The sequence below is a fragment of the Dasypus novemcinctus genome, chromosome 5, assembly GCF_030445035.2.
Source record: "Dasypus novemcinctus isolate mDasNov1 chromosome 5, mDasNov1.1.hap2, whole genome shotgun sequence".
Lineage (NCBI taxonomy): Eukaryota > Metazoa > Chordata > Mammalia > Cingulata > Dasypodidae > Dasypus > Dasypus novemcinctus.
This window is the reverse complement of record NC_080677.1, coordinates 12,692,195-12,764,283: the sequence shown is the minus strand read 5'-3', so window position 1 is coordinate 12,764,283 and position 72,089 is coordinate 12,692,195. Positions and strand designations below refer to the sequence as shown.

Here is a 72,089-nt window from a genome sequence, read left to right as displayed (position 1 = left end):
TGCCCTTCCCCATACCCATCGTCCACCATGTCCACTTTTCCCAATCTAATGCCACCTCTTCTATGTGGACATTGGATTGGTTGTGTCCATTGCACCTCTATGTCAAGAGGAGGCTCAGATTCCACATGGATGCTGGCTGCCATCCTCCCATTTTCAGTTGTAATCACTCTAGGCTCCATGGTGTGGTGATTGTCCTTCTTCAACTCCATCTTAGCTGAGTGTGGTAAGTCCAATAAATCAGATTGTATGTGCTGGAGTCTGTTGAGGCTCAGGACCTGGCTATCACATTATCAGTCCAGAGATTCAAATCCCCTAACTATATCTTAAACCCCAACGTTAACTGCACCTCCAGCAGATTAGTATGAAAGTCTTATGAAGGGAGATCCCATCTGAGTCCAGATTCATCACACATAAACACCATTTCCAGAGAGGGGCCATCTGCCCTGGTAGTAAACCCCATCGGCCATGACCATAACTCTCATGGGTCTCTTTAGCCTTCATAGGAACCAATATCTGGGGGTTGTATCTGCTTTATCTGTCTCTCTGACTCTGCTCAGTTGTGCATGAGGGCAATCCTTCTGCCAGCCTCCAGACTCTTTTTTAGAAACTCGTAGCCATATAAACTCATTTCTCCTTTCCATTTCCCCCTTACTTTAGGTCAAACAGCATTTTAAAGTCATGTTATTTTATGTAGACATGGATATTCTGCTGATCCGCATTGAACCTTCCATATAAGGTCCTTTTCCAGTTGCATCATCAGTTGGTATTTGATAGTGGTCCCTCGTTGCCAGGAAGGCTCATCCCCGGGTGTCATGTCCCACGCTGGAGGGAAGGCAGGCAATCTATTTCTGACCTCTGTAGAGCCACCTCAGGGAGCGCAGGATTGGGCCTCTGTACCTCCTCCCACACAGCACTAACACCGCCTATGGGAGTTCAAGCCCTGCCTAAGGCGTGTTTGGCGCACTACCAAAAGGCACTTTTGGCCCCATCATTGGGCGAGGCAGCTCCCTTATTAGTGGCCTCCACATTTCCCCTGGAGTTGTGGATAGTGATTTCACCGGAGAAATAAAAATTATGACTTCTGCTCCAAAAAGCATTATTTCCTTCCCTGCCGGACAGCGGGTCACTCAACTACTAATACTCCCCCTAATACCCACCAACAACAGTGCCATTGATAGTGACCACAGGGATAGAGCATTCGGCTCCTCTGATGCATACTGGGTACACCCCATCACCACCCACAAACCTACTATGTCTCTTTGGCTTGACGGTAAACAATTTGAAGGCCTAATAGATACAGGGGCAGATGTTACCATCTTAAAAAAGGCTGATTGGCCATCCACCTGGCCCCTTTCTCCCTCCTTAATCAACTTACAGGGCATTGGGCAAACCCAAAACACCGAAAGAAGTTCCAAGCTCTTGACTTAGAAAGATAGGGAGGGAAATCAAGGAACTATACAGCCCTATGTCCTCCAAGGGCTCCCTGTCAATCTGTGGGGATGAGACTTACTTGCCCAAATGGGACTCTGTATGGGTAGCCCCAATGATATAGTCACAGCTCAAATGCTTTCCCAGGGATTTAAGCCAGGAAAAGGCTTAGGAAAGCTTGAGACAGGCATTACTCAACCCATACCGGCCACAGGACACACCCACAAAAAAGGCCTGGGAAATTTAGCCTAGGGGTGGTTGATCTTCCTGTACCCCATGAACCTGTATGGGTCGATCAATGATCTTTATCCTCAGACAAGCTACAGGCCGCCCAGCGGTTAGTGCAGGAACAGCTAGCAGCAGGACATATTACAGAAAGTGACTCTCCCTGGAATACTCCTATTTTTGTCATTAAAAAGAAACCTGGAAAATGGCGATTATTGCAAGACTTAAGAGCAGTAAACAAAACAATGATACCTATGGGAGCCTTGCAGCCTGGTCTTCCAACCTCTGTAGCCATCCCCTTTGGATATTATAAAATTATCACAGATCTAAAAGATTGTTTCTTTACTATCCCATTACACCCAGTCAATCAAAAACGCTTTGCATTTAGCCTTCCCTCTGTGAATTTCAAAGAACCTATGAGGAGATATCACTGGAAGGTTTTGCCCCAAGGCATGACAAACAGCCCTACCTTATGTCAAAAATTTGTGGCTGCCGCCATAAGAGAAATAAGGGCAATGTGGAAAGACCTTTATGTTATTCACTACATGGATGACATTTTAATGGCTGGTAAAAAGGAACAAGATGTCCTAACATGTTACCATGATAAGAAAACAGCCTTAAAAGCACACGGGCTTCAAATTGCCCCTGATAAAGTACAATTATAAGACCCTTATACCTACCTGGGGTTTCATATGGCAGGAAATAAAATAACCACCCAGAAGGCCAACCTCAGACTAGATAGACTAAAAACCCTAAACGACTTCCAAAAGCTCTTAGGCAACATAAATTGGCTCCGTCCCTACTTAAAATTAACCACAGGAGACTTAAAACCCCTATTTAACATATTACAAGGAGACTCTAACCCCAACTCCCCTAGAAGTCTTACTCCGGAAGGACGCCAAGCCCTTAAAATAGTCGAGCAAGCTATACAATCACAATTTGTCACTACCATGGACTATAGCCAACCCTTGTTTTTTGTCATATGTAAAACTTCTCTCACTCCCATGGCAGTATTCTGGCAAACAGCCCCCATAATGTGGGTGCACTTACCCGCGTCACCCGCTAAAGTAATTTATCCTTACTACCAAGCTGTTGCAGATATTGTCCGCCTAGGGAGAGAACAAGGCAAACGTTACTTTGGTAAGGAACCCGATACCATTATTCAGCCATATACTAAGGAACAAATCAGCTGGCTGTTGCAGACAACTGACAGCTGGCCTATTGCTTGTGCATCTTATGCCGGACAAATAGATAACCATTACCCCAATGATAAGCTACTACAATTTTTGAGTACGCATGACTTCATTTTCCCCTTCACCACTTCTCTCCAACCCATCACTGGAGCCCTATATTCACCGACGGGTCCTCCTCGGGAATGGCTGCTTATGTCTTTAATAACAAAACTGTCTGGTTTCAAACCCACTCCAAATCTGCACAGCTTACAGAGGTACAAGCTGTCATCAATCTCTTCACAGATAGTGCTTATATAGCTCAGTCAGTCCCTTTGCTTGAAACTGCCGCTCAAATAAAGAATGTCTCGGAAGTGACAACCTTATTTACTCAACTACAATCTCTTATTCAAAAAAGAAATCACCCCTTTTTTATTGGTCACCTTAGAGCTCATTCCAATCTTCCCGGTCCCCTTACCCTAGGAAACCATTTAGCTGATCAAGCCACTCGGCTACTGTGCTTTGTTAACCAGGGCATGCGTAACAACTCGGATAACCTTAACAAGGCTGTTAAAGCTCACCAATTACATCATATTAATGCACATACTTTAAGGCTTATGTTCAAAATTACCAGAGAACAGGCTCGTCAGATTGTTAAAGGATGCCCTTCCTGTGTAACCCTTTTACCTACACCTCATTTAGGAGTGAATCCTCGAGGTCTCATACCCAATGCCCTCTGGCAAATGGACGTGATTCATATTCCTGAATTTGGTAATCTAAAATATTTGCATGTTACTGTTGATACCTTTAGCGGCTTTATTTTCACCACCCCACAAACAGGGGAAGCAGGAAAAAACGTTATTGCACATGTGTTAACTGCCATGTCAGTATTAGGAATCCCACAACAACAAAAAAAAACAGATAATGGCCCCGGTTATACCAGTCACATGTTTGCCACCTTCTGCCAACATCTGGGCATAAAACACATCACAGGCATTCCATGTAACCCCCAAGGCCAAGGTATAGTCAAAAGAGTGCATCTGTCTCTAAAAAACATCATAGAAAAAATAAAAAAGGGGGAGTGGTACCCCGTCAAAGGATCCCCCAAAAATCTATTATCCCACTTTCTCTTTATTCTGGCACCCTAATACCAGCACAAACCATGCCACCGTCCTATGGAAAGACCCAATGGATAATACCTGGCATGGACCCAATCCCGTCCTAATATGGGGCAGAGGATCAGTTTGCGTCTATTTCAAAGAACTAGATGCAGCCAGGTGGCTGCCGGAATGATTGGTAAACAAATAGATAATAACAACCTATCCAGGGTAGAGAACTCTCCCTGAGATGAACTCTGCTTTCTTGCAGGAGAGCAACCAACGCTAAAACCCATGCGGCTGTACAGCCCCCCTGGAATCCTTCTGTGACGCCGGCACTCCGAGTCTTTAGTACAACCTAAGAGTGTATCAGCCAATGCTGCACACCACATCCGCCAGCGCCAGCTGCTTGTGACTGAAGAGCCCATCCTTGCTACAGCTCCCTCATGTTTCTCTCTCCCCCTCTTGCTTTCACCTCCCCAAACTTCCATTATGAAACCGCAGATGGGAGAAAATATTTGGAATGCACATATCTGATAAGAGTTTGATTTCCATGTTATATAAAGAGATCATACAACTCAAAATAAAAGGCGAAACTACCCGATTTAAAAATGGCTACAGACTTAAATAGACATTTTCCAAAGGGGAAATACAAATGATGGAAAAGCACATGAAAAAAATTCCATATCACTGGCTATTAGGGAAATGAAAATCAAAAGCATAATAAGATATCATCTCACGCCTCATAGAATGATCATTACTTTTTAAAAAAAAACACAGAAAACAACAAATGCTGGAGAGAATGTGGAGAAATAGAACACTCCTTCACTGTTAGTGGAAATGTAGAATGTTGCAGCCTCTGTGGCCAAAAGTTTGCCTGAACCTCAGGAAGCTAAATGTAATACTGCTGAATTTTCCTGCAATCCCTCTATTAGGAATATATCTAAAAGAATTGAAAACAGGAATGTGAACGACATTTGGCATTATTCACAATTGCCTAAAGATGGAAGCAACACAAGTGTTCATCATCCGATAAGTGAATAAAGAAAATGTGCTATATACATAAGATAGAAAACTATGCTGCTGTAAGTAGAAATGAAATTGTGACACATATGATTTGGATGAACGTTGAGGACATCATGCTGAGTGAACTAAGCCAGAAACAAAAGCACAAATTTTGTACGGTCTCACTAATATGAACTAAAAATAAAGAATAAATACATAGAGTTAAATCTAGAGGAAAGGTTAGTAGAAGATAGCATGAGGGCTGAGAAGGAGTACGGAGGCTCAATGTATGTAGAATTTTTAATTAGCTTGACTGTAAATGTGTGGGAATAGATAGAGTTGATAGCAACACCTTATAATGAATATAACTATAATTCACAGCCTCTTTATAAATGTGATGGTGCCAGAAAGGGGTAGTGTAAGAATGTAAACACCCACTGGAAGAAAGGAAGAGAATAACCTAGGGACTGAATAACAGTGAACCTGGAGGTGAATGAGGATTATGATTAATAGCACAAATACAGGGGAGTCAGTGTAGTTCAATGGTTTGAGTACCTGCTTCCCATGTACGAGATCCCAGGCTCAATCCCTGGTACCTCCTTAAACAAACAAACAAGCATAAACCATCAATACAAGGAAGCTCTTCTATGAACTAGTACAAATGCGTGTCACTATTACCAGGTGGTAAGAATACTGTGATGCATGGGAAAATAAAATTAATGTAACTTATGGACTATAGTTAAAAGGAATATTGTAATATTATTGCTCATTGTCAAATAATGTACCATATCAATGCTACAGGTCAATAATAGGGGGTCATGGGATTTTTTTTCTTTTGGACTAAAGAAAACATCCCAAAATTTACTGAGGTGATAACTGCACAACTCCGTGATGAAAGTGAGAGCCGCTGACTGTACACTTCAGGTGGATTGTACAAGGCATGGCTTGTATAACACAGTGAGCCATATGTTGGAAGATTGTGGTCTACAATATAAATCTGAGAGTGTTCTCTTATGAGCTGTAACAAATGTGCACTACGAATAATTATGGTTTTAATTATAGGGAGAGTATGGAAAAATATAACAAATGTAAGGTATGGACTATAGGCCCTGGGTACTGGTAATAGACTGATGATGTTGTTTCATAATCTGTAACAAATGTTCTACAACAATGCAGGGCATTGGTGGAGGGCTGATGTATGGGAATTCTGCACATTATGCATGATTGTTTTGTAAACTCACAACTTCTCTAACATAAAGCAAGTTTTGAAAAATGGACAAAGTTGGAGAAGTCTCACTTCCTGACTTTAAAGCATATTATTTTGCTAGAGTGGGAAAAACAGCATGGAACTGGTGGGAAAAAAAGTGTTGACAATTGGACCCGAATTGAGAATTCAGAAATAGACACTCTCATCTACAGTCAAGTTATTTTTGACAAGGCTGTCAAGCCCACCCAGCTGGGCCAGAACAGTCTATTCAAAAAATGGAGCTGGGAGAATAGGATATCATATACAAAAGAAAAAAAGAGTACCCCTATCTCACACCTTATACAGGAATTAACTCAAAATGGATCAAGAACCTAAATATAAAAGTTACAATCACAAAATTCCTAGGAGAAAATGTAAGGAAATATATACAAGATCTTTTGGTAGTTGGAAATTTCTTAAATTTTACACTCAAACAATGAGTAATGAAAGGAAAGCGTTCCTTATGTTGGAGAGGATCCCTAACTGTTTGCCTTATGATCCCCACCTGTTCGCTCTCAGGGGCCAATGATGAGGACTTTTGTTTGGAGTAATTGGGTACCAATAGGGAGCTCTGTATAGAGTTATCTGTGCATAAGTGTAACCTCTAGAGTGGCCTCCTGACTCACTTTGAAATCTCTTAGCCAAAAAAACTCACTTCTACTTAATAACTTCCAAATAGGACCTCACAACTAGGGTTTTGGCAGGATCTTTCTGGCTTTTTTCTTAGTAGAGGCCTTCCTTCAGAGGGTTTCTGGGCAGTGTTTTATGGCCATGTTTTCTGCTGGGTCCAAGCTGTGACTCATCCTCCCTCATTCCCTATACTAATGCCTCAACTCCCCCCTCAGAGAGTTTACACCCTTATTCTTAAGGGGGAGTTAAGGGGCAATGGTCTTCTATGCTATTGGCTAACTCCAGGGAGAAGTTGTGGTAGACCTGCTGGGTTTGGTATAAACTGCCAACCTCAGTTCCCACAGCAGTGGTTATGCCTAGAACAGCTAGAAGGGTGATGAGAAGAGGCACTGCCCTTTTAGTTGCTGTATGGTGAGATATTCAGGACCATAGTAGATAGAGAGGTGATGTATGCTAATGAGCATAAGCTGGTCCAAAGGGAAGGAAAGGAGAAGTGGCCTTGTATCTGCAAAGAAAGGAAATTCCATCTTGATAGTTTAAAATGGCAGCAAATGTGAGATTGGTGAGCTGGAGCCCCTTCAGAGCTTACAATTAGCAGCTCATTGGTTAACCTACTAGTAGACAGTACTGACATACATCCATTGGGCCCTGGGTCATGAAACAGGATGCTTCTATGGGTGTCCCAGACAAGGGTGGCTCCTCTTTCCAGGCCATAGGCATCTAGTTTATGACTATCCCCGTCTCCTTCCCGCCCAGTATTGGCAGCCGGCGCTGCCCCTCCTTCTCTCCTTCTCCGTCTTCTGCCTAGCCGTTATCTAGACAGCCCACACTTTCCCCTTCCCCTCCCTTGCTCCTAACCCCTTAGCCAGCTTACTGTCCAGTAACCGCCTACTGTCCAGTAACCGCCTACTGTCCAGTAACCGTCTACGCAAGCAACAGCACCTGCCGGCACCAATCAAGTCCCTTTACGTATCCCTAGACCCTATAAAACCATGTCCCCTTCTACAATAAAGCAGACTTGTGCCCAGACCTCATCTCCATGGTGTTTTTGCTTGCACCGCGCGTCCCCCATGCCTGAGCGGAGAGAGCGAGGGCCCAACGGCTTCGTGCCGACCCCCCTCCTCTCCTTTGACCGTGGGGCAGCCCCCGTCCGGAGAGCTCGCCCGGCCATCCGCATCGACCCTCCCGGAGACCCGCAGCTGCCCACATTTGGCGCCCAACGTGGGTGGGGCCCACTCTGACGCCTACCCCCCACCCTTCGCTCAAGGTAGGGACTCTTCAGCGTCTCCCATTCAAACCAAAATGGGTGCTTCACTCTCCTCCCGTCAGGTCCCGCAGGTTCGGGCCCTGGCTGCCCTCCTGGAAACTAACCAGGTTAGAGTTTCCGTCCGCCAGCTTCAGCGCTACTGGGACTTACTTCTCCCGTTCAATCCCTGGCTCATCACCTGCCTGCTCTGGAATCCTCAGACTTATGCCCGGCTAATCGAACGAGTAGCCTCAGCCATGGAACATGAGGGCTGGGTCTTTCCCCCCGGCCTCCTCCCCGCTCTTGTAGCCATTCGCGCTTGTTTGCAAGGCGTGCCCGCTCCCGAGGCCAAGGCCTTCCCGTGCGAAACCGTGGATGAGTCAGGGGAAGGGCGCGGCCGCCAAGATGGCGCTCCCGGTAACGACTCCGATGCCGAATCACTCTCGGCTCAGTTGGAGGCCGCGCTTGAGCTTGACCCCCCTTGCGCCGCTGATTCTGACTCCGACCAGGATGGCGCACTTCTGCCTTCTTCCTCACGAAACAAAGAAAAGCCCACCCAAGAGGGCGCGCTCCCTCCTTCTTCCTCCCAAAAGAGGAAAAAGCCGCACTCCCCGCCCCTTCCTGCTTCTTCACGGAAGGACTATCCGCTGTTGTACCCTCCCCTTCCTGCCTCGGCGCCATCTTGCCCCTACCCGGAACCGGCATCATCTTGCCCTTACCCGGGACCGGAAGCGCTTCATCCGCCATCTTCTGATGACGACCTAGATGATGCGTACGAGCGCCCGCCGTCTTATGTGCCGCCGAATAGACACCCCCTCCCGCGCTCTAATAATCTTCTCTTCGAGCCCCCCACTGCTCCAATCGCTGATATGTATCCGCTAAATCCCAATCGTTCTCGAGCAAACCCCCAAATATGGGTTCCCTTCTCCCCAAAAGACGTGCAAACCCTCCGCAGCGCTATCAGAGAGGATGGTCTCGCCAGCCCCCATGCTCAAGACCTCCTTGAACGTATGACCTTTGCCCGCTGTCTCCCCTACGACTGGATATCCCTCGCGAGAGGCATACTTCCCTCGGGGCAGTTTATTGACTGGCACGCACATTTCGCTGCCGAGAACGAAAAAGAAATCGCCGAAAATGCCCGCGACGGCACCCGATATCCTGCCACCGCGTTCCTCGGACTGGGGCGCTACGCCATGCCACAGAGCTACGTCGCCCTCCCTCAAGGCTTCTACATCCAGCTAAGGCAGTGTGCCCTCCGTGCCTTCCGCAACTGCGCCGCCTCCGTGCCCGAGCCACTCACCAGACTTTTCCAGAAACCAGAGGAACCATTCTCCGACTTCATGGCGCGTGTCCAGGCTGCGGCCGAGCGCAAGGTCGTCGGCACGCAGGCCCAGACCTCCTTCATCAAGGACATTGTTCAGGAGGGCGCAAACCCAACTTGCAAGGCGATCATCAGGCCGCTGAGAGACAAGTCCCTCCACGACTGGGTCCTCGCCTGCTCCGGAGTCAACGCCCAGGCCTCCGCCGTGGCCCAGGCTGTCCTCGCTGCCGTCTCGGCCTCCAACGAATGCTTCCACTGTGGCAAACTCGGCCACTTCGCTCGAGACTGCCCCAACAAGCCACGGCCGCCGCCGGACGTGCCCAACATAGGCCATCCACCACGGCCTCCTTCCACTCCGTGCCCGCGGTGCGGAAAAGGATACCACTGGGCCCGCGACTGCTGCGTCCCTAACTCCAGCCGCAAGCCTTTAAACGGCCATGGGGGCAGGCCTCAGCCCCACAACAAAGAGGCCACAACGACTCAGCGCCCCCGCCCATGAAAGTACTCTGGTCTATTCCCATCGCACCCTCCACCAAGCCTCTTCTCTCTATCCAAGTCTCTGGCCGCTGGCTCACAGGGCTACTCGACACAGGAGCAGAAATTTCCTGGATCCCACTCAACCAGGCCGGGCACCTCCCTCTGACCGATGGCCCCCTAGTGGTAGGAGCCACCGGCCAAGCGCCCTCCCAGCAAGTTGCCCAGGACGTCGTCTGGAGAGACGCAGAAGGTCGACAGGGAACCTTCCGCCCCCTCGTTCTGAAGGAAATCTCGCAAGTTCTTTGGGGCCGTGATATCCTGCATCAGTCAGGAGCCGTTCTCACTGCCACGCCACCGCAGCTGCCCCCCCAATAGTTTTGGCCATTGCTCGCGTTCAACCTCCAGCACCCGTTCCTCTGCAATGGGATACAGAGGAGCCCATTTGGGTGGAGCAATGGCCTTTCCCAATCCCTAAACTGGACATTCTTAAGGGGCTTGTTCACGCGGGCCACATCGAGCCCTCCACCAGCCCATACAACTCGCCAATTTTCTTCATTCAAAAAAAGAACGGGAAGTCCCGTCTACTTCAAGACTTAAGAGAAATCAACAAACACATCAAGCCTATGTGCAGCCCGGCCTCCCCCACCCTACCGCGGTGCCCCGGCATTGGTTTGTTGCAGTGATAGATATTAAAGACTGCTTTTTCTCCATCCCGTTGCACCCGGACGACCGACCGAAATTCGCCTTCACGGCTCCTCAGACCAACCATCCGGAACCGGCACTGTGATACCACTGGCGCGTTCTGCCTCAGGGCATGCGAAACAGCCCTGCCATTTGCCAGATGTATGTACGCGAAGCCATCCAGCCACTCGTGAAGTACGCTAACATCATCCACTATATGGACGACTTGCTCGTGGCCCATCCCTCAGAGTCAGGCCTGCACGCAGTCCTGGAGCAACTGCTGCGCCACCTTCGAGACCTAGATCTCAAAGTCAATACACAGAAGCTAATGGTTCATCCACCCTACCAGTTCCTAGGGTTCTCCATCACTTCCACCGTTGCGCCCCAAACGCCACACATCAGAATTCCTGACCTGCTTACGCTCCTCGAATTACAACAACTCTGCGGAAAGATCAATTGGTTGCGCCCAGCGCTGCCGCTTACCACAGAGCAACTCCAGCCCCTGTACCGGCTACTCTGCTCCAACGCTCCGCCATCATCCGCACCCGGAAAGAGGATTCGCCTCACCAACGAGGCCAAAAATGCCCTGGCCCGGGTAAATAGAGCCATCAAACAGTGCCAACTCCAGCGACATGAGCCTGGGAAACCGTTGTTAGGCCTAGTCTTACCCACTCGGGGAACACCTACTGGCCTTCTTTGGCAAGACGGACCGCTCCTCTGGGTCCATATGGCAAAGAGCAAGCTCCGAAAGATTGGACCTCAAACCACCCTACTCGTTCAGCTTGCCACCGCCCTAGTCACACAAGCCACCCATCATTATGGGTGCCCACCTGACACCATTGTGTGGCCCTTCACCACCGGGCAAGTCACCACCCTGCTACGCAGCTCTGTTGATATGCAAACTCTTATGGAGCTTTATCACGGCAACTTCGATAACCACTTTCCACAGCATCGGTTACTGCAGGGCCTTCCCCTGCTAGAAATCGCCGCCCCCGGCCATTTCCCTTTTCCGTCCAGCAAGCCTCTTCCAGACACCACCATCATCTTCACAGATGCCTCCAAGACTAAGTTTGCCGCCGTTGTCTTCGCACCCAGCGAGCACCAGCCACGTTCACACGTGCGCCTCCATCAATCCTCTGTGCAAGTGGCCGAACTGTGTGCTGTCATCTTAGCACTCCAAACCCATCCCCACTGTCCACTGAACATCTTTACAGACAGCCTCTACTGCCTACAAGTCTGCCAAGTCATCGCCTTTTCTGCGTTTTTTCCGCCCGACAACTCAGCGAGTGAAAGCATCAACGTCACTCTCCTGGACCTTCAAGAGCTCATAGAGAACCGCCGACAGCCTTGGTTCATCGCTCACATCCGCAGCCATTCCGGCCTTGCCGGGCCCCTAGCCCACGGCAACCACCTTGCTGATCAGGCCGTTCACCTGCTTCCAGCCGAGACAACCATCGCAGTCGGAGACCTCATCAATCAGGCCAAGCTGCTGCATGCCAGATTTCACTTCTCAGCAGCTGGCCTCCACAAACTCTTTCCAGACCTCCCAATCCATACCTGCAAACACATTGTGTGGTCATGCCAAACGTGCGCTCCATTGCTGCCCTTGGGGCTGCTCCAACCGCAGGGAGTTAACCCTCGTGGGCTCCGCCCCAATTCCAGATGGCAACTGGACGTCACTCACGTCCCCCAGTTTGGCCGATGGAAATACCTCCACGTGGCCATCGACACCTTCTCTCATCTCTGCTACGCAACCGCGCTCACCAGAGAAATGGCCAAGCACGCCATCCAAGCGCTCAGAGAATCTATTCTTTTCATGGGCGTTCCATGGGACATCAAGACAGACAACGGACCTGCCTACCGGAGCGCCTCCTTTGCCGAATTCCTCAAACTCTACGACATCACCCATCACTTTGGCATTCCCTACAATCCACAGGGACAAGGCCTAGTAGAGCGTGCTCACCAGTCTCTCAAAACCCTCATTCTCAAGACATCTGCCGACCAGCTGCGTCGCACCCCTCGCGACGTCGTCACAGAGGCCCTAATCCGACACAACCTGATGACCTTCAATGCCCAAGGCTTTTCACCGGTCCACATGCACTGGGGGCCTACCTTCCGGCCCACCCCTGCACCGCTTGTCCTCTGGCATGACCCGCAGACCACCCAATGGCATGGACCTGCCCCTCTCTTAGCCCAAGGAGGGGGATTCGCCTGCGTTTTCCCTGAATCAGAGCTGCAGCCCATCTGGGTCCCAGGACATCTCATCAAGCCCCACACCGCCGAGGCTTCCGCTAACGCTGACACCAATGATCCTCCTAACGAGTTGCCTACCTAACTTGTCTCCTTCCCATCGCTGTTTCCTTTGTAGTTTTCTCTCTCTCTTTTGTCTCCACAGGTGATTCGCCCCAACGCGGGTAGTTCCGTTTTTCCCATTGCTCTCATCGTCATGCTTCCCTTCATCTCCCCGGCCGTTGTCAACTCGCCCCATCAACGCTCCAATTGGACCCTCCAGCGCTGGCAAGAGGAAGCCTTCCTCATCATCAGAAAACTACTGCCCACGCCTGAATCCCCACCCCTCGCCGTTGGCCCCAATAAAGTCCTCAATCCCCCCGCCTCCCCCCCCTTCCAGCGGCACCCCCCCCTCGTCCATCACTCCCCAGCTATGGCCCCCCCTACCAAGTATTCCAGTCCCCTTCTCGCGTTAATCTATGCATCCTACTTATCTCTAAATACTTCTCAACCCAACCTCACCAAGAACTGTTGGCTCTGCCTCTCCCCCTCCCTTCCTATCTATGAGCCTGTCGCCGTTAACTTCACGTTCGACGAATCCACTTCAGTAGCCCCAGCCGAGTGCAACTGGAACACTTCCTCCGTCCCCCTAACCCTTCAATCTGTTTCCTCCACAGGACGCTGTGTTCATTCTCGTCAAGGTTCCCACCCCTCCCTTAGTGCTTGCTCTAGCTACTCCTCTCCCAGTGCTTCCGCCAAATTCTTAATCCCCCTTGACACCTCCCAATGGCTTTGCACCTCCACCGGGCTAACCCCCTGCCTCAATGTCGCCACCCTCAACGCTACCCATGAGACTTGCCTGCTCATCCTTCTCGCTCCTCGAGTCGTTTACCATTCTGACCACGAATTTTTCCGCCGCGTGCTGAGCAGACAAACCTCCCTCCACTTACAAAGGAGAGAGCCTGTCACCACAGTCCTGACAGTCGCTACCCTTCTAGGTCTTGCAGGGGCAGGCACAGGGATCGCCGCCCTCGCCACACAGTCCTCTGCCCTCTCCTCTCTCAGACAGGCCGTCGACGAAGATATCACCTACCTTCAAAATGCTGTAAAACATCTAAAAAATTCTCTCAATTCTCTCTCTGAGGTAGTCCTCCAGAACCGCCGCGGCCTCGACCTCCTCCTCCTTAAGGAAGGGGGTCTCTGTGCCGCCCTTGGAGAGGAGTGCTGCGTATACGCCAACTCCACCGGCTTAGTCGAGGACAACCTGAGAAAGGTCCAGGAGGGATTGGATAAGCGCCGCAAAGAGCGAGAAAATGCGAACTATTTTTCCAGTGTTCTCCATACCCTCCTCCCATACCTCCTTCCATTTTTAGGCCCACTCATCATCATCATCTTAGCCCTCACTGTAGGACCCTGGGCTGTCAAAAAAATAGTCCGCCTCGCCAAAGACCAAGCCAACGCAGTATTCAGCTCCTTTGTGCAGGTTCATTATCAACGCCTCGCCACTAAAGAGCTACCACCAAGCCCCCCGCCGCAAACACCGAACCACACGCCTGTAACCTCCTGTCTCCCTTTCCTCACTCATCTCCCTCCTTCTCCCCCAATCGGGCGAGGGGTTCAGGAACATCACGACCCCGTTTTACTGGCAGAGCTCGGTGCGCGCCAGGCGCCGGCGTGCGCCGACCCCAGCAGCAGACACATGCGTCCTGGCCAGATGCTGTGTCCTCTGCAGCTGAGAGCAGCTGGGAGGGCCCTCTGCTTCTCGCCGCCAGCCGGTCCTCGTGGTCTCCCTCCTCCCCTCGTCTTACCCCAGTACCCCGTCCCATACTGCCCCTGCTGCCACCAGTTCACCTCCCCCAAAGCACATACTTTTAAACAAAAGGGAGCAATTGTCCCCGTCTCCTTCCCGCCCAGTATTGGCAGCCGGCACTGCCCCTCCTTCTCTCCTTCTCCGTCTTCCGCCTAGCCGTTATCTAGACAGCCCACACTTTCCCCTTCCCCTCCCTTGCTCCTAACCCCTTAGCCAGCTTACTGTCCAGTAACCGCCTACTGTCCAGTAACCGCCTACTGTCCAGTAACCGTCTATGCAAGCAACAGCACCCGCCGGCACCAATCAAGTCCCTTTACGTATCCCTAGACCCTATAAAACCATGTCCCCTTCTACAATAAAGCAGACTTGTGCCCAGATCTCGTCTCCGTGGTGTTTTTGCTTGCACCGCGCGTCCCCCGTGTCTGAGCGGAGAGAGCGAGGGCCCAACGGCTTCATGCCGACCCCCCTCCTCTACTTTGACCGTGGGGCAGCCCCCGTCCGGAGAGCTCACCCAGCCATCCGCGTCGACCCTCCCGGAGGCCTGCAGCTGCCCACAATGACACACCCTCAGGCTCTTTTGTGGAGTATTTTGGTTAGCATAAGTTGTGTTTAGAGATATAGAATCACAAGAGCTAGCAGGGATTTCCCAACAGTACTGGCTAAGTATTTGAGTTCCTTACTATTCCTCCTCTAGGCTATCAAGCCCCTAGTGGATCTTTGGTGCTGGTAAGCATTGTGGCATTGACGGGATGCCTGTTATAGTAGATGTCTGGCTTGCCCTTCCCCTAGCAATAGGATGCTGTAGTAGACTACATGAAACTTCATTTGGGCTAGAGTTACTTATGTACTGGCTTTGACAAAGACATTACTTAACTTTTTTTCTTGAACAGGTATTTCAGGCCATCTAATGACTAGTGCTCAAACATCTCATCAGGTGCTTTTGGTGAGTTGGCACTCCCTTGGACAGCAGACTTCACTAGGGATAAGTGCACCCAGCTGGCAATTCATTTAACTTTACCTATATTTTTAATGTAACATTTATGTAATCTAAAACTTCTTTAAAAATAATTATTTGGATAAAAAAAGAAAGAGATCTACATCAAGGCCAAGGACAAAGTAATATTTTGGGCATCTGCTTATAGAACAGGGTAGGCAAAGCCCAGTCCATAATAAGTGTCTTTTCCTGCAAAGACCTGTTTCTTGCCACCTTCAGTTTTATTTGCTAACAATGTGTGGAGCCTTTCCTCAGGTAATCTGCCCCATACTTACCTGCAGTTTCTCTCATTGGCAGATAGAAGAGTTCTTTTTTGAAATTGTGTGCACCATAAGGTGCTAGAGGATTATGTCTAAATTCAACTCATCTCTGTGTACTGCAGTCCTCCAATACCCACTCATTTAATAGACCCAGATGGACACTTCAGTTGAGCACACAGGGATATCATCTACTCATGGGTTCCAATTACCCTGAACCTGAAAGCAAATTCTTCTAATGGGCATTGACATATCTGACTTTTTTTTTTCTTTTTTCTTTTCTTTTTTTTTATTGATTTTGTAAAAATATTACATTAAAAAAAATGAGGTCCCACTCAACCCCACCACCCCCACCACACCACTCCCCCCCCCCCCCCAGCAACCCTCTCTCCCATAATCATGACACATCCATTGCACCTGGCAAGCACATCGCTGGGCATCTCTGCACCTCACAGTCAATGGTCCACATCATGGCCCACACTTTCCCCCATTCCATCCAGTGGGCCCCAGGAGGATCTACAATGTCCGGTGATTGCCCCTGAAGCACCATCCAGGGCAACTCCAAGTCCCAAAGGCCCCTCCACCTCTCATCTCCTCCTGCCATCTCCCACACCCATCAGCCACCATGTCCCCCCTTCCCACTCCAATGCCACCTTTTCTCTGTGGACCTTGGATTGGTTGTGTCTGTTGCACCTCTATGTCAAGAGGAGGCTCAGATTCCACATGGATACTGGATGCAATCCTCTTGCTTTCAGTTGTAGGCCCTCTAGACTCCATGGTGTGGTGGTTGTCCTTCTTCAACTCCATCTTAGCTGAGTGAAGTGAGTCCGATAAATCAGATTGTAGGAGCTGAAGTCTGTTGGGGCTCAGGGCCTGGCTATCATATTGTCAGTCCAGAGATTCAAATCCCCTAAATATACCTTAAACCCCAACACCAACTACAATTCCAGTAAAGTAGCATGAAAGTCTTATGCAAAGAGATCCCATCTGAGTCCAGCTCCATCATGCAGAAACACCAGCTCCAAAGAAGGGCCATCTGATATGACAGTGAACCCCATCTGCCATGACCATAGAACCCGTGGGTCTCTTTAGCCCTCAAAGGAACGAATACCTGGGGTTGTATCCACTCTATCTGTCTCTCAGACTCTGCTCAGCTGTGCTCAAGGGCAATCCTTCTGACAGCCTCCAGACTCTTTTTTAGAGACTCGTAGCCCTATAAACTCATTTCTCCTTTCCATTTCCCCCTTACATTAGGTCAAACAGCATTTTAAAGTCATGTTATTATATGTAGACAGGGATATTTTGCTGATCCGCATTGATCCTTCAATTCAAGGTCCTTTTCCAATGCATCATCAGTTGGTACTTGGTAGTGATCCCTCGGTGCCAGGGAGGCTCATCCCCGGGTGTCATGTCCCATGCTGGGGGGAAGGCATTGCCTTTACATACTGAGTTTGGCTTCGAGACTGGCCACATTTGAGTAACATGAAGGCTGTCAGGAGGAAACTCCCAGGCACAGTGCCGCTCCAGGCCTTGTTCTTACTTCAGGCACATAGGCTCACAAGCATAGTCATTAGTATCATGCTCTCACTGTTGGACCCTCATTCCTTCCTGTTCCCCACTGCTGCACCTGGGGGACTGCCGCTGCTGGTTTGACATATCTGACTTTAATGCATGCCTCAAATTCCATGGTGATTCCCACGGGACCAAGCCCCATACAGGTATGTTTAAAATGATAAGATATTAAGTGTGTTATAGCAACACAAAGACACTTGGAAAGGTGAAAGGCAGAAGTCCTTATTACATATACACTTTTACAGGTATCACCAAGCAAGGTTGGGCCACGGAGTAAGAAAATTGCATTGTCTGGAATGGGTTTCACTTTTTATAACAGTACTTGACAGTGTGATTAGTCACTGAAAAATTGAGGGTTTCTTGGGTCTTTCATGGGTGGTGACACTTTCCCAGCTCTGGTGTAGTTGGGACTCTTAACAATTGGTTAGGATGTGGGGGTGAATGACCTTAACAGTGAACTCTTGGGCTGGGGAAATATCTGAGGTGATGCCTTCTGTAGCAGTGAGCTCCTGGGCTGGCATGATGTCATCAGGGATGTGGGGCAGGAGATACACTTGGATTGATGAGGGTCCTGTTTTTGTAGCTCTATGGCATTAAAATGAGGCTGAACTTCTTGTAGAATTTGAAGAAAACATTAGGCCAAGTGCCTGACTTGCAAACATTTGTTATATAAAGGGACTTTGTGGCTGTATAGCTAACAAAGATGATGTTGTAATTTGACAAAAGTTCCAGGACCCAATTAGCACAATTCAAGTCCCAACTAGTGGTAGCTAAATCTAAAAGCTCCCAGCAGGTCAAGATTTTGCCCAGATGGGTGATAAGACGGATTCAATTACAAATAGGTTTCAAATCATATGGCCTGATTTGGGTGCACGTGGCTAATAAAGTGCTAGGTTGTTTGGTAATTAAAATACCTGTGCTTTAGGTTTGAGCTCCAGCATTAGCCTATAGTCAGCCCCTACGATTTTTATAATTACTATGGACCATTTATCTCAGTAGTTGGTTCAGTTGGTGTTGGACTAGCCAGCAAGAACTTGGGCTGCAGGGCTTGTATTAGCAAAATTCATTGTGGGATGTGGACCTCAGCATGTGCCATACTTGGTTGAAACCATGGCTTATTTGAAGGGTTTTACCTCTGGTCTGCAAACTAATGCAAGCACCCAGACCAATAATAACAAAAGCAAGAGCCAATAGAACGGTGTGCATCTGCATTCAGTGGGCTCATTTCTGTTTTGCTGCTGCCCCCTCCTCCCTGGCACGAATTATTACTTTGGAAGTTTTGTGTGGTTTCCTCATGGTGGACAGGGTTTTGCTCCCTCATTGTTTGCTAATGCGATGATCATTTACCAAGCGGAGTTTCTTATTTCCCTTCTTGGTGGTACATACCACTATGGAAATGGCCCTGGAGAAATATTTTCAGTTCACTAAAGGAAATTTGTGGGAGGATATTAATCATCTATTCCTTATATCGTGAAAAATGTGGGACATTTCTAGGTAGTGGAAATTTAGGTTTAAATGGGTCCTTTAACAAATGGTTCCATAACAGATGCTGGAACTCTAAGACAATCTGTCATTAATGGGCCCCAGAAGAGTATCTGCCCTCAATGTTGCCTTCAGACCTTGTGGGTGCTGAACAGAAAATCCATATTCAGGAGGAAAGATATTATTGAAGGGTCCCATGTACACAGAATTCTCAAAAAGATGAAGCTGAGACATACTCCCTTTAAATACAGAAAAGGGCAATAGAAAGGCTTGTAAAAATTACTATGTGGTGTAATACTTCCCAAAGGCCTTTAAATAAGAGAAATTACAGCAAGGGCAAAAATGATTGCCCAGCAACAACAAAGGCGGCGGAATGACGTCATCAATGCTGCGACAGAAGGCAGCCCAGGAAAAAACCTCCCCAGAGTTCAGGGAATATGCAGGCCAATTCCAGAACTCTTGAGGATGTTAGAGCTTGGAGAAGCACTTCACAAAGGCAGAACTGAAGAAAGAGGGAAAATATCAGGTAGGAATCTTCTGCGCCGATCTGCCCGTGCTCTTCCCCTCCCGTCGCCGCGTCCCGCACGAAGCGGGAGTTCTCCAGGGCAGCAGCAGCCGAGCCCTCTCACCCGGACACAGATTCTGTAGGCGCTCACAGCCGTGAGTCAGAGCCCACACGTACCCTATACGGCGACCTAAGTCCCTGAGACCCGGCTGGAGCCCAAGCTGCTGAGCAGTGGTGAAAGCAAAAGGGCCCCAGTGGGCTGGGGGAGAGGGAGATCTGCAGCAGAAAGGCGGCGGCCGGGCTGTGCCCTCGCTACGTTCGGCTACTGTCTCTGGAACTCCCTAAATGCAGAAGGGACTTCCCTGGAGGGACCCGCCGTTAGGGATTGACACCTCTGACTACCCAGGGCAGGATAGCCTAGCAGGGAAGAAACCTGAGGCAGAAAGCCTCACAGAAAAAAGTGGGGAGGGTTACACTGAACTGCTGTAAGACTGGAGGGTCCCAGAACTGAAAAGTGAAAGGAAAATGGGACACTGAGTGAGGAAGAGAGTTTAAAGAAATCATAGGCGCTGGGGGAGAGGGTGGGGGTATTCTGCAGACAACCAAACAGAACATCAAGATTCCTGGAGAAGGAACATGGGAAGGAAGCTGGAAGCTTGTGACAGGTTGTTCTCATGTTTCAGGTTCTGGAAAAAGGAGCATTTACAAGAGATAGGAACTTGGTTAAGCGTCAGAGTTTTTTTGTTTTGTTTTGTTTTAAATTAAAATATAACTTTTTAAAAGATACATAAATCACACAAAATGTTACAATAAAAAATATAAGAGGTTCCCATATACCCCACTCCCCACACCCCCCCACTGCTCTCACAACAATTAATTTCATTTGTGTGGAACTTTCATTGCACTTGATAAGTAAGTTTTCGAGCATTGCTACACAGCATGGACTATAGTTTATGTTGTAGGTTACACTCTCTCCCATTCCATTCAGTGAGTTTTGGCAGGATATATAATGTCCTGCATCTGTCCCTGCAGTATTATTCAGGACAACTCTAAGTTCTAAAATGCCCCAATATCATACCTCTCTTCCCTTTCCCTGCCCTCAGCAACTCCCAGGCCACCGTCTCCACATCAATGATATAACTTCTTCCATTGGTTAAGCTTAAGTTTGCTGATGTGGGGTTTAGCCTGGGGGACTCCATCTAGGGTCTACTTAATTTATTTAACAGTTACTCCCATTTTGATTTGACTTTCAGCCGTTGAGAGTTGTGATCAAATTTAAAGTGTTGAGCACAATTTTCAGTTACTGCCTGAGGTATTACAGTAGTACTTGCAGCTTGTTTTCATGTTGGGCTAATAGGTGCTCATAATGTCAATTTTTCCTTGATCAATTTTTTGTCATCCCAGAAATAAAGAAATCATTTGTTGGTTCACAATCAGCTGGTGACACACATTCAAAACTCTTGGGAGAAAACAGTGAACCAGGGAGACTATAATGAGTACTATGAGTGATAAAATACCCAAATGCTCCCCTCATAGTATGTTCCTAAGTCCAGGCCCCCATTATTTGAACCAACTGAAATCAAAGTGATCAAAGCAAGGCCTATGGAAAACCTTACCTGTTTAAGCCATTTGGCTTTTTAAATTATTTCATGCAGTCACATCTCAACATACCCAGAAGTGTTTATCCAAAGACAACACAAATGCACCCCTTTTCAGCTAACAGGTAATCCAGTACAGCAATGCTATTGTCTAAAACAAGTTTATCTAATAAATATAATGACTTGCTGTGCAGCTATGGCTCTAGTAGTAGATTCAGTATTTTCTCCTATTGTGATTGATAAATTTTTAATCATATTTTCATTTGTGTTAACATAAGCCAAGGTAGCAATAATCTACCCAAAGAGGCAAACCCAGAATCATTAACTCCCTGGGTAAATCCTGTTTTGCCTAACAATGTAGATTGAGGGGAGTAGTCCAGTGAGAGTTTCAAATTGATTATAAACTCCTAAAAGGCTGTGAGGAAACCAAGTGTACATTGTCCAGACATTTACCAGCTATTAAGGCAATTTACTTTCCAGGCAAATATCTTATCAAAGCTTTCACAGTAGAAATATACCCTGGCAGAGCAATATAACTGCAACCAAGATGATGTTGTTTATAGATCCACTACTGGGAATATTGTCATTTGTCCTTAGTATCCAAAGGTCTGTGATATTCTGAGTACAAATTAGGAGCAAACCAAAATGTGTTTGTGTTGTCAATCTTTTGCAGAGGCAGGGTCTTAAACCTGAATGTGAACATGCATTGTTAAGGTAACTTGTATTTTGTGGAGGCATGTGGACTACTGTAGTAAGGTCTCCAAGCTCTTCTATGGTATCTGTGTAATAATCTAGACCAGTCTACAGTGAGGTTGATACTGAGCAAACTCAGGCTCTTTCCTCCCAATGTAATTTTTTAAACTTTATTTTTAAAGAAATATTAGATTATAGAAAAGTTACATTAAAAATAGAGGGTATTTCCATATACTCCATCCCCTCCTCCTCTCATGTTTTCCCCTACTATTAACATCTTACATTAGTGTGGTACATTTGTTACAACTAAATAAGTATTGAAGGATTGCTACTAACCATGGTCTATAGTTTACATTGTGGTTGATCTTATATCCTACCACTTTACTGAACTCATTCATCAGCTATAGAAGCTTTGTTGTAGATTTTTCAGGGCTTTCTACAAGTAGGATCATGCTATCTGCAAATAGTGAAATTTTTACTGTTTCCTTTCCAATTTAAATGCCTTTTATTTTGTTTTCTTGCTTAAACTTGAGCAAGTACTTCTAATACAATGTTAAATAAGGATCGTGACAGTTGGGCACCCTTGCCTTGTTCCAGATCTTAGAGGGAAAACCTTTAGTATTTCACCATTGAATATGTTAGCTGTGGTTTTTTCATATATACTCTTTATCATCTTGAGGAACTTTCCTTCTATTCCTATCTTTTGAAGTGTTTTTATCAGGGTTTCCAAGCTCTTCTATGATACCTGTGTAATTCTCTAGGCCAGGTGTGTCTATAGTGAGGTTGATAACGAGCAAAAACAGGTTTTTTCTTCCCAATGTATTCTAAAGACCAATCCCTGAAACACCAGGGTTTCAAAGAAAGAAAGAGTTTATTTGCTAGTCTAGCAAAGGAGGTCAGTGGTCTGAAGACCTAAAAATCTGCTTCCCTAACTTTGGGGAGTTTCGGGTTTTTATGAATTTAGGTGAGGGTGGCAAATATCCATAAGTAAACATAACCAAATGTAAGGTCAGTCAAGAATAACCATAACAATAGTAAGTATACACAAGGGTGAGCCAGGTTGAAATAATGGTAAACAAGGCTGACGTTGATATGGCCAGTTTCATTAATTTGAGACATTAGTTTTGGGTCTTCTATAATATACTCAAAAATAAGAAAAAAAGCATCTAGATAATAATTCAGAAATCATAACCATTTATTTCTTAATTCTTGGTTGCAAGGGTTAAGAAAGTTTATAGCAGAGTAAAGAGGATATTGGGTCTAATATTCATAATTGATTTGAAACAAATGACACAGTTTGATCCAAAGAGACAAGCATTTGGTATAAGAAAGAAATTTGTTATGGGTAGAAAAATGGGTACCCCTACAATATGCCTAGATCAAGGTTATGTCCCTTTGAAATGTCTTCAGAGAAGCAGACAATGACATTGTCTTTCCAGGCCAGTGCAAGGACCAAGTTTAGGGAAATATAAAGGATTTCATGTATTATAAGTGTTAGTAAGGTAAAGTCTATGTGAAGATTTGATCTGCCACCTTGGAAAGAAGAGGTCAGCCTCATGACACTGTCTATTTCACTTCCTGACTAATTTGATTTTTAAGTCTCCAGAATTAGAACAAGTCTAGGAGTCTGATGGAGCATTTTTTAGTTGAGCAGCGTGGACTCATGGCTCAACACCCTTTAATTTAAGTTGCAGTGTCAGAAGTTAGGAGTACTTGACAGGGTTCCTTTTAAAGAATATCTGGGGCCATCTTTTGTTTGTGTCATTCCCAGTAGATCCATTATCCAGGTGCCAGATTATGATTAATGGAATGTCTGTCATGTGGGTCAGGAAAGGTGTACTTTACCTGTTGAAGATTTGGCATAATGCATTAAGAATTTGCAAATTGGGTCATGTCACAGTGTGACAATAAGTGATCAGTTCCCATTTTTATTTCCAGAGACAGGCCTGCTAGTAACAAATTTATACGGGGGGGATTTGTGATTCCCAAAGGGAATGTGATGAATAAACATTAGGACTAAAAGTATAATTTTGATAGGTTCTTCCATTAATTTAGATGGTTTAAGGTTGTAATCTAAGCTGTTTTCACATGAAAATATTCAAGCATATATTTTTTAAACATTCAGGCTCAGAAATTTTTGTGTGTGCACCTATCTTAATGATGGCAACCATAAATGGGAGAAAAATGGCCAGAAGGAGATACTTTACTTGTCCACCATTTTCAATTGGCATACCAGAAGGAGTGAGCAACCTTCTTTGTTTCCATAGCATGCCGAAGTCATGAATTACACCAAAAGCATACCTGTTAGCACGATACATGTTAACAGAATTTCCTTCAATAGAAAACAGGCTTGCGTAAGAGCATAGATTTCATCCTTTTTGGCAGAAGAAAAGTTTGGAAGGCTCTCACATTCAATTGTTCATAGTATATGGTAACTGCATAGCCTAATTGGCATTTATCATCGAAGTTTCTAGCATAAGAACTATTAACAAATAGAATGGCATCTGGGTTGATCATATGAGCATATATGGAGTCGTACATTTTGTAGTTCCAAGTTTATAGTCATTGGGTTTACCCTCATCAAATAAGGGTAGCAGAGTAGCAGGGTTAAGACCACTGTAGTATTTAGGTAAAGATTAGGAGGTAAAGTAGGAGGGCCTCATAAGAAGTCAGTTTTCTGGAGGAAAATGTTGGATCTGCTCAGAGTTAGGTTTGCTGAGGCCTTAACTAATTTGGCAGCTTCTGCTATAGAATTAACACAATTTGGGTAAGTGCAGGCAACTGTATGAAGGTTCAGGCTCTAATACACAATAGATTTGGAGTTTCCTCTGTGTTGTTGAGTTAACACTCCTAAGACTTGCTTATATGACCATCAATTCCAATTTTTTCCTTTTAACAAGGAAGACAGTTCCTGATTGAATATATGCAAGTAATTATGTTTCTATAAAAATATAAGAATATTCAGTAAGAGTTTTCACATTCTAGACAGGTCAGACAGAGGTGAAAATGAATGCTTTATGAACTTGAGATAGCTAAAGGTAGTAAGGGACCTTGTATCTAGAAAATAGAACAATAAAACATTAGGAATGACCCAAACAAAACTATAATCATTCTTTATCAGTTCATTTAAGCCCTAGATAATTAATTTTTGTTTAGTTAGTTCTTCTGTTAGAAATCCCATGAACCTATCAGCATCTTCACTAGAATTCTGGAGATCTTGGCTCACTCCAGTGGTATGCTGTCAAAGTTATTTAAAGAATGGCATTAGAAGCTCATGCCTCAGAGAACTTGGCATAGTCCTTTCCATAGGTCTCTGAGACAGTCCTTTTTTGTGAAGATGAATCACACTTGCCTGTGGCTGATTAGAAGTGTTTTCAGAGAAGCATAAGAAGTAAAATTACTTGTAGATGACAAAAAAACTTAAAATGGCCATGATCAACATATTGCTGTTCAAGATGGCAACAAAAAGGGACACAGATTCCCTGTGCCGTTGGCAGGGGTGCGAGCGGACATGGAGCATGCAGTGGATGGACACAGAGAGCAGACAACTGGGGCGGGGAAGGGGAGAGAAATAAATAAAAAATAAATCTTTAAAACAAACAAACAAAAATTGCTATATTACAAAAGTGAGAGATCCAATGAGAGTTCATGAAACATTATTTTAAGAACAACTAAAATTATGATAAATAACACTATTTTTTCCCCAATATCAGACATATCAGTACTTGGCATAACTCATGTACAGTGAGGATATTGACAAGTCTCTAAGAACTTTATATAATTTCTGAACTATTTAAATTAAAATATTTAATCCTATAAATTTAACCAACAGAAATTTACAAAAGCCTTTTTATTTTGGTAACACTTCCTATGCTACTGTTAACATATGAAGCAAAACAAATTTTTGTAGCTCTTTTTTTACAAGTAAGGAAAAGATCCTTTGTGATTTTCCAAGGTCCTTCTGGAAAATCCCAATGAGAGTTGAGATGAAGAAGATATCTTTTATGGTTCAATTTTTGGAAGCAAAGTGATAAAAGTTGTCAGATTTTCACATTTTATTAAATAGGATCATGGGTAACTGTGAAACAATATTTAGTTCCCTACTTAATGAAAGTAACAATAATAGATTTTAAAAGTAAAGAGAAAAGGTCATGTGATGTTAAGAAAAATGCTTAATTATTGAAAAAGAATACTTGTTCTCTAAAACAATACAGATGGTAAGGCCAATATAATCAGAGGAGATTATTCTGATTAGATACAGAATCTTTGCTTTCTAAACAGGTTACTCAAATGGTTATGAAAAAGCTTTTATAAATTCTTTAGAACATCTCAATATTCTAGGAACACTTTGCCATTTTAACAAAAAGAAAACAAAATACTGGTTTTGCATGAAGATAGTCTGTGATGAGACTACTCTTTAAAATTGTATAAGCCTATCAAATCTCAACCAACTTGACCAGAACAAATAAAATCCCTTTTCTACAAACCTACAACTTTCTATATCCATTCAGGATTGTCTGCCGTATTCCTGTTTCTCATTCTGCAACAGTCATGTTACCTTAAGACAAAACTATTTTCTTTCCCTTAACAAAACACATCCTGTATACCTTATATATTTATTATAAGAAAGATCTTGGAAACTCTTTTAATGTGCTGTTGGATTCTATATATATTTTTTGAGAATTTCATTAGAGAGATTGATCTGTAATTTTCTAATAGTTTCTTTATCTGACTTTGGTTTTAGTGTGATGTTGGCTTCATAAAATGTATTGGGTAATTTTTCTCTCCTCTTCAATTTTTTTTTTTTGGAAAGGTTTAAACAGGATTAGTGCTTATTCGTCCAGAAATGCTTGGTAGAATTCACTTGTGAAGCCACATGGTCCTGGACTTTTCTTTGTTGGGAGATTTTTGGTGATTGATTCAATCTCTTTAAGTGTGGTTGATTTGTTTAGTTTTTATATTTATTGCAGAGTCAATGTAGGTTATTTGTGTCTGTTTAGGAATTTGTCAATTTCATCTAGTTTGTTTAATTTGTTGACATACAGTTTGTCATAATATCCTCTTATGATAATTTTTATTTCTGTGGGATCAGTCATAATGTCCCCCTTTTCATTTCTGATTTTATTAATTTACATCTTCTCTCTTTTTTTCTTTGTTAGTCTAGGTAAGTGTTTGTCAATTTTATTGATCTCAAAGAATCAGCTTTTGATTTTATTATCTCAGTTTTTTTGTTCTCAATTTTATTTATTTCTACTCTAACCTTTTTTATGTCTTTTTTTCTGCATGCTTTGGGATAGGTTGCTATTCTTTTCTAGTTCCTCCAGGTGTTCACTTAGGTTTTTGATTTTAGGTCTTTCTTCTCTTTTAATAAAGGTGGTTAGATTCCCTCTCAGCACTACCTTCACTGTATCCCATGAGTTTTGATAAGTTGTGTTCTCATTTTTTTAACAAATCAATTTTATATTTACATACTAATAAAGCCTAAATCCATCCAAAGTGTACAATCAGTGGTATTCAGTATAATCACATAAGTGTACATTTATCATTTCAATCATTTTTAGAGCATTTCCATTATCCAATAATAATAATAAAAAAATAAAATGAATAAAAAACTGCTTCTCAATCTCTCTATGCTTCCCCTGCTGTACATAGCTGCTGTTCTTGTTCCATCTCTCTAGTTTATTTGTATTTATATTTTCTAAAAACACTCATATATGCAGTATCATTCATTCATATTTTACATGTGGTTTCACTGTGTTATACATTTCCATGTTACAATTTATAGCTTTCCTTCTAGTAATATACATGACCTTAGATACAACCTTTCAGCCAGTGTCATACCCATATAATAGCTCTGCTAATTATAAACACTATGATGTGCTTTCACTATTTCTAATCATTTCCAAAGATTTACGAACAACCTTTTTACCAATTCTGCACATATTAACCCTCAGGTTTCCATTCTTTGCCCTCATTCTATTTTCTGGTGACCTATATTCTAATTATTAACTCCTTGGGTTTACACAATATTTAGTTCATAATAGCACAGGCATATAGTATTTGTTCTTTTGTCCCTGACTTGCTTCACTAAACATAGTGTCCCCCAGGTTCATCCATGTTGTCATATGTTTCACAACTTCATTTCTTATTAGCATTGCATAATATTACATCATGTGTTTACACCACTATTTGTTTATCCATTCATTGTTTGATGGACACCTGAGATTTTTCCAACTTTTGGCAATCATGAATAACACTGCTGTGAACATCTGTGTGCAGATGTCTTTTTGGGTCACTGCTGTCAGTTCTTCCATATTCATTTTTTTTCATAGTATCTTTATCTGGTTTTTGTATTAGGTTGATGTTGGCTTCATAGAATAAGTGTGGTAGTGTTCTTTCCTGTTTAATTTTTTGGAAGAGCTTGGGCAAAATTGGTATTGGATCATCTTTTAATGTTTGGTAGAATTCACCTGTGAAGCCATCTGGATCTGGGCTTTTCATCTTTTAGAGATTTTGGATGACTGTTTCAACATCTTTACTTGTGATTAGTTTATTGAGATCTTTTATTTCTTATTGGGTCAGTGTAGGTGGTTCTAGAAATTTGTCCATCTCATCTACATTGTCTTGTTTTTTGACATGCAGTTAGTATCCTCTTATGATCTCTCTTATGTCTGGAGGGTCATCATAATGTCTCCCCTCTCATTTCTTATTTTATATATTTGCATCTTCTCTCTTTTTCACTTTGTCAGTCTACCTAAGTTTTGTTGATTTTGTTGATCTCAAAGAATCAGCTATTATTGATTTGCAGCTTCATTCCATTATGATCTGAGAAGCTGCGTTGTATAATTTCAATCTTTTATATTTGCTCTGTCCTACTTTGTGACCCATGTGCTCTGTCATGGAGAAAGATCTATGAGCACTTGAGAAGAATATATAGTCTGCTGGTTTGGGGGGCAATGTTCTATTTATGTCTTTTAGTTTTAGCTCATTTATCATATTGTTCAAGTTTCTGTTTCCTAATTTATCTTCTGTTTAGTTCTGTGTATTGATATGAGTGGCATGTTGAAGTCTCCAACTATTTTTATAGAGATGACTGTAACTCCTTTCAGTTTTGCCAACATTTGCCTAATGTATTTTGGGGCACCATTGTTAGTTGCATAGATATTTATGACTGTTACTCCTTCCTGGTGGATTAGTAACCTTTTTATATATATATATATATATATATATATATATATATAGTGGCCTTCTGTCGCTCATACAACTTTTTTGCATTTAAAGTCTTATTCTTCTAATATTAATATAGCTATCCTTTCTGAGTTTTTTGTTTGTTTAGTTGGTTACTGTTTGTGTGAAATATCTTTTTCCAACCTTTTATTTTCAGTGTAATGTATCTCTGGGTCTGTAAGTCTCTTGTAGACAGCATATGGATGGCTCATTTAAAAAAAAATCCATTCTGCCAACCTATATCCTTTGATTGGAGAGTTTAATCCATTCACATTCAGTGTTGTTACTATAAATGCTTTATTTACTTCCATTTTCTCTTTTGGCTTTCATATGTCATATCTTATTTTCCTCTGTCCTTTTACTCTTTTGAGTATCCTTTCTGATTGTCTCCACTTCTATACTGTCCTCCAAGCCTCTTTCTCCTTCCTTTCCTTTTGGGCTGTAGAACTCCTCTTAGTACTGCCTGCAGAGCTGGATCCTTGTTTACAAACTTTCTTAGTTTCTGTTTGTTTATATTTTAAATTCACCTTCAGATTTGAAGGATGATTTTGCCATAAAGAATTCTTGGCTGGCAAAATCCCAACAGTTTACCATACAGAAATAGAAAACTCAATTACCAAATTTATGGAAGGGAAAGGGAACCTGAAAAAGAAGAGGGAAGTAGCAGGACTTACACTTCCTGCCCTTGAAATGTAATACAAAGCTACAGTGGTCAAAACAGCAAGGTATTGGTGTAAAGATAGACACACTGATCAATGGAATAGAACTGAGAGTTCAGAAATAGAACCTTATCTCTATGGTCAACTGGTTTTTGACAAGCTTACCAAGTCCACTTTCCTGGGACTAAACAGTCTCCTCATTAAATGTTGCTGGGAGAACTGGATATCCATAAACAAAAAAATGAAAGAGAACCCCTCTCTCATGCAACTCAAAATAGATCAATGTTCTAAATATAAACTCCTAGAAGATTAAAAAAAAAACAATCTTCAAGATGTTATGGTAGATGGGGTCTCTTAAACCTTATATCCAAAGTAGGAACATCAAAAGATAAAATAGATAAATAGGACCTTCCCAAACATAAATACTTTTTGTACCTCAAAAGACTTTGTCAAGAGGCTAAAAAGGCATCTGACTTAATGGGAGAAATATTTAGAAACCACACATCCAACAAGGTTTGATTTACATATTCTATAAAGAGATCTCACAACTCAACTTTAAAAAGATAAATGACCCAATTTTAAAAAATGGACTAAAGAATTGAATAGATATTTTTCCAGAGAAGAAATAGAAATGGTGAAAAACACATGAAAAAATGTTCAACATCTCTAGCTATTAGGGAAATGCAAGTCAAAGCTACAATGAGATACCATTTCACACCTATTAGAATGTCCACTATTAAAGGGATAGAGATCTACAAGTGCTGGAGAGGATGTGGAGAGATAGAAATGTTCATTCACTGTTGATGGGAATGTAGAATGGTCCAGGCTCTTTGGAAGACTGACAGTTTCTAATAAAGTTAAATATAGATCTGCCATATGACCCAGCAATACTAACACTAGGTGTATACCCAGAAGAACTAAGAGCAGTAACATAGACATCTGCAAACAAATGTTCATGGCAGCATTATTCACAATTACCAGAACATGCAAATATCCTGGGTGTCCATCATCTGATAAGTGGACAAATGTGTGTGTATATATAATGGATTATTATTTAGCTGTGAGAAGAAATAAAGTTGTGAAGCATATGACAACATGAATGACCTATAAGACAGAATGTTTAGTGAAGCAAGCCAGATACAAAAGGACAAATATTGTATGAGTGTGCTATTATGAGCTAAATATAATGAGCAAACTCCTGGAATATAGGTCCCCCCAGAAATGGAATGAGTATAAAAATTAGAAAGCTGAGTTTTAATCTGTGCAGAGTTGGCTAAAAAAATGTTGTTCATAAATCTTTAGAAATGAATTGAAATGGTGAAAGCACATCATAGTGTTTGTAAGTAGCAGTGCTAATATATGGGTGTGATAGTGGTGGAAGGGGAAAGTCTAAGGTCCCGTAAATCACTAGATGGTAAGCTAAAAATGAAATCTGGGACGGGACTGTATAGCATAGCAAACACTCATGTGAAAAATGAGTATCAGATGATTTAATACCAGGGTGATATTTGGGCAAAAATACAAGCAAAGGAAACTATGAACAGCAGTACATAGTAATATATTAATAATCCTCCATCAATGGGGAAAAAAGGTAATATGCTAAGTGAAAGAAACTGGACAAAAGTCCTACACATTGTTTGACTCCTTCTATACAAAATATAAATACAAATAAATTGCAGAGACAGACCTAGAATCACAGTTATATATGGCCAGGGAAAGAGAGATTGAGAGGTGGCTACTAAGGAGTAGAGGTTTTTTATTATTATTATTATTATTATTATTATTATTGGAGTAACGAGAGGACTCTAATATTGAAGTGATAAAAGCACAAATGCACAACTTTGTAATTATACCAGATATTATTTATTGTGTACTTTGGATAGTTGTATTCCTTATGAATATGTCTCAATAAAACTGATTTTAAAAAATATCTTGGACACCGTCTTCAACCGAACATCCTGTGAAACACAATTTACATTTTTTGATCATCTTAAGGATCTAGTAGATATAATGCTATATTATTTGATTAGAAAACCTATATAAATTTAGGAAGAACACACTCAAGGAGAATAAAACTGTATCATTATATTGTACTTCATATTGTTATTCTAAAGACATAGCTATTTTTAATTTATTAATAATATTAAATTAGTTCTCTTTGCCTAGGGTTCACTTAAATTTTAATTTTCTTCCAAATTTTGGATTTAGTTCTATTACTACCTGTACTGGAAATATTAGAAGTTTGGTTTCCTTAATTTCTGGAACTCTAGGAGTGTTAATTTATATATATGTGCTTATTTATCTTTAAGCCAACTTGTACAGAGCATCTTTAAGGAGTTTCATAATTTAATTTGATAATATTCAGTGGTAGTGAAATATTAAACATCAAACAGACAGGTACAAATAGCTTATATGTTCAATTAAAAATAATTTAGCCATTTGTCAGATATAGAAACAAAGATAATATAGATATTGCATAAGCTTACAATTTCTCATTTGCCTTTTGCAAAGAATCCTTTAATGAAACTATTTTTGAATCTTGCAATTTCTTAGTAAACTCTGAGTACCAATTAAAGTAGGAATTCCACTGTTTAGTTTGGGAGCCCCTTTTCTGGAGTGATGAGTAATTTTGTCTAATTGTAAGTTCTCCCGAATGGATACTGAAATTCCTTGTTGTCTTTGGAAAGATTTTGCCATTTTGTTAGATTGGCACAGCTTCCAGCCCCATAAATTTTGAAGGTGTAATAGAGTACCAGAGTGTAGAGAGTCACAGTTTTTAAATAAAGAAGAATGCGGCGGCTTGCTCGGTCGGTAGAGGTGGGGTCTGGCTGCGGACGAGGGGTCGGTCCAGCTCTGGACGAGGGGTCGGTCCCGCTTGGGACGAGGGGTCGGTCCCACTTGGGACGAGGGGTCGGTCTGGCAGCAGACGAGGGATCGGTCTCACAGGGGTTGCGCGGTTTGGCTGACGGGGTCGCCCAGCGAAGCTGGCGATGAAGGGGTCACCCGGAGAAGCAGGCGACGAAGGGGTCGCCCGGAGAAGCAGGCGACGAACTGGGGACAAGGGAGGCCAGGCCCTTGTCGGGGGCTCTCAGGACTGGAGGGCGCACGGCAGAAGAACTACCGCGGAGACAAGGTAAACACGCAAGTCCACTTTACTGAGGGAGAGGCAACAGTTTTATAGGGGCTGGGGAAGGCTGATTGGTCGAAGCCACGCCCTGTTCTGATTGGTTGCCGGCGAAAGGTCAGTGGGTGGTACTGGATGGGGGAGGGGTGGTGGTTAGGGATTGGCTGTCGCTGTTGCTGGGGGAAGGGGCAGGGTTTAGGGATTGGTGGCTGCTGTTGCTGGGGTAGAGGGCAGACTTGAGTTTCCCGCCCACGCCTGGCTGTTGCTGCTGTCGGGGGGAGGGAAAAGGGCAGACTGGATTTTTCTGCCCACGCCTGGCTGTTGCTGCTGTCGGGGGAGGGGAAAAGGGCAGACTGGAAATTTCCGCCCTGCGCCTGTGCAGGGAGAAAGAAGAAGAAGGGTGCTGCCCCACAGGCATCGTGTGGCGCCATCCCGGAGGAGGGGCGGCCGCGGAAGCATGGCTGCCGAGAAGGGGAGACCCGAGGGCACTCTGCGCCCATGCCGAGCTCCCTTCAGGGGTGGCGGTGAGTCCGACCAGCCACCCTATTATGGGGGCAGCGGCTTGGCCTGCCACGGCCGCTCCCCCGCCAGGCCAGCAAACCACACTTCAGCCCGAGGGGTGACCGCAGAAGAGGATCCAATCTTTATTTTTTCACTTCTTACCTTGTGTGCAGGACAGTGAAACCAGTAGTAGCAGAAACTGGTCTGTACCAAATGGCTAGGGACTTAGGCTCAAATTTTGAACTTTCTCATCGATAAGATTGACCCACTAACTTTGGACTGAGAACTAGTGAGATCAGAAAGCTCAAATTAAAAAATAATGGTCCTCAGATCTGAGAGAGACTCATCTTTGAGCCTTGGAGATGGTGAGGAAGAAAGAGAGCTCTATGGGTCCAGCAGGCACTTTTGTCTGTCGGTCTTCTTATCTCTAGAGTTATTAGCAGTCAACTTCAGATCCTGTGCTCATAGCCTACACTGTCAAAAACAAAAAAACAAAACCAAAATCCAAAAAAATTTTTTTCTGAATCTCACACAGCTTTGTTAAATGATTCATGAATAAGGCAACAGTCAATCCATAAAATGGAGGGGAGCTCTGAAAAGCAAGAGCAAGAAGGTTTCCATAGGCAAAGCAAGGAATCTTAAAAGAAATTGTTCTTATTGATTGATGCAGGATTGTTTTTCTTACTTGGCTTAGCTTTGACTTGGAGAAGCTAAGGTAAAGAAGAAAAAGGGAGCTGGTGAGTTATGATTGGCTGTTTTCATGTTTCAGATTCTGGGATAGGAGCATTTAATGAAAGGAACTTAGTTAAGCTTTGGTTTGCCAACATGGGGCTTAGCAAGAAGGAATCCACGTAACTTATTTAACATCTGTTAGGCTTGTATCTCTTCTTTTTTTTGACAATAAAATTCCTTACTGATTTCTCAGAAAAGTAGAAAAGTTTCAGTTATTGAACAAAATATATACCAAAGTACCACATCTTGCAAAAGAAATTCTACCTTTAAAGAGCTTGTGAACCCACTATACAAATATTTCATACAATAGGATGGAGGAAAATATCAAAAATTCGAAAGGGATAAACAATATTCCCAATGCACAAGGAAATGAAACCAGAAAATAATGACAAATATGGAAAATGTAACCTATGAACTGAAAAGTAGTGGGGAAAGCTCTCCTAAATAATCTTGTCATGAATAAAAAATATGCATTATGAAAAACAGCAATAATAGTTCAATACATTACCAGATTCACAAATCTAAACCAATATTCCTGAGAAAATTCTTGGTCTTATGCTGTGAAAAATACATAAAATAAATGATTAAGTGATCTAGGCACCTACATTAAATAGTATAAAAAATATAGTAAAACATCATTTGAGGGAAGATGTAGAAGGGAATTAATAGAAGAAAGAAATCATTTATAAATGGAAAAGATTTGAAGAACTATATAAGATTCAGATTAACATGCTTAATAGTACTTGCAGCAATGATGATGTGTTCTATATCTGCACAGTCCATTACAGAATCCACACTATCCACATGTGGCTATTGGGCACTTGAAATTTGGATAGTGTTACTGAAGCACTGTCTTGTTTGTTTTATACAATTTAATTAATTTAAATTTAATAGTCACATATGGCTATTGCTTTCAGTATTGAACATCAAATACTTAGAATCTTTTAGGAGTCAATTAAAAGAAAGGAAATAGATTCAAAACTAAAATGGATAAAGGGTGCAAATAGTTAAAAATGGTGAGGCAGAATATGTAATATGGAAGACATTTCTTTGGTGTAGAAAATGTCTGAATATAGGCATTACTTACACTTATAAAAGTGTAAGTAAATTAGGTCTGCTCACATCTATTGTTTGGAGAACTCAACAGAACCCCAAATTGGAAGACATGGGAAGATCTACTAGGTTCCAAAAGAAAGGAGAACTTGCTCACATCCTTAAGTCTGCCCCATCCAGGTTCTTCTAAAGGTGAATGTAACCTCTATTTTTGCATAGCCTTTTAAAACAGTCAATAAACCACATAAGAACTATATTCCAGAAGTCACACCCTGATTACATAGATAATAAAATTAGGCTTCCTTCTGTGGGATACACACTGGTCATCTTGATTGGATTTACCAGATAATTTCAAAATTTTAACCCTCAGATGGTTTTGGACATGTAAGGCTATTGCAAAGAGTAATAATGAAGATTCATTCATTCTTTTATTCATTCATAACTTCTTTTGATTGCATTATGTGTACTAGGAAATATTCCAGGTCCTGGAGATACATCAGGAAACTATAATAACACACTGGTTCTCTATAGATAAAAGGCTGAAATTCTCTGAAATAATCTGAAAATAAAAATAAATGGAAGATGAATAAATATGAACATTTTCAACAGGCCTAGTGATGTGACAAAATGCAACAGGTTAGTGAGATGTAGAATGGAGGATGGGGGTAGTGAGGTAAAAACTACATAGTACTCTAGAACAGGGTAAATATTCATTATCTGAATAAGTATTGAATGACAATTTTATACTTGGTTTTTGGATAAGGAAATTATGTTAAAAATTATGGCACATATCACAGTACAGGACATAACTTTGTCATTTCATTCACAATTGAATTGTGTAACTGTATAGTGTTTGAGAGGAATTCAAGGGTTTCCTTTTAATTTGCCATTATTTTTATTTTACAATGAATGAGGTATCATTTATATGGAAAAATAAATATGAGAAAATAAATGTTCATTAAAATTATAACTCTTAATAATTATATTCACATTTATACATTAAAATATATGTTTTAGGTTCTACAGAAAAATTGATTTCTATGAATAAAATCCCATGTAATTTCAGTGGTTGACATTACCTGCATACTTTTTATTGAAGTGAAATTCACATAACAAAATTAACTATTTTAAAAGGAGTCAATGGCATTTAGTACATTCACAAAGCATCAACTTTCTCTAATTTCAGAAACATTTTTTTAGGAGGTAATGGGGATTGAACCCCGGGACCTTGTACATGCAAAGCTGGTGCTCAACCTCTGAGCTACATCTGCTCTGCATAATTTCAGAACATTTTGACAACCTCTAAAGGAAACCTCATTCTCCATGTTCTCCATTAATCTTACTTATGTCCCTGTGGATGTACTTATTCTGGATATTGCATAGAAAATGAATCTTTTTAAAAATGTGACCTTTTTTATCTGGCTTCTTTGATTTAGCATGTTTCCAAGATTTTTTCCATTTTATAGCTTGTGGCATTACTTCATTCCTTTTCATGGCTGAACAAAATTACAGTGTATGCATACAACATATTTTGGTTATTCATTCATTAGGTAATAGATATTTGGGTTTATTCTACCTGTTTGATACTGTAAATAATGCTGCTATGAACATTTGTGTACAATTACTTTGAATATCACTCTTCAATTTTTGGGTGTATATATCAAGGAAGAGAACTGCTGGATCATCTGCTAGTGTTGTGTATAACTTATTAAGGAACTTCTCAAATATTTTCTACAATTGTTTCACCATAGTACATACCCACCAGCAATGTACAATGATTCCAATTCCTGCACATCCTCACCAACAGTTATTTTAGTTTTTAAAAAAAGTGTGAAGTGATGTCTCATTGTGGTGTTGATTTGCATATCACAAAAGATAAAATACATTGAGCGTCATTTCATGTGTTTGTCCAGATGCATATATTCCTTGAAGAAATGTATATTCAAATACTTTGCCCATTTTTAGTTACATTTTTTTTAAGTGCTAGGGGACATATAAATATATGTATTTATCTATATTCTGGTTATTAGGCCTTTCTCAGATAAATGATTGGCAAGTATTTTCTCCCATTCTGTAGATTGTTTTTTCACTTTCTTGAGAGGGAATTTTGATGAACAATAGTTTTTAATTTTTGTGAAATACAATTTATTTTTCTTTTGTTTCTAGTTCTTTTATTGTCATACTAAGCATCAATTGCCATATCAAGAGACATGAAGATTTATGTTTTCTTATAAGAGTTTTATAGTTTTGCTCTTACCTTTATCTCTAAATGACTTAATTTTTTGTAAGTATTGTTAAGTAAGGATCACAATTCATGCTTTGCATGTCCATAGCCAGTTGTTCTACCAACATTTTATGAAGACACCATTCTTTCCTGCATGGAGGGTGTTGGTGACATGTATGTTGAAAATTACTTAACCATAGATGCAGGATTTATTCCTGGAGTATCTGTTGTATTCCATTTTTTATATCATCCCAGTTTTTCTTTGTTTTCAATATAATTTTAGATATTCAAGTCTCTTAAAATTCCATGATTTTATGGGTCAGCTTTTACATTTTTTTTTTAAATGGCCTAAGGAATTTTGATAGGTATTGCATTATATCTCTAAATCATTTGAGGAAGTAACACTACCTTAATTATCTTAAATCTCCCATTCTAGTGATACATGGGAAGAAGTTCACCTGGGCATACCTATAAGGCATATAAATGTATTCAAATGTTCATGGGGCATTGTCACAGTGGGTGGAGATTCACACAATAACTGAAAGACTATCAAATTCCCATCCTGGGGGGCTCTGCCACATTCTCTAGTGGAACAGCAAGAATCACCTGAGTACAGGGGCAGTGACCAGTGAAGGAGGATGGACCACTGATACTGGGCCCTTGATATTGATGACTGTACTTATGAATCTTTACTTTTGAAATAGAAACTTAGCCTAGTATTATAGGATGCCTAAATGTTACCTGCTGAGAGCTTCCTTGTTCCTCAAATGTGGCGTCTCTCTAAGCCGAACTCAGCATATAAATGCATTACTTTTCTCCCAGCAAGGGACATGACTCCCAGGGATGATCCTCCCTGGCACTGAGGGATTGCTACCAGGCACCAACTAGCAATGCAACTGGATAAAAGGGGGAGAAAGGCATGGACAAATGAGTTTATGTGGCTAAGAGACTTGAAAGTAAGTTGGGAGATCATTCCATAGGTTACACTTATCTGCATGTCAGCAGGATCTCATTGAATGCCAAAGTGAATGCTACTTCAAATAGCAGAGCTCCTGAGGGTTCTGAAGACATCCAGACTCTACAGGCATGGAGTTTAGTGTCCTGCCAGTGGGCCCTACTTTGGAATTTATCCTTCCCACTGTGACAGAGTTACTCAGTTGTGGTTTCTCTACACATGGCTCTTCTGCCCCTTCTATTTAACCTGTAGTTGGTACTAGAGTTGACGGGTGTATGTCCAAGTGATTTAGATCTTTGGGCTTTCCATGTGCCAGCTGGGCCCTGAATCTCAACAGTTGCAACACCTCTCCAATTCATTAGACTCACCCAGGACAACTAACAAGGGGATGGTGATGGACAATGACCATCTCAAGGAACAGAGATAGTCTGCTACTGCAAGCAGAGAGTCCCATCCATCTGCCCCATGGGATCTAAGCCCTCTCTCAACTAGAGGTGAAGTGGGCATCACCATTCCAGAGTCCTCAGGATTGGGGAATGAATGATGGACTAGAGTAGACTTACTATTATTCTACTAGAGACTTATTATGATTCTAGCAATAGAAGTACTATATCACTGATATGGAAGCTGTGGCCACTGGAGGTACTGAGGAGAGGGAGAGGGAAAACCAAGTGTAATATGGGGATGTTTTTGGGACTTGGGAATTGTCCTGAATGACATTGCAATGACAGATAAAGGCTATCATGGATCTTGTCATAACTTGCAAGATTGTATGGGAGAGAGTGTAAACTACAATGTAAACTAAAGTCCATTCTTAGTGGCAATGATCCAAAATGTGTTTGTCAGTTATAACAAATGTACCACACTAATGAATGATGTTGTTAATGTGGGAAAAAGTAGGAGGGGTAGGGAGTGGGGTCTACAGGAATCCTCTATTTTTAATGTAACATTTATGTAATGTAAGTATCTTTAAAAAAATAAAAATATATTAAAAAATAAAATAAAAAATAATAAATCTCCCATTCCATTAAATAGGATGCCTTTCCATTATATAGGTCCTCTTTAATTTTTCTCAGCAATATATTATGGATATCAGTATATAAATCTTGCATAACTTGCTTAAATTTATTTCTATACGTTTTATTCTTTTTCATGACACTATAATTTTTTTCTTAATTTTCTTTTTGGATTCCTCACAATTTGTTTGCATAAATACAAACTGGTTTATCTATATTAGTATTTTACCTTGCAACATTACTACATTCATTAATTAGCTGTAATAGGGTGTATGTGTGTGCATGAAAGTAAGTGGACATTTGTGTAGATTGTGCAGATTTATATATATATACGATTATGTCATCTTAGAATAGAGATATTTTTACTTCTTTTCCAATCTGCATGCATTTGATTTCTTCAATAGCCAAACTGCTCTGACAAGAATATCTAGTACAATATTTCATTGCAGAAAATGAAAGCAGGCATCCTTGTCTTGCTCCTGATCTTTGGAGGAAAGTTTCAGGCTTTGTCCATTTTTTATGATGCTAGCTATGGATTTTTAATAAATCACCTTTATCAGATTGAGGAAGTTCCCTTACATTCTTACTTTGTTGATTGTTTCTATCATGATTGGGAACAAGACATGGATGCCTACTGTCACCACTGTTCTTCAATATTGTGATAGAATTTCTAGCTAGAGCAGTTATGCTGGGAAGAAAGAAAAAAAAGACACAAATAGAAAAGGAAGAAGTACAACTTTTGCTATTTCTTGATATGATCGTATATCTAGAACATTTCAAAAAATATCCACAACAAAGCTACTAGAAATAATAAACTAGTTCAGCAAAATGGCAAGATATGAGAATAATATGCAAGAAATCAGTAGCATTTTCATACACTATTGATGAACAATTGAGGAGGAAGTCAGAAAAAAATTTCTTTATAACAGCAAGTAAAACAATAAAATATTTAGGAATAATTTTAACTAAAGATATAAATGACTTATATTGAGAAAACTATCAAACATTGCTAAAAGAAATTTTAGAAAGACCTAAATAAATAGAAGGACATTCTGTTTTCGTGGATTGGAAGATTAAATATTAAGATGTCAGTACTATTCAAACTGATTTACAGATTCAATGCAATCCTAATAAAAAATCCCAACAGCATTTTTGCAGAAATGGAATAGCTAATTACCAAATTTATTGGAAGGATAAGTGGTTCAGAAGAACTAAAAATATCTCAAGAACAAAGTTGGAGGACTCTAATTTCCTGACTTTAAATCATATTACTTATGTACAGTGGTAAAAACAGCATAGTACTGACATAAATATAAACATATTGACCAATGGAACTGAATCACAGACTCAGAAATTGACTTTCACATCTACAGTCAAGTGATTTTTGGCAAGGCTGTAAAGCCCACCCACCTGGGTCATAACAACAGCCTATCTATATGGTGCTGGGAGATTTGGATATACATATCCAAGATAATAAAACAGTGTCCCTATCTCACACTGTATAGAACAGTTAACTCAAAATGGTTCCAGGACCTAAAGATAAAAGCTACAACCATAAAACTCTTAGAAGAAAATGTAGGGAAGTATTTTCAAGATCTTTTGGTAGGTAGCTGTTTCCTTTCTTAAATTTTTAATTATGAAAATTTTATTGAAGTTTATCATTCATACATGAGCATACATAAAAGATAAGTGTATAGAAAAACTTGTTAACGTAAACAAATGTGTATATCATCATACAGGGCTCCCATACATCTCCCTACCAACAACACCTTCTTTTCTGTGTAACTTTTGTTACAAACTATGAAAGAGTATTGTCAGTATATTACTACTAACTATAACTCATATCTTACATATGGTGTATTTTTCCCCCAACCCACCTGATTATTAATCTCCCATTAGTATTATATGTTAATCGTCATTCATGAGGGAACATTCTCATATTTATCCTGTTAACCAGAGTACATTTTCCACCAATGGTTTCCCTGTGTTATACATTCCTATATTTTGTACAGTCCATTCAATGTATACAGTCAGTGGCTCTCATTATCATCACAAAATTGTGCTGTCATCACCTCAGTCAATTTTTTATTTATTTATTTAATTCCCCTCCCCTCCCCCGGTTGTCTGTTTTCTGTGTCTTTTTGCTGCGTCTTGTTTCTTTGTCCGCTTCTGTTGTCGTCAGCAGCACCGGAAGTGTGGGAGGCGCCATTCCTCGGCAGGCTGCTCCCTCCTTCACGCTGGGCGGCTCTCCTTATAGGTGCACTCCTTGCGCGTGGGGCTCCCCTACGCGGGGGGACACCCCTGTGTAGCACGGCACTCCTTGCACGCATCAGCACTGCGCGTGGGCCAGCTCCACATGGGTCAAGGAGGCCCGTGGCTTGAACCGCGGACCTCCCATGTGGTAGACGGACGCCCTAACCACTGGGCCAAAGTCCGTTTCCCATCACCTCAGTCAATTTTAGAACATTTTCATTACTCCAAAAGGTAAAATCCCATACCTTCTTATTTCCCCCTATTTTTGTCCCTTAGTATTGAAATTATATATTCTTTTTTTTTTTTTTAAGATTTATTTATTTCTCTCCCCTTCCCTCACCTTCCCCTGTTGTCTGCTCTCTGTCCATTTGCTCTGTGTTCTGTGTCCACTTGTATTCTTACCAAGTGGCTCTGGGGATCTGTGTCTATTTTTATTGCATCATCTTGCTGTGTCTGCTCTCCATGGGTGTGGCACCACTCCTGGGTGGGCTGCGCTTTCATGCGGGGAGGCTTTCCTTGAGTGGGAGCCACTCCTTGCACAGGGGGAACCCTTGCGGGGACATCCCTGCATGGGCTAACACTCCTTGAATGCAGCAGCACTGCACGTGGGCCAGCTCACCACACAAGCCAGGGCCAGGAGGCCCTGGATTTCGAACCCTTGTATCTCCTATATGGTAGGTGGATGCTCTATCTGTTGAGCCACATCCACGTCCCTGAAATTATGTATTCCTGCCATTGCTTCAAAATATTGCAATATTACTATCATCCATAAATTATATAAGTTGTAATTTTCCCATATATTGCCATATTCTTAGGTCTTTGTAAAAGAAGAGCTTTCTTATATTCACACTATTAATCCCGATCTTCATCCACCACTGAAATCACTGTTATACATCTCCTATTATTCCCTAGCTTCCTTTCAATTGATATTTATGTCCACAGACTGTCCCTGTCAGCCACAATCACATTTATAAATCACCTATGTTGCTTATACTCAGTTTAATGTGTTACCATCAACTCTATTCATGTCCACACTATTACAGTAAACATTATTAAAAATTCTACAGTAGTAGTCGTATTTTCTTAAACCTTACATTGAACTCATGAGCATTTTAAGTGAAAATAGATAAATGTGACCTCCTCAAAATTTAATGCTTTTGTTCTTTAAAAGACTTTATGAACAGGGTAAAAAAGTAGACTACTCAATGGGAGAAAATATTTGGAAACCACGTATTTGATAAGAGTTTGATATCCATGTTATTTAAAGAGATCATACAACTCAAAAAGACAAGCAACCTAATTAAACAGTGGGCAAAATACTTGAACAGACATTTTTCCAAGGATGAAATACAAATGGTTCAACATTTTAGCTATTAAGGAAATGCAGGTCAAAACCACAATATACCATTTAACACCTTATAGAATGTGTTTAAAAAACCAGAAAACTACAATTGCTGGAGATGATGTGGAGAAATAAGAACATTTCTTCATTGTTGGTGGAAATGTAAAATGGTGCAACTTCTCTAGAAGACAGTTTGGTTGTACCTCAAGAAGCTATATGTATAAATGTATATTGTATAATCCAGCAATCCCATTACTCTGAATGTATTCAGAAGAATGGAAAACAAGAATGTAAACTATTTGTACACTGATATTTGCTAAAATATGGAAACAGCCAGTGTATCCATGAACCACTGAAGGTATAAACAAAAAATGGTATATACATACAATGGAATACTATTCAGGTATAAAAAGAAATGAAATCAGGATATACATGACAACATGGATGAAATGAGGAAATTATGTGGAGTGAAATAAGGCAGATGCAAAAGGAAAATATTGTATGGTCTCACTAATATAAAGTAAATACTTTAAGTAAACTCACAGAAGTAAACTCGAGTATAGGTTCCTAGGAGATAAAATGTGGATTGAGAATGGGAGCTGAATGCAGAATTTTTAATAAAGCTTATTGTAAAACTGTTGAAAAGAGTTGATGGTAACATTATAGAGAGTATAACTATGCTTGTTTATAAAATGTGATTTTGGCTTTTTCAGAGTAGTCTGTGAATGTAAATATTATTTAAAAGGAATCTAAAGAATAATCTAGGGACTGTGTAATATGGTGATTTCAGTGGTGAATGAAGATTGTGGTTAACTATTAACAAGTATAAATAAATATATAAGAATAAATGTAATAAAATAAAAATATATAAATATTAATAAGAATGTTAATAAACATAAGAATGTTCTTGTATAAAGTGACAAGAATATGATGATAAATAGGAATTTACTTTTATCTTATGGACAATACTTAACATTAATATTGTAATAATTTTTGCAGCAATGGCAAATAAGATATAGAAATACTAAGGGACAGAATTTGGGGGGGCGAAAGGAGATATGAGATTTTCTTTTGGAGTAATAAAAACATTCTAAAATTTGAGTGACATGATGATAGCAGAACTCTGTGATGAAAATGAGAGCCACTGATTGTACACTTTGAATGCATTGTACAAATTGGGACTGTATTAGCTAGTGAATCTTGGAATATGGACTATGGACTATGGCTTACAAAACAAGTGTGAAAACATTCTCTCATGAACTATAACAAATATATAAAACAAATACAGGATTTTAATAATCAGGTGAGTTGGGGGAAATACACAAACTATAAGATATGAGCTATAGTTAGTAATTAATATATTTTGATGCCCTTTCACTGTTTCTAGCAAATGTTTATGAAAATTCAAGGTTGGGAAGTGGATGTGGCTCAACCAGTTGGGCTCCCATCTACCATATAGGAGGTCGAGGGTTTGATACCCAGGGCCTAAAGGTGAAGGCAAGCTGGCCCAGGTGGCGAGCTGGCACACACGGAATGCTGGCTTGTGTGGAATGCTGCCCCATTAAGGAGTACTGCCCTGCACAGGAGTGCTGGCCCATGTGAAGAACTGGCGCAGCAAGATAATGGAACAAAAAGAGACACAGAGGAAAGATAAAGAGATGAAGCAGAATGGGGAGCTGAGGTGATGCAAGAGAATGATTGCCTCTCTCCCATTTTGGAAGGTCCCAAGATTGGTTCCTGGACCTGCCTAATAGAATACAAGCAGACACAAGAGAACATACAGCAAGTGGACACAGAGAACAGACAATAGAGGGAGGGAGGGGGAAGAAATAAATAAATCTTAAAAAAAAATTCAAGGAGTTGGTGGTGGAGTGATATATGGGAGTCCTATATGATATTATACATTTTTGTTTTGTAACTTCACAACTTTTACTATATACTTATTGTTTATGTATGTGTATGAATTATATACTACAATAAAATTTTTTAAATGGAAAAGATTTCCACCTAATATCTTTTTAAAATATAGTTGCAAAAATTCTCAACAAAAGTACTAGGAAACTAAATCCAACAGAATATTAAAAGAATTATACAGCATGACCAAGTGGGATTTATCCTACTTTGAGTCTTTTGTGGACCTCAGAAAATTATGTTCTTAAGTGAACCCATTCCTGTGCATATGAACCTGTTCTATGTGGTGAAATCTTTTGGTTAGACTCAATTTAGGGACCTTTTGACTAGATCGCTTTTCATTAGATCCTTTCAGTTAAGAGCTTTTGATTAGATTATTGGTGTGGGGCACTGTGATTGGATTGAATTCAGTTGGGGGCCTTTGATTGGAGTACTTCAGTGAGGCATGACCTAGGGTCGGTCATATCACTCTTACTGGAGTCTTTTTTAAATGGTAGGAGAATTATCCAGAGACATAGAGAGAAAGGGAGCTGCCATTTATTCCCTGCCATGTGAGAAGGGACTCCATGATTGCCTACAGCTGCATAATGACAGGAAAACCCTGAGATCCTGAGAGAGAAGCTGAGAGAAACCCCAAGAGACTGAGAGAGAGGCTAGAAACTGGAATAAATGGAGTAGCTCTTAGCAAGGATAAGGGAGAGATGACCCATGTGCCTGATCACCCACAGCTCAGCTTGGGAAGAAAGTGAGCCTGGAGGGGAAGGCAGAGACCTTGGCAGAGAATGGCCTGCATTTTGACTTGCCACATGTCAGGATTCCAGGATCACTAGCAGCTGGCTTTAGCGAGAAAGCGTCTCTACTGATGCTTTGATTTGAATATTTTTGTGGCCTCAGAATTATAAGCTTTTACCCTCAAAATTCCTTATTTTAAAAGTCAATCCAAATCTGGTATTTTGCTCCCAGCAGCTTTAGCAAACACTCAGGTATGCAAGTGGTTCAACATAAGAAAATCAATTAATTCAATATACTACACTAATAGAAAGAAGAAAATAAAGACCACATGATCATCTCAGTTAAGGCAGAAAAGGCATTCGACAAAATCCAGCACACGTTTGATAAAAATACTTAGAAAACTTCAGAAAAAGGGAACTTCCTCAACATTATAAAGGGCATATATGAAAAGCCTATACTTAATATCCTACTTAACGGTGAAAGACTGAAAATTTTCCCTCCGCAATCAGGAACAAGACAAGGATGCCCACTATCACCACTGTATTTGACATTGCACTGAAAGTTCTTGCCAGAGAAATTCAGCAAGAAAATTTAAAAAGACATCCATACTGGAAAGGAAGAATATAGCCATTCCTATTTTCAGAAGACATGATCCTCTATATAGAAAGTCCTGAGAAATCTACAATGAAGCTACTAGAGCTAATAAACAAGTTTGGCAAAGCTTCAGGATATAAGACCAACTTGTAAAAATTAGTGATAGTGTTCCTAAACACTAGTAATAAGCAATCTGAGGAGTAATCAAGAAAAGAATTCCATTTACAATGGCAACTAAAAATAATCAAATATCTAGGAACAAATCTAACCAGAATATAAAGAACTTATACATAGAAAACTACAAAGCATTGCTAAAAGAAATTAATGAAGACCTAATTAAATGGAAAGACATTCCATGTACATGGATTGGAAGACTGCTTGTTTTTAAGAAGTCACTTCTCCCCAAAACAACTTACAGATTCAGTGCAATCTTAAAATTCCACCAATCTTCTTTGCAGAAATGGAAAAGCCAATCATCAAATTTATATGGAAAGGCAAGGGGCCCCTAATATCCAAATCTATTTTTAAAAAGAAGAACGAAGTTGGTAGGAACTCGTATTTCCTGATTGTAAAATTTATAATAAAGACAGTAATCAAAACAGCATGTTACTGGCACATGGACAGATTAATAAACCAATGGAATTCAATGGAGAGCTCAGGAATCCACCTTCACATTTATGTTTAACTGATTTTTTATAAGAAAGCCAAGTTCATTCTGGGGAAAGAATAGTCTCTTCAACAATTGAGCTGGGGAACTGCATCTCCATTTGCTGAAGAATGAAAGGGGACCCCTAGCTCAAACCTTATATAAAAATCACCTCAAAATGGATCACAGTCTTAAATATAAGAGCCAGAACTAGCAAACTCCTGGAAGAAAATATGGGGAAGCACCATTAAGATACTGTGTTAGGCAGTGTTTCCTTAGATTTTACACCCAGCCACAAACAATGGAAGAAAAAGTAGATACAAAGGACCTCATGAAAATTAAAAACTTTCATGCATCAAAAGTTTCATCTTGAAAACAAAAATAAAATAAAAGTTTTATCTTGAAAGTGGAAAGACAGCATACCTATTGGGAAACAGTATTTGGAAACTGTATATCAAATAAGGATTGATATCCAGAATCGCAGCATTATTCTCATGTCAAAAGATGGAAACAATCCAAGTTCCCTTTAACTGAAGGATGGTTAAAAAATGTAAATACATACAATGAAATATTATTCACCCCAAAAATGAAATTATGATACATATGACAACATGAATGAACAATAAAGATAGGCTGAGTAAAATCTCAGACAGAAAAGGACAAATATTGTATGATCTCACTGATATGAAATAATTAGAATAAGAAAACTAAAAAAATTAGAATCTAGACTATAGTTTAACATGAAATGGGGTAAGGGTAGGGAATTGGAAGTTAAAGCTCAATTTGGAGTTTCTCTTAGAGTTGATTGTAAAGTTAAGGTAATGGATTGTGGTGATAATGTTACAACTTGATGAATGTAACTAACAGCACTGAATTATATATGTGTTTGTGGTTAAAGTGGGGGAATTATAGAGTCTATGTATGCAACTGGAATAAACATTTAAAAAAACACAGGACAGAATCTGTGAATTCTATTGTAAATAATGGACTAAATTTAGAAGTACAATTTTTCAAAAGTTCTTTCATGAATTGTAACAATTCCAACAGTCTAATGAAAGGTGTTAGCAATAGGGTGGTATATGCAAACTCTTTTATTTTGTGCATGATTGCTTTCTAAACCCACAACTTCTCAAAAATAATTTTTAAAAAATTAAAATTGGACAAATACTAAGAGAAAGTTAAGGCATTCCACATAATTAAAAGTTGTGGGACTTTGGGACCACTATACCATTCGAAAAGAAATGCAAGAGAAATTTCTTCAAGTTTAAAGGAAAGGACAGTTGACAATAGATTGAAGTTGCATGAGAAAATAAAGATTTCCAGTAAAGGAAACAACATGGATAAAAATAAAAGCCATTACTATTTTTTCTTGGTGATTTATAATTCCACATTTTACACACTATAGGATCTAAGATGCAAATGTATGAAAAGTAATGACAAATCAATGGTTTAGGATTTAGAATATATATATAAGTAATTTGTATCTATTACTGCTTAAGAGATAGAGAGGTATAGAAATATATCATGTATAATATTGATGTTGAGTTGATATAAAAACAAATGAGATTGTTATAGATTTAGAATATTCAACTTAAGTCCTATGGTAACCATAAAGAAAATAGTGAAAAATCTGCACAGAAAGTAAAGAGTACATTTTCTGAAGTGTTCACTATTAAAATGGGTGAAGGACTTAAATAGACATTTATATGTAAAGGATGTACAGATGGCTAAAGAGCATATGAAAAGGTATTCAATATCTTTGACTAATAGGGAGTTGCAAATCAAAGCCACAGTGAGACACCACCTCACACCCAAGATAATGACTGTTATTAAAAAATCAAAAGTAACAAGTGCTGGTGAGGACACAGAGAAATAGGAACCTTGGTGAGAGCAGACTGACAAAGTTAAAATAAGCAGATCAGAAATTTCACATACATACCTAGCACAGGAAAAAACTCAGCTTCAGAATCACCTTCACACAAAGTGCAGTGTCTGCCCATGGCATAAATGTCGCTCAGAACCTCCAGCCTCATTCCTCCAGGGAAATCCCTGGACAGCTGCTAGGCGTGGAGCTGAGGGATCCAGGGAAACCCCACAACCAGTAAGACATGGATCAGGGCTCTCCACAGGGCTGCATCCCAGAGCAGTATGGCTCCTGGCAAACTTGCCAAATTGTTACCATAAGCATGGCTATTTCTTATAGACAGGCCCTCCCAATCTGGTGCCATAAAGGACAAATATATCTCTCAGACGGTGATTTATTGGAAGTGCACTAGCAAGGAACTGGGGGAATTTTCTCAAATCCAGTTCAAAGTGAGAATAGGAGTTAGGTTTTTAAAGGTAAAGAAAGAAGGGAGGTAGTTGAGAAGAAAAATAAGTAAAAAAAAAAAAAAAAAGACAAGTGATGCCAGGGGTCTTGTGAGTAGGGTATGTGCAGTTTTTCAGTCTGTGTTATCTCAAGCATGTTCAATTTGTCCTTGGTTTCAGGGGCTGATAAACTACAGTTTAGATAGTGTTGTGCAGGTGCAAGTTCTCCGTGGCTCCTTCCCAGCCAACTGCTCAAGGATATCCAACTTTTTGTCTCTGAGAAAAGTTATAGATTTACACCATTCTGTCTGGTTTTGCTTTGAGATGTTATCCTATTCCTGTAAGGAAAACTGAGAAGGTTGGGTTAATATCTTTCAGAGAACTAAGTGCAATGAGTGAACTTCTAAAATTAGATTAATAGAAAACCAGCTTAATTGGTTTTAGAATTTTCAGAGCTGTTTAAGGGAAGAAATTTTTATGGCCACATTTTCCAGCTATCTGAAAAAAAGGATTTCAATTGGAAACATTCAGCTTAAACAGGTGTAACATGACCTTCCAGTGAGATAGAAGGAATAACTAAGAGTCAGGAATGCAGGAATAATTGTAGAGATTATAGTGCTAGAGTGAGGTGAAGTATAAAATTACATCATTCATATGATTATTATAAGGTAATCCAATCTGGTAAAAGCAATGTGAAGTGTGATAATATGTAATATTCAAAACTATGGGACTTGAAGTGATTATGAAACATATGAGAGTGATTCAATTATCAAGACATAGTCAGTTTGCCAGGTATATTTTATAGCACTAGTAGTCCTGACTCTGCATTTAGTCCTAAACCAATAACTTAGTAATTTATTGTGTCAGATGCAGCAATGAATAAAAGAGGAATTAGAGGCACCTCCTATGAGGGCAGATGTGGTAAGTAGTCAGATATTTATTGATAGATGGGGTAATTACAGCATGGGATGTGTATTCTGAAATGAGTGTGCATGGATTACACTGGACAGTAACCAGATGAGATTGAAGCTATGGTTTGGGAAGCAGATTCAATGCAATGGAGGTTTCCTTGTGATAGGAGAAACTGGATATAGGGTACAATTGTGTGAACAAACTATATGAAGAGAGAGTTCTGACAAGAGGGTGATTATTGAAGTGAGAAGTGACATTCCAGGTAAGACCTAGGTGTAGCATGTAACTCATTAGGAATTTGAGATTGGATGAGAGAAAGAAAAAAATCAAATGCTAGCTGTGTCTTTTTCTAGCCATGCAATTTTCTTTCTCTAATTTTACTAAAGCTTGCTGTACCTCTCTTTGGAACATTTGTTAAATGAGCAGGGTTAGTGGGAAGATTAAGTTTTTAATAAATTTAATTGTCCCAGCATATTTAATATAACCCTTTTCTTCCTGGACTTCAGGTGCAAAGGGCTAAGTTAATCCTAGCTCTGTTTATGACACCTTACCTTAATTGTCCATGAAATGCTTGTAATTAGTAATGATATTTTGAGGATAATTTACAGTATAGACATTCTTACACATACATAAATAATGAAATGTAGGGAGGTTAGAGGTGATGATGATTACTATAGGATGAGATTTCAGCTACCTTTTCACTAAAATAATCAGACAGTTCAAACAGATTTTTCTCCAAAATCCCTTCATTCTCTATCTTCTGAGCCTCCTAGCCCTAAGGATTGTGGAACATGACAACGATATGACCCATACACTTCTATGATCTGAGGTAGGGGATTTTCATTACTAGAGTGGCATGATGGTAGCCATTGACCCTTCCAATTAATCAAGACCTTGAATCCTCCCCATTGTAAAATATATGCTGAAGTTTCTTGGTTGATAAATCCTTGGGGTGATATCTAGAACTCAGTATTGAGGGACCTCACAGGTACAAGAATCAAAATGATTTAGAATAAGTATATCCAGAAGGTCAGATTCAGGGTAGATCAGGAAAGAAGTAAAAGCCCAGAAGACAGGGATAGATGTTGGAGAATCAGTGCTAGGGCAAAAACCAAAATAATTATATCTGAGAAATTCTAGCCTGCTTTCTCTGGTGGTGGAGATTGATTTCCAGATGTGACATAGGTTAAGGATTCCTATGTTTTGGAATCAGGGATGGAATTGAAAGCTTTTGAACATCATGGCTAATTAATAAATAGAATTCAGTGATTTCCATGTTCTTATCTTTACAATGAAAATATTCATATCACCTTTGTTCACCACAGAAGCCAAGACTTCTGGCCTTTTTTCCCTAGAAGAGAGTCTTTCCCTATTTCTCTTGGAGTGTACACCATGTTCCTGTTGATTGGCCTGGAATTGCTTCCAGGTCAAGGGTTTGGGATTGATGACAGATGGGTCTGGAAATTGTAGTTAACACGAGTTTGATGGCTTCTTTCTCCATTCTCAGCTTTGGTCACCTACTGCTTGTCTAGCTGTGCTAAAAATCCAGAGGAAGACAGTTGTCAGGGGAAACATTGACAATGCAACCACAGGTGAGTAGGGAGTTCTTTAACTGAAATTGCAGTTGCCAGAAGATGATGAGGTTTCTCCTATTGGCATGGATATTCCAAGTGCATTCAGGAGCTATTTAAGTATCTGAGATTTTATTAACTTTATACATGACTCTGGAATAATTATGGTACATTAGGGACTCACCAATAAATTTTCTCCTTCCAACCATTACAGCTATTTGCTTCAACCTCCATTAAGTCTTTATATTTTCTAAAGAGATGAGAGTTTTCTTTTTCTTGCGAAAACCATGTCCTCATTTGAGAAATAATGCAGTCATGGATCATATTAATGCCTCCAATTGACTTAAATATATGGTGACCAGAGGTGATGGAGATTAATAAGAGCAAAGGTTTACAGTCAGTAAGGAGGCTCATGTTTCAGGCGGTGCTTTCAATAAATCCAGTATTATAGGTGCTGACATATAGGACTGTGCATTGTTAAGAGAAGGTTAGTTCTGGCCGTATATTACGTTTCATTTTTGAAGAAGTTTTGGATCACAGAGAGGTGCAACTATGGCAGGGGAGGAATACTGGTGTGGGATATTATTGATAGGGGGCACATAATTAGAAGTGAGTTCTCCAGGGCATGTATATAGGGTACATAAAAATGTTTGGATATTTTCATAGTGGTTACAGTAAAAAATGACAACTGAGGGAGTGCTGAGTTCCTAGCCAGGGGAGCTCTATCACATTCCCGCAACAATCCCCCAAGTGCAGTGGCTAAGACCAATAAAGAAGAATGGTCCAACAATGAGCCCTTGATACTAATGGCTATACTTGTGAGCCTGTGCACCTGAAATAAGAACTAGGCCTAGAGCTGCAGGGTGCCTAAAATTACCTCCTGAGAGCTTCCATGTTGCTTAAATGTGGCCAGTCTCAAAGCCAAACAGCATGTAAATGCATTACCTTCCCCCCAGCATGGGACATGACTCCTGGGGATGAGCCTCCCTGGTGCCAAGGAATTACTACCAAGTACCAGCTGATGATGTAAGTAGAAAATGACCTTGAATAAAAGGGTCAACTCAGACTAGCAGAATATCTCAGCCTATATGTAATATTAGGTACCAAAAGTACTTTTTGACCTTGAATAAAAGGGGAAACAGAAAGAACAAATGAGTTTATATGGCTATGAGTTTCCAAAAAAGAGTTGGGAGGTCATCAAAGGGGTTGTTCTTACACATGACTCAGTAGGGTCCCAGAGACAGCCAAAGTAGGTACAAGCCCAGGCATCAGTTCTTCTGAGGGCTACAGAGACCTGCAGGTTCTATGGTCATGGCTGATGGAGTTCAGTGTCATGTCAGTTGGCCGTACTTTGGAGTTTGTCTTCCTGAGTGTGATGGGGTTGAACTCAGATGTGATCTTTGTTCACAAGCCTCTCCTGTTACTTTTACTGGGGTCTGGTGTATGCTCAAGGGACCTGAATCAATGGACTATCCATGTGATAGCCAGGCCCTGAGCCTCAACAAACCTGCCACTCCTACCCTCTGGTTTAATGAATTTACTCTAGCCAGCTAACAGGTGAAGAAGGTCAACCACCACACCAGGGAGCCAAGAGTGCCTACAACTGCAAGCAGGAAAATTGCATCCATCATCCATGTGGAATCTAAGCCCTCTCTCAATATAGAGGTGGAGTGGACATAACCATCCCAGGGTCCACAGGATGGAAGAACAGAGTATGGATTAGAGTGGATTTACTGATAATTCTATTCTGGAACTATTGTGATTAGTAATGGAAGAAAATGTAGCATTGATGTGGAGAAATTGGCCATGGTACCTGCTGAGGGTAGGGAGAGGGAAGAAGAGATATGATGTGGGGGCAATTTTAGGACTTGGAGTTGTCCTGGGTGGTACTGCAGGCACAGTTGCTGGACATTGTAGGTCCTGCCATGGCCCACTGGGTGGACTGGGGGAGAGTGTAAACTACAATGTAAACCATTATCCATATGGGTGCAGTAGTGCTCCAAAATGTATTCACCAAATGCAATGAATGTGCCATGATGATGAAAGAGGTTGTTGATATGGGAGGAGTGGGGTGAGGGGGGTGGGGGCTACATGGGGACCTCATATTTTTTGAATGTAACATTTAAAAAAATAAAGACAAAAAAAGAGGTTAGCAAATAAAAGGAAATGAGGAATCATCTATTTATCCCAATTTTAATTTTCTTCAAGTTTTAATGGAATATATTTTTGTATTATGAAATATTAAAAAAAAGAAACCTAAAATTCTCCTTACCACTGGTTTTCCCAATTCCCCAATGTTAATTTTTATAAATCAACTTTATTCAAATTTTATAAATGGATATAATTATGGGAAGTATTTTTTCCTAACTGTGGCTGTGCATTCAAGAGTATATAATAGGTAGAACAAAATTTATTTTCCTGTGGAAATTCTTGATGACTTGAAGAGACCAGAAACAGTGAAGTGGCTTCTTTTAATCTTTCACAGACAGATGAGATTAGATACAAGAGTGATAATGGAGACTGGTATTTGTAGGGCCCAGAAAAAGCTGAGAATGGGAGTTCTACCACAGGAATAGTCAGGCTAGGGCCATCTTTCAGTACAATAGTCTCACAGGTCCCTGGCATGTGATCTTGAACTGTACTTGTGTATGCTAATGGACACCTAGTCATGTAGAGTTGAGGGAGGCAGCACTTCCTGATTCTGAGTTCTGGATGAAACCTGTTCAGTTCATTTTAATCAATAATAAACATGTGTATTGAATTTAGACAGAAAGTACTTGACAGCTGATTGGATATGTCACAGTCTACAATATATTGTTATACAATTCTCTAAATGAGAGAGAAGTGAGGTCATCTGTATATCAGAATAATTTAATATTACTTATTGTTTAAAAGTGACGTATCATGGATATTGCTTGCCTTATGATGAGTCTGTAGACTTACTTGAAATTGGTGGAAAGGAGTATTATATTTATGAAAGCTCAGTGAAAGTTTTATAATTAGCATCAGGAAGTCATAGCTATATGTTTATCAGGAAAATTCCAGATATATGTAACACCACAAGTCAAGTGCTATTCCTTTACAATGGATTTTTATGTATTCAGTGTGTATATGTATTTGTGAGTGTACCTGAAAGGCAGATGGCAGTTCAGCACTGAGAGTGATCTGACTGGAACTCCAAACCTTGAGCTTAATATACAGTTTCTGCTTCCTCAGTGCTGTCATTTTAAGCATCACACTCAAGACCTTGGTAAGGATGGCCCTCTGTGAACCCAAATTTCTGCAATGTTTTAGGAGTTAGTGACATTCAAAGATGTGACAGTAGACTTCACCCAGGAAGAGTGGACCCTGCTAAACAAATCCCAAAGAAAGCTCTTCAGAGAAGTGATGCTGGAGAATCTCAAGCACCTCGACTCAGTGGGTGAGTCTCTCAAAATTAATACATCATCTACATAAATATCTATCTACTTACCATCTACCTATCCATCCTTCTATCTAAACTACCTGCTTTCTACCTATATATCTATCATAAGTCATGTTCTATTCATTTATTCAAGTATCTAGGTCAGATTCTCCATATTGTATAATCTTTAGTTTCTGTTATATTTTTAGTGTATTCATATTATTTTATAACAAATACAACTACCTAAATGAAATTATTTCCTTACTTTTTGCTTACATCTATTTCACACCAATAAAATGTAATTTTCTTGAGCACAATTTGTCTTTCTAGAATCTCAGTTTCCAACACATGGGGCAGTGTTAAGAAGTCAATGAATACTTTGAGAAGTAATAAATAAATGACTATTTTCAAATGAGTATTCTGTATCAAGGACTATGCTGAAGCATCAGAACACAATAGTGGGAAGCAGATGTGGCTCAAGCTTCTGGGCTTCCACCTTCCACATGGGAGGTTCCGTGTTCAGTTCCCAGTGCCTCCCAAAAAAGATGAGTAAGACAGCGAACTAATGTGATAGGCTGGCATGGTGAACTGACACTACAAGATGCTGCAGTGAGATGATGCAACCAGGAGACAGCAAGGAAACACAGTGAGAGACACAGGGAGTGGAGGTTGCTCAAGTGATTAGGCACCTTCCCCCACATGGGAGGCCCCAGGCTTGGTTCCTGGTGCCTCCTAAAAAGACTAGCAGACAGTGAGTGTAAACATCAAGGGAGGGAGAAATAAATAAAAATAAATAATCTTTAAAAAAAAGAACACTGTAGTAAGCACATCACATATATCCGTATTCCAGATAGAATTTAGATCATTCTGGTGGAGTTTATATATATTGGATTTTTTTTTTTAACATAATCAAAACTGCAAACATAGAAATTCTCCACCTTTAGAATATAGAGTATTCTGCTGTCTCTCTTTGAATTTGTGCACGGGCAACAAAAACCAGTGGTCCCCAATGAAATGGGTACAAGGTCAAGAGTTATATCTTTCCTGTTGAAATATTGTTGATGTTCTGTGTTCAGGGTAATGTTACACTGCTGACCTTCAATGTTTACCTTTGATGGCCTGCCATGGAGTTGATAGTGCACTGTTACTAATAAAACTCGAAATCCAGGTATATTTTCTCACACAAACAGGATATCAGTTCTGCAATTCAGATGTCCTTTCTCAGTTGGAAAAAGGAGAAGTGTGGAGAGAAGAAATAGGATTTCCTCAAAATCAGAGTCCAGGTGAGCTCTAAGAAACTGTGCATCAGGAGAAGAGGGACCTCATCAAATAGTGAGAAGGTGCTTGAAAATATCAACTTCAGTTTCCTGAAGTGAGTTATGATTTCTAAAAGGCAGGTGAGGGTGTTGGGGAAATTTTCACCTTGTATTGTATTTATTCCATACACTTCTCAAGCTCTATTCAAGTGTCTTTAACTTTGGGAAAGAGATATATTTATTTGCTATTGGAATTAAACCTCCATTTAATTATCATTATCCTAGTCCCACTTTTGGAGGTTTTCCCTTTTTTACTTCCCTGACATCCCATATTCTTTTTTTTCCTCATATTTCAATCCTGAAAATCTTTTCTGATTGTAATTTCCTATAAAGTTTTCCTCTTCCTAGAGTGTTCATTAATTTGATATTCTTTCCCAGTTATATTATAATATTTGAAACACACCGACAAGGCTATTTGGAACTTTCCAACATTTTCATTTCCCTAATGGTACTCAAGCAATTTATTTTGTTTTTTCCAGTTATTACAGGAAGGAAAAGTGTCTTTAAAAAACAAGAAATGATATTTATCCCACCTATCTGCAGGAAAGACACTTCCAACATCATTTCATTGGTAAGCTTCATTGTGTGAACCTTGGTTTTCCAAATAGGTATCTTGGATAAAATAGGAATTCATTACAATCACCTACCTGTAATTAATGTTGGATTAAATGCTAATCCAGCAAAAATCTGTCATGATTTGAATTTAGGGAAAAATAACCTGACCACAAAATTCTAGAGTTTAAAATTCTTCAGATAGCTCTGCACTTGGATTGCTATAATAGATAAAATATCTGTGCATGAAGAATGTGTATATTATACTAACATGCGAAAATTTTCATTGGAGACTATCACTGGAAGATTAGATTAGTATTAATATGGAAGGGAATGAAGAAATTTATATATGTGAAAAGTCTTACCATCTTTTATCTAATTCCCCACAGAAAAGATCTCATACTGAAAAGAATTCCTATAAGTATAATTACTTGCAAGAAGAGTCCCTCACAGATCCGCAGTAACTCATCCTAATTAATTCACATAACAAATATATTTAATATAGTATATTTATATTTAATAATATTAATATTAATATATATTTAATATTAATACTAAATATTTAATCAAACCATTTGCAAAAGTCCTTAGTGACCATTCATCTTTTTATCACCAGATTCACACAGGATGTAAATTATATGAATGTCACCAAAATGGTAAAGTCTTCATGAAAAGCTCGGGCCTCAGACAATACAATGAAACTCACATCGGAGAGAAACCCCATGAATGTCATCAATGTGGGAAAACCTTCAGTCGATATGGTAGTCTTAGAAACCATGAGAGAGCTCACACTAGAGAGAAACCCCATGCATGTCATCTCTGCAGGAAAGCTTTCAATTGTAGGTCTAGTCTTATGCGACATGAGAGAAATCACACTAGAGAGAAACCCCATGAATGCCATCTATGTGGGAAAGCCTTCGTTTATTGTTCTAACCTTAAAGAGCATGAAAGAAGGCACACTGGAGAGAAACCCTATGAATGTCATCTATGCAAGAAAGCTTTCTGTAGGATTTCTAATCTTAAACAGCATGAAAGAAGTCACACTGGAGAGAAACCCCATGAATGTCATCTATGTGGGAAAGCCTTTGTTTATTACATTTCTCTTAAAGAGCATGAGAGAAGTCACACTGGAGAGAAACCCCATGAATGTCATCTATGCAGGAAAGCTTTCAATCGTAGGTCTAGTCTTTCACGACATGAGAGAAATCACTCTAGAAAGAAACTCCATGAATGTCATCTATGTGGGAAAGCCTTTGCTTATTGCACTTCCCTTAAAGAGCATGAGAGAAGTCACACTGGAGAGAAACCCCATGAATGTCATCTATGCAGGAAAGCTTTCATTTGTAGGTCTAGTCTTATACGACATGAGAGAAATCACACTAGAGAGAAACCCCTTGAATGTCGTCTATGTGGGAAAGCCTTCGTTTATTGTTCTACCCTTAAAGAGCATGAGAGAAGGCACACTGGAGAGAAACCCTATGAATGTCATCTATGCAAGAAAGCTTTCTATACGATTTCTAATCTTAGACGACATGAGAGAAGTCACACTGGAGAGAAACCCTATGAATGTCATCTATGTGAGAAAGCCTTTGTTCATTACATTTCCCTTAAAGAACATGAGAGAAGTCACACTGGAGAGAAACCCCATGAATGTCATCTATGCAGGAAAGCTTTCAATCGTAGGTCTAGTCTTACACGACATGAGAGAAATCACACTGGAGAGAAACCCCATTAATGTCATCTATGTGGGAAATCCTTTGTTTATTGTTTTACCCTTAAAGAGCATGAGAGAAGACACACTGGAGAGAAACCCTATGAATGTCATCTATGCAAGAAAGCTTTCTATAGGATTTCTAATCTTAGACAACATGAGAGAAGTCACACTGGAGAGAAACCCCATGAATGTCATCTATGTAGGAAAGCCTTCAGTCAATGTTCTCATCTTAGAGTATATGAGAGAACTCACACTGGAAAGAAACCCCAGTAATGTGGGAAAACTTCCACACATTTTTCATCCCTTAGGCTACATGAGAGAATGCATGCAGGACAGAAATCATAATAATATCATGCATATGGGGAAACTTAGTTTTTCTAAACTTAGACTACATGAGATTATACTGGAGAAAATCCCTATGAATGACATCAATGTGAGAAAGCCTTCAATAATTATCACATATCTTCTTTGGAGAGATGTCTTTTTAAGACTTTTGTCCATTTTTAAATTTTGTTGTTTGCCTTTATGTTGTTAAATAGAAGGATTTCTTTATAATTGAAGGATTTCTGTATATTAATCCATTATTGGATATGTGGTTTCCAAATATTTTCTCCCTTGTGTAGATTGTAGTTGAACTTTCATGATAAAGTTCTTTGAGCAACAAAAGTTTTTAATTTTTAATTTTGATGAGATCCCCTTTATTTTTTCTTTTATTACTTCTGCTTTGGGTGTAAAGTCTTAAGAAACCATTGCCTAAGAGAAAGGCCTCGAGATGCTTCCTTATGTTTTCTTCTAGGACTTTGATAGTTCTAGCTCTTATTTTAAGGTCTTTGATCCAATTTGATTTGATTTTTGTATATGGCGTGAGGTAGTGGTCCACCTTTTATTTCCCAATGGAAATCCAGTTTTAGCAGCACCATTTTTTGAAGAGACTAAGCTTTCCCAATTGAGTGGTCTTTGCCACCTTGTAAAAATCAATGGACCACAAATGCGAGGATTGATTTCTGTGATTTAATGTCTATGCCTTCATTCTATATGCTCATCCTTGTGCCATTACTATGCTGTTTTGATTACTGTGTCTTTGTAATACATTTTAATATTGGGAACTGTGAGTCATCCAAATTCACTTTTTCATGATGGCTTTAGCTATTTGGGGCCTCATACCCATCCATATGATTTTGCTGATTGGATTTTCCATTTCTGCATTAAGTAGGATCTTAGCTGTGGGCATTTCATATATGTCCTTTGTTGTATGGAGGAGGTTTCCTTATATTCCTAGGGTTCTACATGCTTTTATCAAGAAAGGGTGCTGGATTTTGTCAAATGTCTTTTCTGCAATGATTAAGATGATCATGTGGCTATTTTCTTTCATTCTGTTAATGTGGTGTATTATATTTATCGATTTTCTTATATTGAACCACACTTGCATATCAGGGATAAATCCTACTTGGTCATGATTTATCATTCTTTTAATGTTCTGTTGGATGCAGTTTGGTAGTATTTTTTGTAAGGAGGCCCTGGGTATCAAACATGGGGCCTCATACATGAGAAGCAGGAGCTCAACCACTTGAGCTACTGCTTCCCATGTTTGCAAGTATTTTTGATGCAAATTTTTACAACTCTATACAGAAGAGATATTTATCTGTAATTTTCTTTTAATTTGGTATGTTTACCTAACTTTTGTGTGAGGATAATTTTGGCCTCTAAATGATTTATGGAATTTTGCTTCCTCTTCAATTTTTTAGAAGAGTTTTAGCAGAATTAAAGTTAAGTCTTTGAATATTTGTTAAAATTTTCTTGTGAAGCCATGTGGACCTGGGCTTTTCTTCATTGGGAGGTTTTTGAAATAACAATATATATCAATAAAATTGACTTCTTTAACAAATAAATTTTATTGACACATATTAATAAAGCATAAATCCATCCTTAGTGTACAATCATTGGTATTTGATGTAATCACATATTTTTGTATTCATCACTTCTGTCATTCTTAGAGCATTTTCATTATTCCAATAATAATAAAGAAAAAAACAAAAATCATCTCTCAATCTCTTTTTGTTTCCCTGCCATATATAGCTACTATTCTTTTTCCTTCTCTCTAGTATATTTGTATTTGTTTCGTAATGTCATTTACTAACATATGCAATATCACCCATATTCATGTTTTACATGAGGTTTTACTATCTTAGAGTCCCATGTTACAACTTTTAGCTTTCCTTCTAGTAATATACATGACCTTAAACTTTCCATTCAACCACTGCCATACTCATACAATAGGCTGCTAGTTACAAGCAGCATGCTGTTTTAACCATTTGTATTCATATGCAAAGATTTACAAACAGCCTTTGTACCAATTCTGCACAGATTAGCCCTTATTTCCTAATATTTTTTAATGAGAATTTTCACAATTATGTTCAGAACAGATATTTGTAATTTTCTTTTAATATGGTATGTTTTTCTGTCTTTTGTGTGAGGGTGATGTTGGCCTCATGGATAATTTTGGGTGTTTGGCCTTCTCTTCAGTTTTTATAGAGTTTGAGCAGAATTGGAGCTAAATCTTGTATTAGTCAGCCAAGGAAGTACTGATGCAAAGTACCAGAAATCTGTTGGCTTTTATAAAGGGTATTTATTTGAGGTAAAAGCTTACAGTTAGGGAAACGGACTTTGGCCCAGTGGTTAGGGCGTCCGTCTACCACATGGGAGGTCCGCGGTTCATACCCCGGGCCTCCTTGACCCGTGTGGAGCTGGCCATGCGCAGTGCTGATGCGCGCAAGGAGTGCCGTGCCACGCAAGGGTGTCCCCCGCGTGGGGGAGCCCCCGCGCGCAAGGAGTGCGCCCGTGAGGAAAGCCGCCCAGCGTGAAAAAGAAAGTGCAGCCTGCCCAGGAATGGCGCCACCCACACTTCCCGTGCCGCTGACGACAACAGAAGCGGACAAAGAAACAAAAGCAGACAAAGAAACAAGACGCAGCAAATAGACACCAAGAACAGACAACCAGGGGAGGGGGGGAAATTAAATAAATAAATAAATCTTTTAAAAAAAAAAAAAAAAAAAAAAAAAAGCTTACAGTTAATTACAAGGCCCTGAAGAGTCCAACTCAAGGCTCCTTTCTCACCAAAGCTAGTTTCCACATAATGAAGCAAGAGGGGCAGGTGATCTCTGCCTGGTCTCTCAGGACTTCCTATATCAATCTCTGGCATAGGGCTTATTTCTTTCAAGGCCTTCTCAGCTGCTTTCTTCTCTTTGGCTGCAAATTATGAAGTGAATAGCTTATCTCTCCCCGGGGCTGGAGGATCAAAAGTGATAAAGTTCTCTCCTCTTCCCTGTGTCTTCTTGAGTGAGCATCCATTTATATCAGCCCAGAGACTAAATCTGAGTCATGACCTACTGATGTGGTCAAATCAAAGCCCTAATTTTAACAGGTAATTTAATCAAGACATCTAAGCTGACTTTAATGCATTTAATGGGTATTACACCCAGAGGAATAGATTAGTTTACAAACATAATCTTTCTCTTTTCAAGATTCATAAATAATCTCAAATTGCCACAAGACTTCTCTGAATGTTAAAATTTTCCAGTGAAGCCAAGTGGTCCTGGGCTTTTTGTTGAAAGATGTTTCTCATTACTGGTTCAATCTTTTCACTAGTTCTTCGTTTGTTGGTAACTCCTGTTTCTTTTGGAGTCAATGTAGATACTTTCTGTGTTTCTAAGAATTTATCTGTTTCCTCTAGCTTATCTAATTTATTGACATAGAGGTCTTCATTGTATTCACCTATAGCCCATTTTTAAAATTTCATCAGGGACAATAGTGATTTCCCCCTTATCATTTTTGGTTTTCATTATTTTTATCTTCTCTCTTTTTTTATTTGTCAGTCTAGCTAAATACTTGTTGATTTTATTATCTTTACAAAGAACCAACTTTTGATCTTTTTGTTCTATTGTTATTTCTTTCCTTCCACTTGCTTTGGGTTTAGTTTATTCTTTTTCTCATTCTTCCATTTTAGAGGTTAGGTCTCTGATTTTTTGTCTTTCTTCAGTTTTAATGTAAGGATTTAGAGCTATAAATATCCCTCTCAGCACTGCCTTCACTGCACCCCATAAGTTTTAGTATATTATATTTTCATTTTTCATTCAACTCAAGATATCTCATAATTATGCTTCTCATTTCCTCCTTGTCCCACTGGTTGTTTAAGAGTATATTGTTAAATTCTACATATTTGTGAATTTCTCCTTTTTCTCTGTTATTGATTTCTAACTTCATTCTGTTCTGGTGGGAGAATATACAGTGTATGATTTCAGTATTTGTTAATTTGTTGAGACTTGTTTGTGACCCATCATAGAGTCTATCCTGGAGATTGATCCATGTGTCCTCGAGAAATATATGCATTCTTTTTTTGTTGTGTGAAGTGTTCTATATATGCCTGTTAGATCTAGTTGGTTTACTTATGATTCAAATCCTTCTATACTGATCTTGACTAGGTATCCTATCTCTTATTGAGAGTGGTATATTAAAGTGTCCTACATAAATGTAGAACTCTCAATTTCTCCCTTCAAATATAAGAGTGTTTTCTCCAATATTTTTGGGCTCTGCTTTTAAGTGCATGTATATTCTTAATTGTTACACCTTCCTGTTGAATTGTCCTCTTTATCTGTACATAATGATCAACTTTCCCCCTCATATCTGTTTCGGACTTTAGGTCTATTTTATTCTATATTAATATAGCTACCTCAGCTCTCTTTTGGTTAAAACTTGCATGGTATATTTTTTCCATCCCTTTCTTTCAAACTATTTGTTTCTTTGACTTTAAGATAATTCTCTTGCAGACAGCATATATAATAGTTGGGCCATACTTTTGTATCCATTCTGCCAGTCTCTGAAATTTGACTGAAGAGTTTATTTCATTTACATTTAAATTCACTACTCTTAATACAGGACTTTCTTTGGCCATTTTGCTATTTAACTTTTGTAAGGTTTATACCACTTTTGTCTCTGACTTCCATTTAAGCCTACATTCATATTTGTTTGCTTTCTTGTGTTGTACCATATTGAGTGCCTTCTTATTTCTATCTGGAAATATTATTTTATCTTTTTTTCCTTGTTGTTATTATTTGGTTAAAATTTCATACCTTAAATATATATCAAGTATCTTTCATTTGATACCTACTTAACTTCAATAACAGGTACATATGCTTTACCCTCTCTCTCCCCCCATGATTATTTTTTGTTGATTACCACTTATATCTTTATTCATTATGTGTACAAAAACCTTGAAATACTCATTTTTATGCATTGCCATAGTAACACTTGCAGGAAATAAGTGGATTTCCCTACAAAACAATAAAATACCATAACATTGGCATTTATAATTACGCAAATGCAGGCCATTATTTTTTATGTTGTTTTGAGCTGCTTTTTATTGTACTTTCATTTCAATCTGAAGAATTCCCTGTATCATTGCTTGTAGGGCAGCTCTAGTGATGATGAACTCCCTCAGTTTTTATCTCAGAATGTCTTTCTCCCTCATTTTTGTAAGTGTCTTGTTGGATATAAAATTATTGGCTGGCACTTGTTTAGTATTTCAGCCAATGCCATCTTGCCATCATGTTTCTGATGAGAAACTGGCACTCAATCTAATTGGGACATCCTTGTATATAAAATGTTACTTTTTCTCTTGCATTTTTCAAAACTCTCCCCTTGTCCTTTGCATTTAATAGTGTGATCAGTATATGGCAGGGTGTATTTTCTTCATGTTTATCATGAATACTCCATGTGTATTTGTTTTTTGGTTTTTGTTTGTTTTTAAAGATTTATTTATTTCTCTCCCCTCCCCCATCCCGGTTGTCTGTTCTCTGTTGTCTATTTGCTGTGTCGTCTTCCTTGTCCGCTTTCTGTTGTCAGCGGCACAGGAATCTGTGTTTCTTTTTGTTGTGTCAGCTCTCCATGTGGGCAGCGCCATACCTGGGCAGGCTGCACTTTCTTTCGTGCTGGGTGGCTTCTCCTTATGGGGCACACTCCTTGCACGTGGGGCTCCCCTATGCGGGGGACACCCCTGCGTGGCACGGCACTCCTTGCGCGCTTCAGCAGTGCGCATGGGCCAGCTTCACACGGGTCAAGGAGGCCCAGGGTTTGAACCACAGACCTCCAATGTGGTAGATGGACACCCTAACCACTGGGTCAAGTCCACTTCCCTCCATGTTGTATTTGAATACTCCTTTTTTCCCTTCTCCTGGAACTCATATAATACATATATTGCTATGTTTTGTGCTGTCGTATGTTTTAGGCTCTTATAACTTTTGTATTTCTTTTCCCTTTATGATCCTTGGTGAGACTCATTTCAAGTGTCTTTTCTCCAAGTTCACTGATTCTTTCTTCTGCTAGCTCCATTCTGCTCTTATAACCCTCCTGGGGATTTTTCTTTTCAGTTATTGTGGTCTTCAACTCCAGTGGGATACCTTGAGTTAGACTCCTTAGGGCCTTGTGACTGTAAGCTTTTACCCCAAATAAATACCCTTTATAAAAACCAATAGAATTCTGGTATTCTGCCTCAGCACCCCTTTGGCTAATACAACCATCACTTCCCATTGCTGTTTGCAGTGTACGCTTCTTGCGCACGGTACATCTAACGTTTAAAATGTTAATTCTGGGGTTTATGCCCTAGGATGTTTCCTTCTTTGTTTTCTGTGCAGCTGGTGATTAGACATATTTTTCTGAGCTTCAGTCTTCTTATCAGGAAGGTCTGCCCAAGGCAAATGCAGTGTCCATGGTTTTCCCTTTCTGGGCCTGTGTTCTATCTTGAGATATTCCTTGTTAGTTGTTTTGGAGTTCCACTGTTCACTGGGGTTTGGTTGTTCCATCTTTCCCAGCATACAGACCTCCATTTTGCAGGTATATGAAGTTGACAGGCCTTTGTCCCAGACCATCCCCCTCTACAGATTTTACATTGCTTTCATTTTTTTCATGCTCATTCTCTCTGGACGGCAAATTCTGTGAGGAAGATTACCCCAGGGGGCACTTTCCCAAATTAGTCTTTTCCAGCCAAAATAGGGCCAGGAACCTAAGAAGTGAGTCCAGTATGCCCTGTGGACAGTGACAGGATGGGGACCAAAAGCTTCTTCAATGGTTCCTGTAAACTGAAATATCCTGGCCTGTATGGCAAACAGCCCTTAAGCTAACTCTCCCTTCTGCTCTGGGGAAGCATGATATCTTTAAAACTCTACTGCCTTTTCCCCTCTCCAGGGAGGTTTGAAACATTGGCTGCTGCTGCCTATGTCCAGGGCAGGTTGAAACAATATCTTCTCATAGGCAGTCATCCATATTCATCCATATTCAATAATCAAAAGCTGTGATCTGGGGAGTAGATATAGCTCAAGTTGTTGAGTGCCTGCTTCCCAAGTATGAGGTCCTGTGTTCAATACCTGGTACATCCTAAAAATAAAACAAATGAAAAAACCAACTTTCGTTAGGATATGGATGTAGTTCAGTAATTGAGCACCTGCTTCCCATGCATGAGATCCTGGATTCAATCCCTGGTATCTTCTAGGGAAAAAAAAAAATCTGAGATCAGTGATCAGCTGTACTACCCTAGTCTTTGAGAAGAAGATCTTTATATTCCTTTATATTCAGCAGCCAGGTAGCCAGGATCTGGACCCCACTGTGACCTGCCATGAGTTTGGAGGTTGAGTACCAGTAGGCACCATGGGGAGAAAGCAATTTACAGTTCTTTGCCACAGTTTATTGGCCTCTTCCTCCTGCTCTTCTCTGGATGCTGTACAATGTCCTTCTGGCCCCTGGACTTTAAAAATAATTGTTTCAGACAGCTCCTGCCTCTTTTTTAGTTATTGCATTAGAAAGACTGAGTATTGGAATTCCCTATTCTGCCATCTTCCCCTGAGGTCTCCTAATTTTGTTTTCACCCTGGGTCCCTAGTTTAGTTCTAATAGTCTTCTGAATAGTGAATGGCCTCACACTAACCTCAAGGTCAGCCTGGGTGGCCTGATTGTGGATAATCCTCATTACAGAATGAGAGCAGATATAAGAAGCCATGAGCGAGGGAAGTGTACACTAGGCAGTGGAAGCCCCAACCTCATTGTTCTCAGCTTGGGACCTTCTAGCCAACTTCTTGGAATTCATGGGGTCTTCTCAAAGTCTCATTTAGTGCCACCCTTCCTTTAGAGAATGTAGACATCGTGCCCATGGGTTGTTACCTATACAGGCTGTTATAGCAGGGATGAACCTTCAGTTTAGCCTACATAGCCATTGGTTCTACTTTGTTCAAGACACCCTTGTGCTGTACAAAATGTATGCAAGGATGATGAAAGTAATGGCCAAAAAATCAACCCACTCCATTCCATATTTCACAAGGTACTCTGCCTGCAGCACCAAAATCAGTGTATTAAGTTGCTCTATGGTGCATTGTGGGAACACAGACTCAGACACTGCAAAAATGTTTAGTAAACGAAGACCTTTTATTAGCACAAAGGGTCCAAAGAGCTGCGGAAAATATTCTATCATAGCCAGTTTCTCAGGAAGACCATCTACTTAGGCCAGACTTGTTAGATGGCTGTTCTGTATGACCCCCTTATCATTGGAGAGGAGTGCTCTTTGAGTGTTGATTATACATGCATGAAGGGGACACAAATCATGTCATCTTTGCTTTTACTCGCTTCTCAATCTGGAAATCTGTACATTAAGAACACTGAAGAACTGGCATTATGGTAAATTATGGCCATCTTGATGGTGCTTTATTACCAATAGGCCTATTTAGTGGCCACCAGGTGGGAAAGAGCCTGAGTGCATGGAGGGTGCAGAACACCTAATGATAAAGCGTAACCAGTTTCATTAATAGGAGCAACTCTGGATTCCTCCTTGAAGATCCTGTGAAGAAGGGCCACCACCCCTTCTTCAGTGCATCCAGTGCTGAGCTGCTCAAACCCCAGCCCAAGGCCAGCCACACAAGGTCAGCTGCCCAGGCAGACCTCAGCCACCTTTTTCCACTACCACCCCTGCCTCCCAGTCCCATTCATAGGACTCTCAGAATCAGATTTCTTTCTGATTTCCTTCCTTCTGATTGCTCCATCTGACAGAATATTCCAGAACCATCTTTTAAAATGCAGTAACACGGCGGTGGACTTGGCCCAGTGGCTAGGGCATCCATCTACCACATGGGAGGTCCACAATTCAAACCCCGGGCCTCCTTGACCCATGTGGAGCTGGCCCATGCTGATGCGCACAAGGAGTGCCGAGCCACACAGGGGTGTCCCCCACATAGGGGAGCCCCACGCTCAAGGAGTGTGCCCATAAGGAGAGCCACCCAGCGTGAAAGAAAGTGCAGCCTGCCCAGGAAAGGTGCTGTACACACGGAGAGCTGACGCAACAAGATGACGCAATGAAAAGAAATACACAGATGCCTGTGCCGCTGACAACAACAGAAGCGGACAAAGAAGATGCAGCAAATAGACACAGAGAACAGACAACTTGGGTGGGAGGGGAGAGAAATAAATAAATCTTTAAAAATAAAAAATAAAATGCTGTAACAGGGAAGTGGATGTGGCTCAAGTGATTGAGCGCCCACCTACCACATGGGAGGTCCTGGGTTTGGTTCCCAGGGCTTCCTGGAGAAGGTGAGCTTGTGTGGTAAGCAGATGCATTGAGCTGATGCAACAAGATGATGCAACAAAGGGACACACAGAGGAAGGACAATGAGAGACAACAAACCAGGGACCTGAGGTGGCTCTGGTGATTTGAGTGCCTCTCTCCTACATGGCAGGTCCCAGGTTCAGTCCCTGGTGCCTCCTAGGGAGAGGATAAGCAGGCACAGAGAGCACACAGTGAATGGACACAGAGAGCAGAGAGTGAGTACAAACAGCAGGGGTGTGGGGTGGGGAATAAAATAAATCTTTAAAAAATAAAAAGAAAAGGCTGTAACAACTGCTTCCCCATAATAAAAATTCTTGAGATTCTCTGGGTAGGCTTAATTAAAAGCAAGAAAAAGATCATCATGGTTCCACTCAAGGACTTGAAGAAACTAAAAAGAGTTTTATGATTACTAACAAAGGAAGGGGGTGTTTATATAGATCTCCTTTCATGTGAGGAGATGAAGTGAACTTTAGGCTTAGACCTGAAGAAGGATGTGGCCATGCGAAGTACTATGGAAAGAGCAATCCAGGCAGTTGCCACAGGATGGGCAAATGCCTAGAAGTGTGAACGCCATTCCCCAATTCAAGGAACAGAAGAGAGAGTGGGGGAAAATAGATGGGAATACAATTGGAGAGTTAGGCAGAAGACAGGTCACATAGAACTCTGGTAGGACCTGAAAAGTTTGGGTTTTATTCACAGAATATATATAGAGAGGAGGGAAATAATATGATGGTATAGAAGCAGGGTAGAAGCAACAGGATGAGCAAGGCATGTTTGTGGGAAGGTAAATAAATGTGTCTAACTTCATGGCAGTGAAAACACTAATGTATAAGAAGACGTTTCTATCTAATGTATTGAATCTATCCTAAATTTTGTGTCTTAGGGAAATTTATGAATTGATGGAGAAGAGATTCGAGGAAGAAAATATTGCTAGATCGAATGCCATTAGTCTTGACTGTCACTTCTTGTCTAGCCTCAACAACCTACTCATTTCCCTCAGCTGTCACCCTCTCTGTCTTTCCCTTGGCACATAAGAATGCTCTCCTGTCTCTAAGTCTCACTCAACACCAAGATAAAAGCTTCTCTGGAGGCCCCCACCACTTAGGTACTGCCCTCTTACACTCCTCTCAGAGCAAAGCTTCTTAGATGAGGCTTCTGCCATTATCTGGCACCATGTACTGATAGCCAGCTCAACCCACTGTGACCTTGCCACATTTCAGCCTTCTATTCCATCTACACTGCTTTCCTAAAACTACCAGTCACATTCAAATTCTCAAATGCACTTAACACATTCCTTTTTTTTTTTTTAATCATTCTTGATCTTTTATTCTTTATTTCTCAGGATTGTTTATAGCTTTGTTTATATTCTTCCCTACCAGAACCTTGGCTTCCCAAATCATCCTTTTGGGTTTCCTTCCTACCCCCTAGATTTCATTCTTCTCAGTGTTACTTCCCCTATTTAGCCCTTATATGTTGATGTTGTTCAAGATTCACTCTCCTGCACACTTCCCTCACACTCAACTACTACATTCTCTATGAGTGACCACATCGAAATTATATTGTTTCAACTGAAGCTGTATCCAAATGGTCCCTGACTCTCCACATCTAGCCCAGTATATCCTCCTGAGCCCCATACCTGAATTTCCAGTTGGACTCTCATAGGTACCTCAAGCTAAAACTCTTTCACCAAAGTTCCTCCTCTTCCCTGTCAGGATGAATGTCACCAGTTCCCTAAGACAGAAGCTAGAAGGTTTCTTTGACACCTCATGCTCTTTCACTCTTAGAAACTATTAGTCATGAAGATATTTGAACTGCACTTCCTATATATGTTTTCTTAATTTCATTCCTCCTCTCCATTCTTCTTGTCATAGACATAGACCAAGACTTCATCAAGCATGGTCTAGATTATTGTCACAAACTTCCAAATAGTTCCAATGCCTCTTGCCAAGCCTCCCTCCATTTCATCCTATATACTGATACTGGGATATTTATAAAATGCACATTAGACAAGATAACCTCCTTATCTAAAATCTTGCAATGGTTTGTGTAGCCTGCACAATAAATGTCAAATTCCTCACATTTTATACCAGAAATAACATGTCCTGGCCATGATCCACCTCTCCAGGCTATCTCCCAATGAAACCCTCAGAGCTATTTTCACTAGAAACCAGCATATTCCAAACAGGGTTCTAAGAAGAAATTCTCAAGATATTAATAAAATTCTTGTCAAATAAGTTTAGGTTTGTGAAAATGGGAAAATGGATTTAAAGACAGTAATGGACATTGATAATATCCAAGAAAGTTTAAGTACTTAATCCAGTTTCTCAGTGAATACTCACTATCATCTCTAGGTATTCAGTTTTAAAATGCTACTGAAGGTATTTGGAATAACTTATAATAGTCCTAGAATTTGCTATGTTCCCTTTCTTCCCCACCTCTGACCAGGGTGCCATTCATCCATTCATTCATTACTTTGTTCATTGAAAAATGCTCATTGTACATCAACTATTTTTCCTAAAAACAAGTATAGGCTGGACATTCAGAGGGAGAACATGCTCTATGTTAGCCAAATTAGTAAACATATGATTAAAAGTGATGAGGTAATGCTGTGAACTTGGCAGCATAAAGGAGTAGGAACTGAGTTGGGGCTTCTAGGGAATACATGAGTGTTCATCTTGTCATAGTGTGCTGTATCAGTGGGCAGAGACCCACATGAGCTGATAGGTGTTGGACTCCTATCCTGGGGAGTCCTGAAAGGTTCTCAAATAGAGGGGCAGGAGTCTCTTAAGAGCATAGGCAGTGCCTAATAGGGGAGAACAGGCCAATATGTTAAGCTGTCAATGTTGGAGGTAACTGAATCTCGTTTCTCAAGGAGTAAAGTTTGGTCGTTTCCATGGGTGCCAAGGGGAGGGTGAGGGAGGAACAGAATAGATGAAAAATGGTGCATTTTTGCGGTAATGGAATTGTTCAACATGATCTTGCAATGATGGATATGGTCCATGTTAAATTTCATCAAAATTTTAAGAGTATGGTCCAAAATGTAAATCATAATGTAAATCATTTACAGTGGTTAGTAGCAATGTTTCAGTATTTGTACATCAATTGTAACAAATGTACCATCCACTATTAGTTGGGAATGGGGGAAAGGGAAAAGGGGGAAAGGGGGAGGATGTTGGGTATATGGGAATCCTCTATGTTCTGTACATTGCTGTAACCTAAAGCTTCTTTGAAGACAACATGAAAAAAGATAAGACACTAGGGGAATAAACAAAGAAAATATCACTGTACATATAAGACAACAGGTCTCAGAGTGATGAAAGACAGGTAAATTTTTAAATTTTGTACTTTAATTCCAAAAATTTTTAATTTTTTGTATTTTATTTGTTATTTTTTAAACTATCATTATTATTTCCTTTTATTAATTGTACTGGTTATTTTGTTGTCTTCATTTCTGAAGAAGTTTTGGATCACAGAAGGGCAACAACTGGGGCAGGGTAGGGTCATTGCTTTGGGGTGTCAGTGATGGAATGATGTTCACCTGGAGCATACCTATAAGGCATATAAATGTCTTCAAGTGTTCATGGGGCATTGTTATGATGGGTGAAGATTCACACAATAACCAAAAGAATATCAAATTCCTTTCCTGACGAACTCTGCCACATTCTCTAATGGGATAGTAAGAATCCCCTGAGTATAGGGACAGTGACTAGTGAAGAAGGATGGACCACTGATGGGCCCCTGATATTGATGAAAGTACTTATGAGCCTTTACTTTTGAAATAGAAACTTATCCTAGAATTACAGAGTGCCTAAGAGTTACATCCTGAGAGCCTCCTTATTGCTCAACTGTGGCCTCTCTCTAGCTGAATTCAGCTTATAAATACATTGCTTTCCCCTACTGTGGGACATGACTCTTGGGGATAAGCCTCCCTGGCACTGAGGGATTATTACCAAGTACCAACTAGCAATGCAATTAGAAAAAGACATTGACCAAAAGGGGGAAAGAGTAAAGACAAATGAGTTCATATGGCTAAGAGAATTCAAA

The 72,089-nt window shown here is 40.4% G+C and overlaps 1 protein-coding gene across 2 annotated transcripts; it reads left to right on the top strand.

Annotated features, from left to right (window-relative positions):
• The first annotated feature begins 19,239 nt into the window (after positions 1-19,239).
• On the top strand, positions 19,240-60,449 carry LOC131278456 (zinc finger protein 596-like). Of its 2 annotated transcripts, XM_058296722.2 has the most exons (6): positions 19,240-19,395; positions 51,361-51,445; positions 54,719-54,845; positions 56,018-56,110; positions 56,632-56,714; positions 57,312-60,449. In XM_058296722.2, the coding sequence occupies exons 2-6, from the start codon at positions 51,434-51,436 to the stop codon at positions 58,428-58,430; spliced, it is 1,434 nt and encodes a 477-aa protein (XP_058152705.1). In that variant the 5' UTR covers positions 19,240-19,395; positions 51,361-51,433; the 3' UTR covers positions 58,431-60,449. The 2 variants fall into 2 exon arrangements, with proteins under 2 accessions (XP_058152705.1, XP_058152706.1); XM_058296723.2 differs by lacking the exon at positions 51,361-51,445.
• Positions 60,450-72,089: the final 11,640 nt, after the last annotated feature.

Bases quoted from the DNA above. Each gene is read 5' to 3' on its own strand.
- LOC131278456 (XM_058296722.2), top strand. The intron at 56,111-56,631 runs GTGAGCTCTAAG...CAGTTATTACAG, and splicing joins TCCTCAAAATCAGAGTCCAG to GAAGGAAAAGTGTCTTTAAA. The intron at 56,715-57,311 runs GTAAGCTTCATT...TTTTATCACCAG, and splicing joins CTTCCAACATCATTTCATTG to ATTCACACAGGATGTAAATT.